Below are 72,089 nucleotides of genomic sequence, written 5' to 3'. Positions count from 1 at the left end.
CCCCTCCCAAAAATAAAAAATAAAAAATAAAAATTAAAAAAAAAAGAAAAGAAGAAGCTTCGCGGCTAAGGTTCCTTTTCCTTTTCAGTTGCGTGGCTTCTCTGAGAAGCTTTATTATATGACTTGGACCCTTCAAAAATATCATTTATTATATGTATCTATCCACCGCACATGAGGAAAGCGCTCCTCTGCGCCTGCGTCTATCTCAATCACTCTACGGCCCCCACCTGTCCCACTTTGGATGACCCACGTCGTCGCATTTGACCACCACGGGTCAAAAAGACCCGACCCCATCACCCAACCCAAACAAGGGGTTGAGCGGTGGAGTTTGAATTTATTGCTTAAATCATTATATATATATAAAAAATTTAAGTGATGTGAGTGTATGATTACACACTAATCAGATGCATCATTAAGTAAAATGGGAAGTTATTTTTTTTAACTAATATTTCTTGTTCTTTCCACTGAAATAATAATAATAACATGCATGTATGGGCCTTTTAAATATTATGGCTAACCAATCACCAAATCTCTCATTATATAATTAATTAATATATTTTTCTTTTGAGAATGCCATGAACAAAATTATCTCTCATTTAATATTCTTCGTATGAGATTAAGATATATACGAAGATCCCTTTCACTTAATAGTTAATAGATAAGATATGGTCAAAATTAAATAAGATTATCACATACGTTACTCTCATCATCTACTTTTTTTTTCGTCGATAAATTATGAAATTCTTTGAGTATATGTATAGAAATGTAAAAAATATGGAGGAGAGTGGGAGAGGGAGGATATAAAAAACTCCTTGATTGGCAATGGAAGGATGTGAGATGAAATAGGTTTTACTAGAAATACACATATGGTTGGTGGTGTAACAAATTAAACAAAACGTCCATTTGTTACCATCACTTCAGTTTGTTGGTATGTATATGTATACGTATGTTTATAGTTTTAAGTATGGCTTTAAGTACACTCTAGGTTGACACTGGAGCTAAACCCTAGTCTCTCTCTCTCTCTCTCTCTCTCTCTCTCACACACACACACCATAGAGAGGTGAAATGTCCCAAATTAAAAGAATCTGCAGGTTGCCCCATCTCCACTCTACCCTTCACTGTTTCTGTGTTTAGTTTTGATTAACTTTCTTCTGAGAATAATTAGATAGCTAGCTAGGTTTAATATTAGAAGAAATATATACAGAATCACAGAGAGAGAGAGAGAGAGAGAGAGAGAGAGAGAGAGCCATGAAAAGTACCGCAAAACTGCATTTGTTCTTTTGTAGATATGTACATGTGAATGGCCGCACCCAAACAAAACCCGACCAAACTTGATCCCCAAGCAACCCATTATTTAATTTAATACATACATAAATACCCACAGATAAAAGAAAGAAAGATATAAATTCTTCCTACTGTTGTTTGAAAAGATATAAGAAAATTCCAATATCTTGCTTCTCTCTTTCTCTCTCTCATCTCTGGGAGACTTGGATAAGAATTATTCAGTTCCTCGCCAAGAAGCATCAAGAACGCGAAGTTGAAGAAGATTTCGAGATTACCCTCAAAACGTGATTTTAAAGAGAGAATTTATTAATTGCTGTTGGCTCTTTAATTTTCTTTTGATCCCTTAGAATTCTTTGTTTTTGTATTCTTCGTGTTGTTGGTCTGCAGTGGAGGAATCAGGAGAGAGAAACCCGTTCTGGGATGGGCGTAGGAGCAAAAGCAGAGAGATGAGATGGTGCAGCAGCAGCACTACTGACTCCGAAGATCAAAGAGCCGTCGCTTTAATCTCAATCTCCTCATCTTCCAAAGACCATAGAGATGGGAAATCCCAACAAACTCGTCTCATAACCTGCCCTTCATGCGGCCATACCATCCACCTTCCTGTTCCTGATCAGGTACTCCTCTTCAATCTCTTTTCTTTATTCTTTTTTTTTCATCAACGTTTCCTTCTTCTCCCCTCTTAATTAAAACTCTCCCACACATATAGTCTTCAAATTTAATTTGCTGTTATCTATATATATAAATATATATATTATATGCAGGCGGGAATTCAAGATTTGCCAGGGCTGCCTGCTGGAGTAAAATTTGATCCTTCGGACCAAGAAATCATAGAGCATTTAGAGGCCAAAGTTTCGTCGAATGCCCATAATAATAAGCTGCATCCTCTAATTGACGAATTCATTCCTACGCTCGAGGGCGAAAATGGGATTTGCTGCACCCACCCAGAGAAGCTACCAGGTCATCCTCCTCCTCTTCAATCACTGATTAATTTAATCTTATATCTTGTGTGCATTCATTACTACTTGTTAATTAGATGTATCATATAGCAAGAACACAACTTTTTACGTAAGAGAATAACATTAAAATATAAGTTCAGTCGGAATACTATTCCGACCAAATTATCGTTCTTCTTATGTTATGAGCAGGCAATTGAGGGTTCAAGTTAATCATTTGAATGAATCGGATAAGAAGTCTCTCTATTAGAGTTAGCTATTTGAGTTTTTAACTCACCGATTAACTCTACTAATAATTATAATTTTTTTATATAACTATAATTAAATAAAATGTTTTTGCAACTGTTACGTGGTCCTATTTCTAATTTTAATGTGCTTTTCTTTGGATTTTTTAGATTAAAATGTTTGGATTAGAGGGGTGACATTTGGGTGCGATAGTTGAATTTTAATTAATTGCTTTCTTTTTAGTCCCTTTCCAATAAGCATTCTACCTAAACAAATGCTTAGACTATCACAAGAAGTTTAGTTTGCTTTGCCATAAATAATAAGCTGGTAATTAGGAGGCTCTGTAATAGATTTTTATTTTCTGATAATGAGGAAAAGAGAGTCCCATCATCATCAAGAAATATTATATAAGATTTTTGTTTGAAAATATAATTATTAAATTTTTTATCCTTGAATCTTTATGGGTATTAGAGTTTAAACTAAGTATAGAACAGATCAGATGTGATAGTTGATTGATAGGTATATAAGTATCTACTGAAAACAACCTATAAGCTTATTTTTATGCCTAAGAGTTGTATAAATAAAATTTCGTTCATCCCTATATAGATTTCAGTTGATTAATCAGCAAGATGAAGCTCTTGGTGCTTCAAGCTTTTTGCGACTTGAGGGTTTGGCGGTCTTGGTGCCTGTTTACGTGTTCACCAAAATTCTTGCGTCATCTTACTAATTCCATTACTCCCTATCTAGATATAGTCATACAATATATATATATATATATAGTTTTGCTACTTTGCAAGAAAGGGTTATTGAAAATGAAGAAAATGACCTCACCCAATTGCAAAATTGCTTTTCCTTTCCTTGGCCGCCTCCAGCAACAGCCTTGTGTTGCTTGGGTCTTGCTTGTGTTGGCCATGGAAGTATTATTTTCTTTTCTTTTTTTTCCTAAGAAATATTGTTACAAACGGTAATCATGATATATTTATGTGCATGATTTATTTTTCCTCAGAAATTACAACCCTTAGACAATTACTTGAAAACTAATAAAAAAGAGACGCAAGTTATGTAAGATTTTTCTTGGAAAGCACAAAAATAAAAATAAGAAAATATTATTAGTATATCATTATGTACATTTTGAGCTACACAATAATATATTAATGTTTAAAATATTCTCGTCTAAGGTGATGAGGCACAATGAGATAAAAGGTATTTTTATTATTTATGTATCTTGTATAATGTAAAATGTACATAAATGATGTAGAAAATATCCCAAGAGTCCTTGGATAAGTCGTAAGAGACCGCAGTAATAGGTATTTCCCAGAATGGCTGGCATGGCATAATTAATATATTGTTTTTTATTGTTTTCAGTCAAACTTAAGCTACACGAAACTCCTTTCCCACAAGTAATGAACTAAATTTTATCCATCACGTGATCTTTTCCACAATAATATCTCTCAATTTCGTGGCATTAATTTCATATTGCATGATTTATGCGAAATATAAAAAATACATTGGATAAAAAAGAAAGAATATATAAAAGATACATGAAATATTCATTGGGGCACTTCCATGGTGCAGGTGTAAGCAAAGATGGCATGATCCGCCACTTCTTTCACCGGCCTTCGAAGGCGTACACAACCGGAACTAGGAAACGGAGAAAGGTTCTCACGGAAGCCGATGGCGGCGAAACAAGGTGGCACAAAACAGGCAAGACGAGGCCGGTTGTTGCTGGCCGGGCGGTGAGAGGGTTCAAGAAGATTCTGGTTCTCTACACCAACTATGGCCGGCAAAGGAAGCCTGAGAAAACCAACTGGGTGATGCACCAGTACCATCTCGGCGACAATGAGGAAGAAAAAGATGGAGAATTAGTGGTTTCCAAGGTGTTCTACCAAACGCAGCCTAGGCAGTGCAGCTCATCAGGCCTTAAAGGCACTCCAATTGATGATAAGAAAAGATCAAGGAATGATAATAATAATAATAATAGTAATAATAATAATAATACTAATAATTTTGATCAAACTGCAGCAGGGAACACAGCCTACGTCGAGTACTATACTAATCCTTCATTGAACATCTCCTATCATGACATTGGAAGCCAAAGTAGAGTGAACTCAGCTCAACTCTTCCCCAATCTGCAGGTTCTTCAAGGTGATGGCTCTTCATTCATTCATCTACTCTCCAATGGGAGCAAAGGAAAGGTACTCGAAAGGAAATAGAAACCACTGGAACGATAGCCTCCTAGTGGTATTATAGGTAGGTTGACAGCCTAATAAGTCCCACGAGCCCCAGCTGGCACTCTCCCGCTAGGTTCCATATATATGATGTAATCTTAATTAATCAATTGAAAAATACAGAAATAAAAGGAAATAAAAAATGATAAGGCATGCAGGGCCTGGTTTAATTTGTGGTGGAAGGTAACAGTTAATAAAAAAATAAGATAATATTGTAGAGGAGGGGGGGAAATAAGGTTGGTGCTTTGTTTAAGTTGTAACTGCATAGCTAGCCATGCATTTTGTTTGGTGACGATCGAGTTGAATATTATTGTGGGCTTCAAGTCATGAGACGCTGTTCTATAGTTTTTATACTATATATTATGCGTAGTAGTTTTTTTTTTTTTTTTTTTTCTGTAAGTGTATATTATGAGTAGTTGGTAGGTAGCTTATAGGGAATTAAAGGAGGATTATATATATATATAGAAGCGAGGTGGTGAAGACTTGCACCCATTGATGTACTCTAAAGACCTACAACATTCTCTGATATGGTGGAAATATGTGTAAGATCAATATTCTTGCAGAATTTCTCTAGTAGCTACCAACTCCATTATATTCATCTTTAGTATCAATATATTAATTTGTTCCCTTCCAACTTTTAATTCAATAAATTCAATCTCTTTCAATATTATTTGTAGAATGATATGAGTTATTATGAATATATATATATATATATTTATACAAAAATGATTATCTTCAGACTCCACAAGCATCGAACCCATACTTTTTTTTTTTATTTATCATTTTTGTTTATTAATCTCTTATTTTTGTGAAATAGGTAACTTTTCTATATCCACATGGAATAGATTCACTGCCAACCAGTTAATTGTTAGTTTTATGAAATCACTTGGGATGATCGCCCTTGTGCATCTCCAATTGTTCGTGCTCTCGATTTTGATAGAGAAAAAAAATTGCAAGTGTGAAATTTTGTCTTACTGCGCAGAATGAGAATCGAACTCACGATCTACTGGTACGAATTCGAAATATCGTTTGTCCGACTACTCGACCTATGTTCTGAGGACTATGAAATCACTTAAGGCATGTTTGATAGCCAACTTTTTCCATGGAAAAGACAAATTTTTCATCCAATTTCCAACTTGTGCATTGTTTGATAGCCATTTTTTTCCAGGGAAATCATTTTCCTTGCAATGGTCACGTGAGGGCATTTTCCTTCAAATCATGGAAATCAAATTCTTTGGGGAGGGGGAGGAGATGGAATTTTCTAGGCAATTGAAAGCAGGGGGTGGGTGGAAGAGGGAGAAGAGCATGTCGGTGGAGGAGGATTTGGAAATTATTTATATTTTTTATTTTTAATAATTAATAAATATAAATATATAAAAAGAAAAAAGAAAAAATATTCTATATAAATTATTTCTTTGGAAAACAAAAAAAAAAAAATTTGTAGTTTTATTTCTTTGAGAAAATAATTTAATTAATTTAAAATACATTATTATTTTAATTTTTCTATACAAAATTTAATATTTTTCAATACATTTTCACCATTGAATTCGATGAAAAATGATCAAATTTTATAGAAAATATTATCAATCAAACACCAAAAGATGAAAAATAACATCATTTTTTAGATAAAAAATTATACCAATCAAATAGGTTAAATTTCTAATTTTTAGAAATTCATTTTTCCTGCAATTCAATTCCTTGGAATTCATTTTTTTTTCACTCAAATTCCACCTTTATAATAAAAGGCACCCTTAGTTAATATCAAGGAAGTAATGAAGGGATCATAAGAATTTTATGTACACATCCAAATTCCAAAGTCAAGCGTGAAAGAGAGTGTAGAATTGCAAAAGCTAAATTCTTGTAAGAATAATCTTTCTATAAGCGGAAAGATGACAGCGATGCCAATTAGGCATATCTTAAAGACCATAAGATGCTCTCTCAAAAAACATTTGAAATTCAATGTTACAACTTTCTAATAATTAAGAACAGTGAATGAGAATGAGCTTGTATAATACATGTAACATATATATTCTTCGTTCTTGACGTACGTACTCTTAAGAGCCTAAACTCGGGGAGAAGCCGCCCGCCCCATCTTGGCAAGATGCTCAAATGTAATTTATAACTTGCTTGAGGTCCATCGGGTGGGTGTCCATTACACATTGACATTTTTTTGAGATTTGATAAAATTTGGGCACCAACATTTTTTTATATTTAAAAAATGATCGTATTACTTTAATTGACTAATCTACCCCTTTCTTAAAACTCTCTCTCATCTTTTCTCTCTCCTTTCTCCACAACTTTGCTGCAACACTCCTAACTTCTCTCTCCCCCTCTCTCTCTCTCAAGTAATCCAACAGCCAGCAAATCCAACCTTTTATATCTACACGAAGAGTGCGTTTGATGGAGATGGAATTTATTTTTTATTTAAATTTTAAAATTTTTTATTAAATATTTTTTTTATAAAATTTAAATTTTATTTTAATTCAAAAAGTGAATTTTTTTAAAATTAAGAAATTAAAATTAAAATTTTATCCTATTTTTTTGATCTCTCAATCAAACGTATCCAAAAAGAATATTGATATAAGGAAAGAAAAAGAATACAAAAAGAAAGTCAAAGATGGGACACTACGTACTGTCGTTGTCGGAGAAAATAGGGCAATGCCATCACGTCATCAAAGAAGATGTATGGGTACGCGCTATACGAGCTATCTCTCTATGTGCCTCACTCTATCTCTCAACCCAGAGGCTCTCTCTCTCACTAATAGCCAACGAATCAAACCCAGAGGCTTCCTCTTCTTGCAAAGAATCCCAAATCAAACCCAATTTACAGAACCCCATTAATGGGGTTTAAACCCAATTTACAGAACCCCATTGTTTGATTTGGAATTCTTTGCAAGAAGAGAGATATAAATCTAGAGAGATGGAAAGAAAGGTGGCACTGTTGTCATGTTTCCAAAGAAGATACTCTCTCTCTCTCTCTCCTTGATATGCAATGAAGAATCCTATCATTTACAACCCCCTCATTTGAAAGCTCGAAAAATTTAAGGTTAATCAAGAAAAAAATTATAAAAGTTCAAGAGTATAAATATGCTTTAGACTTATTTTAAATTTAGAAATATTTAGGCTACTTTCCAGTTGTATATTAATTGTCCACAAGCTTTTATTATTATTATGTTTTACTAAGAAGAGAATAAACAACCAGGGCACAAGGCGTAGTCCACAAGGGATCATGTTCAAGCCAATACTCTCCGAAGAGTACATACAATAATATTAATCCATGTATCTAGTCCTACGAACCAAATCTAACAACGCAGGAAACCAACAAAAACTGCATAATAATACAAAACAAAAGCCAGACCCCAAACTGGTAAAGCCAAAAAGAAGAAACAAAGTAACAAGTGAGACATTGAACTATTGGCAGCTTCCCTTTGATGATGAAGCAAAAGATTGATCTTGCTCGCAAAGTGAGGATGGGCCAAATGCCATAACTTCCTTTGAGCGGCTCTTTACATCTCAAACCGAGCAGAGGCTGAGAAATACAAAAGACATTCCTCAAGGAAAGACATTATTAAGAGATGAAAATGCTTAATGGACTGTCCCAAGAATGACCTAATTAATGGTTTCTTAGTTGCCAATAAGAAGTAAAAGCAGAGAAGATTCACCCTTAACAACAGTACTAGAGATTATTCAATTAAAAATAGAGAACAAAGAATAAACAATCCCTAATGAAATAAATATTCTTCATTTCAATTGAATTTGAAACAAATATCTGTGAAAGAAAAATAAAAATAAAGGGTGGCCTGAGATTGTGAGTTCCCTTACTATTTCAACAGTTAATGAATTTGTGCACACTACAAGAGTTTTGTTTTTTTTCGACGGTAAAAAAATCGCCGAAAAAAATAAAAAAATTGCCAGTAAAAGTTTTACTGGTGGTATTAATAACTGTTGGAAAAATTTCCGTCGAAAAAATTTACTGGCGGTTGAAAACCGCAAAAAAAAAATATTTACCGGCAGTTTTAAACCGCCGATAATAACAGTTTTTTCTGACAGTTTTAAAGAATCGCAGGCAAAGTTTTTACTTGAAAAAAGTATTTGCTGACGGTTAAAAAACCGCCGGCAAAAGTCAAAACTTTGCCAGTGAATTTCAAAAACTGCAGGCAAAGATCAACCATGGGCAAAACTCCAAAAAAACCGTCGGGAATTTGAAAAATAAAATTTTTAAAAATTATATAACAACAATCAATAACCTAACAACAATCAAACTACCAAGTGCAACACACTATTATCAGAAAATGGACTGCAAAGTTGCCTAAAGTAACAGTACACACAGGACATAATCACGGGTTCCATAAGATGCCTTCTTCACGGGCGAACAAAGATAAAATTCACCATGTGAAAAAAAGGTTTACAACGGAAAAAAAATTTCAACCCCAAAGCCCCAATATATATACCCAACCTCACACAACACCCTGATGATCCCATTATGCACCCAGTGCAAACCAGAGAGTATAATATGTATACATATATATATATATATTACATGTATAAGCAGAGATTATACAGAAATTCCAAATCACCTAATAATTGGATTGGGTTAATAATTGGGGTCGGTATACAAATTCAAAACAAACTCAACACATCCTGTATTAGATATCAGTCACATAAAAACATCACAGAGACTCTTTAACTTTCTGCATCTAGTCATAACATGAACCTAGTTAAGCAAATGAAAATCAAGCTGATTACTTGGTTCCATGAGCACCATTGCCAATACGTGCAGTAGATTGAGGCCTTCAGTAAGCATTCACCTGCCAAAGTACCTGCTTCACACAATCAAACGAGTGGTTTTTAGCTTTATCACCCGGGCTATTTTTCATATCAGAATTCGGATGCTACACTTCCTCACCATGGAAAAAATTAAAATAAAATAGTACTAATCTTTTGTCTATCAACTAAAATATTGCAGCTTTACCTGTGGGCTACACAATTTTAAAAACAAGATAAATTCACCGATAGTAGATCAGTGACATATATGATTGCTACAAAGATACAATATTTTTGCCGTGAGCTGCCTAACTGTGTTGTCTCTTCAGTCAATGCCATCATTTGATTTGTCAAATTTTACTGCAGAATTAGGTGGAAATGTAGGAAAGATAAATTAAACTAAAAGTCTAGAAATTATCTAGGCACAAAATACAGCAAGATTTGTATTGAAACTCACCCAATAAACAATCAACAGAGACATCAAAAAGGGATAATTCAACTCGACATCAATTTCATGTAAAATCAACTAATTCAGGGCAAAAATACTGCATAAATCGCGACAGAAAATTCCCAATTGAACCTCTTTGGACCTCAAATCAAAAACCCAAAGAAGTTCAAATAGAACGCAGACTACAGATGGGCACATACTTGGACCTCAAATCGAAAACCTTTTTTTTCTTTTCCTTTTCGCTTACTTATTTTTTCCTAGTCGTCCACTTCCTTCTTTATCTCTTTATATGTATGAGCTGTGAGCTGTCAAGTTAGATAATGCATTCAGTATAACACACAGTGATCTCATTTCCGAGGGTTCAGTATCAAGGTTCAAGTGCTGATATTATGTTTTTCTTTTTTCCAAGATCGAGAGTAATTTCCATGCCTATATCATTGTCATGTCATTAATTTCCATGAGCTTATTCCTCGTGTCATTTCTAACTCATTATTTATTAATTCACATACTTGGGCATCGAAATAAGAGTCTCCCACACGGAAATCCTAATTTGCAGCCAAACAAATGAACAATAATCTCGATTTGTAAACGAACATATGAATAATACACACACATATTTCAATTAAAGGAATAACGCAGTTCAAGAATCTTCCAAAAGACTAAAAGCATGTAATCAAATAGATGCACGAAAAAAATCCACCAGTCAATAAAACTAAGAGATAGAATCGCCAGATCTAACAAGCAGTTACAAAAAAGAAAAAAAAGAACTACAGCACAGATCGGAGCCAAAGAAATCGAACACAAATAAACAAATAATACCTTGGAAGGGATGCAATCAATGTTGAGGCAAGTTCTGCCCAATGTGCCTCGCTTCTCGATACAAGTGGTCTTGAGGCCGAGCTGAGCTGCCTTGATGGCGGCGATGTAGCCACCAAGGCCACCACCGACGACAATGACCACGTCGTTGTCATCGAATCCCCTGGAGAAAGAGGTGAGAGAGAGGGAGTACTTGAAAACGTCGGAAGAGAAGGAATTGCAGAAGAGATGCGAAGCCTTCCGTCTGGCCAAGCTCACCATCGCCATACTCGCTTTGATTTCGAATTCGATTCGTCCAGAACCCAAAAAAATAATCAAAAATCAAAAAACCACAAAAAGCGAAGCGTAATTGACCTTGTTGAGGAGGATCTCGTTGGTGTGAGGGCCGAAGCTCTCAGAGGTGTCGAGGAACGTGATGCCGGTATCGACGTCACGCTTAAACTTACAGTCGCTATTATGGAGCAGCAGGTAGAAGCGATCGAGCGAGATGAGAGCGAGGGCGAGGCGAGCAAACGAGGGTGAGCGAGGGCGAGGGAGGCAGCGACTCAGCAGCGAGAGCGAGGGACAGAGACACGACGAGGCGCGAGCGAGAGAGGGTTAGGGTTTGGGCACAAGAGGGATTTTGGAAGAGAATGAGGTGAGGGGAAGATTTGGGCGGGGACAGGGGGAATTTTGGGGATGTTATATAAATCATATCCCCGGCGGTTTCAAAACCGCCGGGGATGGGTCAACATAACCGGTGGTTTTTTAAAATCGCCGGATATGTATATGCCATAGCCAGCGGTTTTGGAAACCGCTTGGGATTGTGTTAAATCACCGGCGGTTTACAAAATCGCTGGGGATTATAGTGTTTTCCCGACGGTTATTTAAATCGTCGAGAAAATTTCGCCGACAATACCCATTTTTCTTGTAGTGGCAGGAATAAGAGTGACGATACTACCAATATAGAATACTAGAGAATGCGTATAGTAGAGATCAGTCCTGTTGATTAGTACATAACCATTCATTGCAGTAGTAGTAACAACAAATGTAGTACCACGTTCACATGCCAATTAACTCATTTCAACATTTGATATGCCATAAAGATTCAAAATGATAGTTACCTTTCCAGCCTAAATTGCCTTGACACTGATAGTAGCCAGTGACGTAGCTCGCTAGATTTCATTATAACTTATGTTCTCACAAAGAAAAAAGAGAAGAACAATTCTCAAATAAAAGTGTTAAGATTACAAATGTATTTTGACTTAAAATTGGATATCTTACAAATACAACCAAATGAGTTATTTATAACTTACAAAATGTATTGATACCACACATTTAAAAAAAGAAAGAAATTAGGTACAATCACCCACTCAATACTTAAATTAAGGACAACCACACAATTAGCACTAAACCTATTCAATACTTAAATAACGGAAGCGCTAAACCCACTCAATACTTAAATAACGGAACACACGCCTAACTTAAGAAGCTTCCACAAGTTGGGCTTCATTTGGTCTTCTTTAATTAATGCTAATTTGGACTTGGGCCTTTTTTTATTATATATTTTTAAAATATTTGGACTACATCAGTTCTCCGCCTTTTGAAAACAACTCATCCTCGAGTTGGTCAAGGTATTGGTTCTGGACCATGGTACTAGTACAAGTCTTGAATACTGAAAGTCTTAGAAATTATATAACTTTTTGGTACGTAGATCAATGATATAAGCATTATCATTAATCTTTTGGAGGATGCAAAAATGACTAATCTTCTTCTTCTTAAACTTATTGTATTCTCCGGTAGGAAATCGTTCTCTATGAAAATGAAGCATGACATAATTGCCTACACCAAAAGATTTGAACCTTTTGTGCTTGTCAGCGATGGTCTTGTACTTTGTAGTGGACTCTTCTAACTTCTTCTTGACTTCTCCATAGACGTTGGTCATCTTATTAATCAAATGATCAACAATGATACTCATTATAGGTAACTTTGGTAAGAGAACCAAATCTAGAGCATGCAATGGAGGACGAATATAAACAAATTCAAATAGAGACTTGCCACTAGAACGATTTGGTACGTTTTTATAGGCAAATTCAACTTGTGGTAGGACATTGTCCCACTATCTTGGGTTTTCTTTGATCAAACATCACAAAATATTACCTAGCGTGCGATTGGTAACCTCAGTTTGCTCACCTGTTTGTGGATGATAGGTGTTGTTGAACTGTAAAGTCGTATCAAGTCTTTTCCACAAAATACTCCAAAAATGATTGAAAATTTTGCTGTCGCGATCAAAAACTATTGTTTTTGGCAATCCATGTAAACGAACAATCTCCCAAAAGAATAGTTGAGCAATGTGGGTAGCATCTGAACTTTTCTTGCAGGGAATAAAATTAGCCATCTTAGAAAAATGATCTACCACAACAAAGATAGAGTCTGAACCTCTTTGTGTTCGTGATAATCCAGAATGAAATCCATGGACAAATCTTCCCAAGGGGCATGAGGAATACCCAGTGGCATGTACAACCTAGTATTTTGGGTTTGTCCTTTTGCAGTCTGGCATGTGTACTAGCACTTGACAAACTTCTCGACTTCACACTTGAGATGTGGCTAAAAGAATCGAGCTTCAACCAATGAAATGGTCTTGTCTCGCCCCATGTGCCCTCCTAGTCCCCCAATGTGTAACTCTTGAATAATGTGTTCTCTAAGAGATCCTCGATGAATACATAAACGATTTTCAAATAATAGAAAATCATCATGTGTTTGATGTTTACCTGCAACCCTGTTAATGCACTACTGCCATTTTTCTTTGAAATCTTCATCATCTGTATATAGATCCTTCAAATAATCAAAATCAATTATTTCATTTTGAATTGATGTCAATAACAAAACTCAACGGCTCAATGCATCTACGACTTTGTTTAATTGGCCTGACTAGTGTCGGAGTGAGAAAGTAAATCTCTGGAAATAAGCAATCCATCAAGCATGCATTTGATTGACCTGGGAAGACTTGTTGAGATACTTGAGAGCCTAATGATCTGTGTTGAGGATAAATTCCTTTTGTACTAGGTATGATTCCCATTGTTACGAAGAGCGTACAACCGCATACAATTCTTGCTCATATGTTGACCACTTCTTCCTTGCATCGCTAAGTTTTTCACCAAAGAAAAAGTTATCGGCTTCATTTCTTGAGAGAAAACTATTCCAACTCCTATCCCAGAAGCGTTACAATCGACTTCAAAAAGTTTGACAAAGTCAGGAAGTGCCAGGACATGTGCATTTGTAAGTTTCTCCTTTAAAACTGTAAAACTTTGTTCTGCTGCCTCCGTCCAAACAAATTGTTTCTGCTTAAAATAGTCAGTAAAGTGGTGCAGCTATGGTACTGAAGTCCTTCACAAATCACCTGTAGAAAGTTGCAAGGCCATGAAAACTCCGAATGTCGATAATTGTCTTCGGTGTGGGCCATTCTCGAATAGCTTTCACTTTCTCTTGATAAACTTTGATTCCCTCAAAACTTACAACAAAGCCTAAGAAAATTAGGTTGTCTATCATAAAGCTGCATTTCTTCAGGTTGACATATAACTTATTTACCCATAACACTTCAAAGACTTCCTTTAAATGTAGAAGGTGTTTTTCCTCGCTATGGCTATAGATCAAAATATCATCAAAGTATACAATAACAAAATTCCCAATGAAAGGTTGGAATACCTGATTCATTAACCTCATAAAAGTACTTGGAGCTTTCGATAGACCAAAAGGCATGACTAGCCACTCATATAACCCTTCATAAGTTTTGAACGATGTTTTCCATTCATCATCGGGACGGATACGAATTTGATGGTACCCACTCCGTAAATCAATTTTGGAAAATAATTTTGATCATCCCAATTTGTCAAGCATGTCATCCAATCGAGGAATAGAAAATCTATATTGCATCACAATCTTGTTGATGGCCCGACTATCTACGCACATTCTCCAACTTCCATCTTTCTTTGGAATTAGAAGTGCGGGTATAGCTACTAGACCCATGCTTTCTCGAACCATGCCTTTGTTAAGAAGATCTTTGACTTGTTCATGCAAAATCGCATATTCTTTGAGACTCATGCAGTAATGTGGCAAGTTGAGTAAGCTTGCTCCAAGGACAAGATCGATATGGTGCTAAATATCCCTAAATGGAGGGATTTTGGTGGGTAACTCATCGGGAATAATATCACTAAATTCCGTTAGTAGAGGTTGAACCAGATTTGGTACATTTTGACAGATAGAAGCTTTTTTCGGCACTAAAAAGAGGTTGGTTCTGACCTTTGAACAAGTTGGACTGTTTGGCTATCTCATCGGGGTAAGAATAATCTTCACATTGTCTTTGTAGAATGTGTATGTATTATTTTTTCCATTGTGTGCGGTATTTAAATTGAACCGCTATGAACGACCTAGTAACATGTGACAAGCATCCATAACAACAACATTGTACAATACGTCTTTGTACTGGTCAATTGAGAAAAGAATATGACATTGCTCCATTACTTTTGTTTCGACCACATCCTTGATCCATCCAATATGATACAGAGATGGTGTGGCTGAGTTGGTAACTGTAATTTATCCACCATGGTCTTGGACACTATGTTCTCGTTATATCTACTATCAATGATAAGATCACAAACCCATTGACTAATCGTACATCATGTTTTAAAGATGTTGTGGTGCTGGAAGTCTTCTTCTTTCTTTGGGGTATATATTATTGCTTGATTACTAATGACACACCTTTATCTTTGTACGTGAGCTCTTCAAATTCCATTTTTTCCTCAAACTCATCATCGTCTGGATAGACTTCTTTAATGCCATCATCACGAGTAGCCAAATTGATTGGTTTTCTCTAACAACATTGGTTAGAATAATGACTTGTCTACCCACAACGGTAACATTTGTTTCCTCTTCGAACAACATAAGGGTTGTTGGAATTGGACTTGTTCATTGTTTCCCTTTGTGGTCATGCAACCGGCTGGCTCTGAGAGGGGTTTGTCCTTAGTGTTTCATCATGTGGCATTGTCACAAACCAAATCTAGTTTTTGTGGTGGTGCAGAAGATTGCGATAGCATTGGGTTACGGGTTCCCTTTTTGATGAGTTGTGCTTCAATTTTCAAAGCAAGTTGAATGGCACTAGATAGAGTACTATGCGACTGCTTAAACACCGCATCTCGAATATTGACACAAAGTCCATCAATGAATCTCGAAATCTTTTGATATTTAGATTCACAAATGTCAACACATGCAACAAGTTTGTAAAATTCAATAACATACTCATGTACCGTTCTGTAGTCTTGTTGACAATGTTGATAGTGGCTGAAAAGTGCTTGCTCGTAATTCGGGGGAAGAAAGTGCTTGATTATCAATTGTCTCATTCGACGCCAAGTTCGAACTTTATTTTTGCCTTGCCAAATCCTTGCTGATTGTATCCCACCAAGCTAACGCGCCTTCTTTGAGTCTATGGGCCACCAATTTGACTTTCACGTGCTCTTTTGTTCCCTAATAATCAAATAACTTTTCTATTTCAACTAGCCAATCGAGAAATTCTTCGATCACAAATAGACCATGAAATTACGGAATTTCAATCTTCATCCGATAGTCATTTTCTTGAGGCCTTTGGTTATTTACTGGTGGAATTAGATCTTCTTCGTCTTCGCTCTCATCTAGAAAAAGTTGATTTCTGTGTAGCCTGAGATTTTGATGAGGATTAGCTTCGTCATATTTCTGTTGTCGAAAGTTATTATTTGGTCCACCAAGGAAGCGTTGGAATTGTTGAGTCAAGGTCACGCATTGCTTCCATATTCTATAATCTTCCTTCAAGTGCATCTACTAATTCCTTTGTCGCAAATCCCTGGTTGGTATGTTTGTCTGACATTATTTTTTTGTTTTCTTTTTTTTTTTCTAAGAAACAAACTCTCCAAATAATAAGTAAAAAGATGACCTTTTTTTTTTCCTCTAAGAAAAAGGGCCAAGAAGACTCCAAAGTATATATAGAATTTTGTTTATGCTTGAGATATGATATGGTAAGGTAGTTGTTGGGCTTTGATTCTGAAAAATATTGAACTTGGATGGTAGACGCTAGGATTGAAGGATTGAAATGTTTGTAAAAGGCAGAGGCGGTGGAGGATTTGGTTTTAAGATGGGAATAGTAGAAGAAAATGGAATTTTTTTTTTTTTTTTGCAGTGATAATTTGTAAAGATACTGAAAATGAAAATGAAAGTAAGGTGATGAAAATACCTTGGTGGTGTTGTAGTAACCAAGAAAGCTCCACATAGTATAGAAAGAAGGCTATGATACCAATTGACTTAGAGTCTTGTTAAATTTCGCTCTAAATTGCCTTCTCACAAAGAGAAAAGAAAAGAACATTTCTCAAAGAAAAATATTAAGATGCAAATGTATTTTAATTTAAGATTAGATACCTTACAAATGCAATCAAATAAGTTATTTATAACTTACAAAATGTATTAAAAATCACACATTTAAAAAAAAAAACTAAAAAACTAAGTACAACCAGCCACTCAATATTTAAATTAAGAATAACCACACAATTGTACCCACTCAATACTTAAATAATAGAACACACACTAACTTAAGAAGTTTCCACAAGTTGAGCTTCCTTTGGTCTTTTTGGTTGATGCTAGTTTGAATTTGGGCTTTTTTTTATGTTTTTAAAATATTTGGGCTGCATCAAACAGAAACAGCACTAGATAGATATAGTACAAACACAACTCCGGCCTAGACTCGGTGGTCATGACCTGATCGCAGCTCCAGTCCGCAATCAGCCAGTTTCCCAAAACGCCCTTACCCATCCAGACATTGGTAATCACACAAACTAACTAAACATTTAGCCAGAAGAAACAATAAAGGTGACCTCACACAAACAAGAAAACCCTTTTAGTTACAGCAAACAACCTTGAACCTCTACATGCTAATAATGACCATTCTTCACGAAGAACCAAAACCTGCAATTTTTGTTGCGCCAGGAATGTGGAATGTTATGATTTCTGGAGAACACATTTCTCGTAAAGAGAGAGAATATCTTTCTTGTTCGGATTCCTCAACTGGAGCAACTCAGCGCCAAAGTTATGCTTTGTGAGCTCCTGCTTGAGTCTCTGAACAGTGAACTTTGTATAGTCTTCTGAACTAGTTTGCTGGCTGTGATTCTCTTCGTCGCCCTTGAACACTGATCCCCCATCTTCCAGTTGTGCAGTCTTCAAAGGGCTAGTTGTACTTCTGGACCGCTTATTTCCTCTTACCACCCTGTCATTCAGATCCATATCCTGAACAGATTCAACACCTGTTTCATAGAAATCTACTCGTGTCCGTTTCCCATGAGAAGCAGTTTTCAGCTTACTATCCAGGGCTGTTTCGTTCAGACGAACTTCAGTCAACTTTTGCTGGAGTAAATCGAGTTTCCCTTGTGCGGCTTGCAACTGAACAGAGAGTGCTTCAGCCCTGTTGTTAGCTTCTGCACGTGTCGCACGCTCTGTCTCTAAGAGAGACTCCAGGACTTGAACTGTACTAGCCCTCTGTTCATTGTTGGATTTTAATAGTGACTCTATTTCCTTCTCCCTCTCTTCAACCCTAGCCTCCAGCATTGAGACTTTGGATAAGGCATCCATCTCAGCAACACGGCATCTCTCAGATTCCTTCAACAGGTCTGATTTCTGCCTCTCTAGACTTTCAACATGCCTCTCAGCCCTCTCAATTTGTGCCAATCTCTCCATTGCTATTCGATGAATCTCACTCTTTTCCTTCTGAGCAGTGGCAGCCTCTGCTCGAGCTTTATCAGCCAACTCTGTAGCTCTTTTAGCTTCTCTCTCGGCAGTTCTACACCTCTCTTGAACTTCCTCAAACCTGCTGAACTCAGATCGGTATTTTTGCTCCAAATGGACTTTTTCCTGTTCCAGTATCTTAGCTTCTCTTTCATATGACTGTGCCGTAGCATTTGCAGTTTCTAACTTCTCAGCCAGCTCCTTCATTTCAAGCCTCAAGGATGAGATTTCTGAATCATAGTTCTTTATCTTTGACTCTGCAGCCTGTAATAAACAAAGAGCACATGGTTAGGCACTACTATAATCCATTGGCATGCATATAAACTCAAATCAGCTGGAGTCAATCTTTTAAATAATAGATTACTCAAAACTACCCTACTCCCTCCCTCCCATCACCGACGTGGTTTGGAACCCACTGTGTATTTTTCTTGTGCTTATTTTTAATTTAAATTTTAGGAGCGGGGTGGGGGGTGGGGAGAGGCAGTTTGGGAAGGGGGTGTGTTGCATAGTTATTAACCTCGAAGGAGGTTAGTGCAATTTCTAAAAACAAAGGGATGATTGGCATCTTTTAAACAAACCTCGAGTACCGTGTGAAATTTACCCATGTTCCATAGCCAGTCTAACTTGAACTTTCAAAGTTCACCATAACATACAAGCAGAAACACCATAACCACCACACTGCAACACTTCCACTAATGTCTATTAATCAAACACATAACAGTACCACACCCTTGGAACTAAATCATAACAAAATCCAAAAAGCATACCGTTGGAAAGTTAGAAGATAAATCCAGATAATATCTATCATGGCCGAATAATCAAGTGATAAGGTTGTTGGGAGGTTACAAGAAGTGATAAGAGATATACAAGCTGAAGGGATAAGAGATAAAGAGATAAAGCTGTTCCAGATAGAGATAAGAGATAAGGCTGTTCCAGAAAAACAGGAAGGATCAGTACAGCAAATTTAAAATTGCCCTGATTATCTTTATCATCTAAGTCCAGTTTAAAGTTGTTTGCTGTCTTTATCCATGTATTTTAAGAGATCTTTTAGGAAATCTTGTGTATATATAACCCATCTTGAGTTCAACACAAGATGAGAAAACATAAATTAATCGTTAAGTTTTCCTTTCTACTCAACCAAATTCTCCAAGAATCCTTCTATTTACTTGAGTAAACCTTCCATCCTTCAGCTTGTTTCAATTCTGTTCATGGTATTAGAGCCACTGGTTCATGTGGCTGAAAATTCTTTTTCCTTACCAGTCAAACTGTAGAGTTCTAAGTTGCAAGTAATGGTTGGAAATCAATCAGCAGTGACAACTAGCGAAACATCTACCACAAGTTCCATTCCAGTTAGTGCTACACAAATGCCTACTGTTCCAATATCACTTGACAGCTATTCTCTTCTGATTACTCAGCACAAACTAAATGGGACCAATTTTAAAGCATGGTCTCAATCAGTTTTGCTAGTCATCAAGGGCAAAGGGAAAGTTGGGTATCTTACAGGAGCAACACCCATGCCTGATATTGAAGCAGCAACCTACAGTATTTGGGATGCAAAGAATTCTGTTGTCGTGGCTTGGTTAATCAACTCAATGGAGCCAAAGTTCAGGAGGACATATCTCCTCTACAAAACAACTAAAGAAATTTGGGAAGCAATGCAGGAAATTTACTCCGACATAGAGAATACTGATCAATGCTTTGAGATTTGATTTGCAATCCGAACAACAAGATAAGGTAATCTCTCAATCACTGAGTATTATAATATTTTGACTAAGTTATGACAGTAAATGGATCTTTTTTATGAGATTAGTTGGGAATGCCCTAAGGATGGAGTAAAATAGAACAAGACGTTGGAAAAAGAATGAGTATTTGACTTCCTCCATGGTCTCAACACTAAATTGGATGAAGTTTGAGGTAACCTACTTGGAGCTAAACCTTTCCCAACGATCCGAGAAGTCTTTGCAAAAGTAAGGCAAGAGGAAAGTCGAAAGAAGGTAATGCTAAATCCATCCTTGTTTTCTAACAATGACGTCAGCCCTCAAAATTCAGCTCTTACTACCTCAAAAATGAAGGCAGTGAATCTTACCACGTGGTGAATTCCAAAAAGACAAACAGTGGTATGACCATTGTAACAAGTCATATCATACAAGAGAGACCTACTGGAAAATCCATGGTAAACCAGTAAATTATGTTGAAGCATGCGTATGATGGGTGGCTATGTGGGCTGTGTTCGTGTGCTCCTGATTGTGTTCCTGTGTGCTCACGTGACTGTGCACGCAATGTGCTCGTGCGCTGAAGGTCAAAGATGCAGCAGTCTTTCCTAATCTGGAATAAGGTCAAAGATGAAGTAGCCTTCCTAATCTAGAATAAGAAACCTTCTTATTCTAGATTAGGAACTTTCCTAATAGTCTCTTTGGTCCTAGAATAGTAAGTTTCCTAATAGTTGCCTCAAGTCTAACTTAGGAAACTTTCCTAACAAGTGTAAATATGTATATGGTATTTCTTGTAGAAGATGGATATATTAGTTTCCATATGTATGGATCTTCTCCTCTGTAAGAGGAACCAGCCGTGTACATTATTTCTTAAGTGAGAAAATCAGTTTCAATTCTCTTCTTTTCTTGCATGGTATTTCTGACATGCCTGTTGGTCAGATTGATTGAATGGTGGGGAAGCAATGAAGGCTTTCTCAAATGCAGAGGGAAGATAGTGTAATGAAGGCACTCGTTAGGGCTGAAGGCAGATCAGGCCAGAATCAAGGGCTCCACACAAAAATCAAACTTGGGAATTAATGCATCAGCCCAAGGGAGTTAGGCATGTGGGTTGTAGGTGAATATTCAAATTAAAGTATAAGGTTGATGGTACCCTCGAAAGATACAAGGCAAGACTAGTGGCCAAAGGCTATCTCCGATCCTATGGTATTGATTACCTTGAGACCTTTGCACCAGTAGCAAAGATGACAACAGTCCAAGTACTTGTATCCTTAGTAGCTAATCTTGGGTGGAAGCTACAACAACTTGATGTTAAAAATGTAATTTTGCATGGTGATTTGAAAGATGAGGTCTTCATGAAATTACCTCCTAGTTTACCCACGAAGGAGCAGGGTAAGTATGCTTAGGAAGGCTTTGTATGGACTCAAGTAGTCCCCACATGTCTGGTTTGACCGGTTCTCTACAGCTATAAACAGTGTTCTAAAAAGCGCTAGGCGCTAGTCGGGCGCTTAGGCGGTATATAAAAAATGATTTAAATAAAATTTATATTATTCAAAATACACATACATACACATATATTCATATATATATATATAAATAAATTATATATAGAGAGATTATATATATAAATCTATCCCTATTTATATATATGTATAAAGTTATAAACACACATATATATATGATATACTTATATATTAATAAAATTATTATATTATATATATATAATATTGTGCATAGGGGACTAGGACACAAGAGGCGATGGCAACGTCGCAAGAGAGAGAGAGAGAGAGAGCAAAGTTGAGACTCAAGAGAAAGAGAGAGAAAGCAAATCTTTTGCAAGCAACGATGGCGACTACAACTGCAACTAAAGGGAGCAAGTGGCAACAACGGCGACGTGCGACGAGAGAGGCTGAGGCACAAAGAGAAAGTGACGAGAGACGGTCGGCAATGACGAGACGAGAGAGAGAATAGGTAAGGGGGAAAAAACCCTAAATCTTCTTAGGCGCCGCAACAGAGAAAGCAAGTGGCCGAGGCAGTTCATGGGGCTAGGTGGCCGCCGTGGCCGATTAGGCCAAAATCGCGGCGGCTAGGCCGATTTTTAGAACACTGGCTATGAATGCTATGGGATACCATCAGAGTAGAGGGGATCATACCCTCTTCATCAAACATATGGGAGAAAAGGTAATAGCATTGTTGGTTTATGTTGATGATATTGTTGTGACAGAAAACAATGAAATTGAACAGGAACTTCTCAAGCAGAACCTAGCCAAGGAATTTGAAATTAAGGACCTTGGGGGTGTTGAAATATTTTTTGGGGATTGAAGTTGCATACTCACAAACAAAAATTTTCTTGTCTCCTTAACTTACTGAAACAAGTCTACTGGGAGGAAAGGGAGCATGGATTCCTGTGGATCCTAACATAAAATTACAAGAAAACCCTATCAGAGAGGCTATAGACAAGGGGTGGTTCTAACGATTGGTAGGTAAATTGATATATCTCTCTCATACTAGGCTTGACATAGCATTTGTTGTCAAGCTAATGAGTTAATTCATGCACAACCCTACTAGGGAATACATGCGTGCAGTGAGAAGAATAATAAATTACCTAAAAGCTACTCCGGGCAAAGACATTTTCTTTGCACCAAGAGCTAATTTAAAGGTTCAAAGCTGTACAGATGCTAATTATGGAGGCTCTCTAGTTGATAAGAGATCCACAACCGGATATTGTGTTCTTAGGGGATAACTTAGTGTCTTGGAGGAGCAAAGAGTAAGGAGTTATGGCAATATCAAGTGTTGAGGCAGAATTCAAGGCTATGACGCTTGGTGTATGTGAACTCTTATGGCTGCAGATAATTCTAGAGGACTTGAAGGTCCAAGTGCAACGACTCATTGAATTCTTGAGTGAAAATTAATTAGCAATTAGTATTGCCCATAATCCTATGCAGTATGGCAAGATTAAGCATATTGAGATTGATACGCATTTTCTTAAGTAAAAATTGGAGTCCGGTCTCCTCAAAATTTTCTCTGTGTCGTCTAACCAATAGGTGGCAGATGTTCTTACCAAATGGTTGCCTATCAAACGGTTTGAGAATCTAGTAGATAAGCTAGGAATAATAGGCATTCATTCACTAGCTTGAGGGGGAGTGTTGAAGCATGCATATGATGGGTGGCTGTGTAGGTTGTGTTTGTGTGCTCCTGAGATTGTGTGTTCTTGTGTGCTCGTGCGCTAAAGGTCAAAGATGCAGCAGCCTTTCCTAATCTAGAATAAGGTCAAAGATGCAACAGCCTTCCTAATCTAGAATAAGAAACCTTCTTATTCTAGATTAGGAACTTTCCTAATAGTCTTTGTGGTCCTAGAATGGGAAGTTTCCTAATAGTTGCCTCAAGTCTAACTTAGGAAACTTTCCTAACAAGTGTAAATATGTATATGGTATTTCTTGTAGAAGATGGATATATTAGTTTCCATAGGTATGGATCTTCTCCTCTATAAGAGGAACTAGTCATGTACATTATTTCTTAAGTGAGAAAATCAATTTCAATTCTCTTCTTTTCTTACAAATTAGAAACCTAAAAATAAAAGAAAGCCAACTCAATCCACCTACATGGCAGATTTAGAAACCGGGAAGTCCACCAATATAGTTTTATCTGCAGATCTGTTGTGTCATTTGTATTAGATTAGATGAAATGTAAACAAGTATTATTGTATTGCGGCATGGTTCATTTCTGTTGTAGTGTTAGAATTAATCTCTCTTCTAGAAGGTTTGTTTCTAGAAGGGGCAGCTGACCAATTAAGTTAGTTCGGTCAGTTGGGCAGTTAGTTATACCTTGTAACTCATGCCCCTATATCTTATAAATAGGGGTCGTGGGATAGGAGTAAGTGTAGAGCTTAGTGCGCCTATATCTGGAAAGGATAGTTTTCGGATTCTGTCTTGCATTTTGGGATTGAGTGCGAGAGGTAGAGAGTGGCTGGTTGCTCGCTTGTATTCTCTAGGATCCTAATAGCTTTCAGTGTATATGGGCGAGGGGGATTCTAGTTCTCGTTGTAATCATCCTATGGATGTTTCAAGATAATGGATTGAAGAGGTGCCTAGCAGTCTCGATGTAGGTCTTGTTTCCAAGACAGAACCAAGATAAATCCTTGTGTTTTCTTGTTGTGTGTGTTATCCGTTTATGTGTTTCAAGTATCGGTGTGTTCTTGAGTTTGGTAGTGAACTGGTTGAGTTGAGATCATCAGTGGAGTGTTGTGAGTTACTCTAACAACTTGATATTAGAGCCAAGAAGTCTTCTTCGGCAATCAAGATTTTCAAGAAACTCAAGGAAACTCGCTCATCTCAAGAAATTGATATGGCGCCATCTACCTCCCGATTTGACATCGATAAATTCGATGGGTCAAATGACTTCAGTCTATGGAGGATAAAGATGGAAGCGCTTCTCTATAGTCAAGAACTCGAAGGAGCTCTGGAACAAGAAGCTAAGACAACAAACACAACTACTAGGAAAGAAGTACCGGTGTTGACTGAGGAACAAGAAACGGCCAAGAAGGAAATTAACAAAAAGGTTTATAGTATTCTAATCTTAAGCCTAAGAGATAAAGTACTTCGAGAAGTCTCAAAGTGGAAGACTGCGGCAAAAATTTGGAAGAAACTTGAAGATCTCTACCTCCAAAGAATGTTGTCTAGCCGTCTCTTCTTAAAGGCCAGGTTTTTTAATTTCAAAATGAAAGAATCCCAAAAATTGCATGACCATATAGATGATTTTAATAAGCTGTGCCTAGACTTAGAGAACATAGGAGTGAAGTATGAAGAGGAGGGTAAGGCTTTAATTCTGTTATACTCTCTGCCTAAGTCCTATGAGAATTTTGTAGACATTCTTCAACATGGCAGAGATAAGCTCTCATTAGAAGATGTCATAGGTGCTTTAAATTCAAAAGAACTAAGGTTCAAAATGAATGATAAAACCTCTCTTGGGGATGCCTTATCAGTTAGGTCAAGAAGCACTAAGAAAGAACATAAAAACAGAGGTAAATCAAGGTCTAAGTCTAGAAATGGGAAAAGCCCGATAAAATGTTACTATTGCCAGCAAGAAGGCCACATTAAACGGCTATGCCCAAAGAGAAAGAAAGACTTAGCGGATAAAGAAAAGTTGGGAGGTGGAGGAGCCAACTATTGTGACGCCGGTTATGATAGTTCGGAAGCCCTAATTGTAAGTGAATGTTCAAACAGCCTAGAGTGGGTTCTAGACTCTGGCTTCTCTTTTCACATGACCCCAAGAAAGCAGTGGTTGCAAAACTTCAGGGAAATCAATGGTGGAAAGGTCTTGCTTGGCAATGACCATGAATGTAAGGTTCAAAGAGTAGGACATATTAGGTTAAAGTTCATGATGGCTCCTTAAGAACTCTCACATCAGTGAGGTATGTCCTTGATTTTAAGAGAAACCTAGTTTCTCTTGGAGAGCTAGATAGAAATGGTTTTAAGTTTAAAGGTGATGGTGGATCATTTTAGATTTCAAAGGGATCCTTAATCTGTATGAAGGTTGTTTTAAAGAATGGAATTTACCTATTGCAGGCCATCACTTTATGTGGTGAAGCTTCAGCTGCTAGCATTAACTCTAGATCCAAAGCAAGTCTGTGGCATTTAAGAATGTCACACATAAGTAAGGGCTCAAGGAATTTGCTAACCAGGGTATTCTAGATGTGGGGCAGTCTCTAGAATTAACTAAATATGAATCTTGCATTTTAGGTAAGGCAGCCAAAGTAAAATTCAGCAAATCAACAATCCATTCTTCTAAAGCACCCCTAGATTACATACATTCTGATTTATGGGGTCTAGCCCAAATAGAAACCCATGGAGGTTCTTGATACTTCCTATCAAACATAGATGATTTCTCAAGAATGTTGTGGGTATATGTTCTAAAATCAAAAGATAACACATTTAAATCATGGAATAGTATGGTAGAGAACCAAAAGGGCAGGTCGGTTAAGGTAATTAGAACTGATAATGGGTTGGAATTTTGTAATAAAGAGTTTGACCAAATGTGTAAAGATGGTGGCATAATTAGACATCTTACAGCTACCAAAAATCCCAAACAAAATGGGGTTGCCGAGAGGATGAATAGAACTCTCTTGGAAAGGGTTAGGTGCATGCTGTTTCATGCTCAATTACCCAAGACTTTTAGGGGGGAAGTAGTTGCTACTGCAACCCATGTCCTCAACAGAACCCCCTCAAAAGCTATCAACCTCCAAACCCCCCCTTATGAAAAGTGGACCAGCCATAAACCAAGCTTAGCCCATCTTAGAGTATTCGATTTCCTAGCCTATGCTCATGTAAAGCAAGGTAAACTAGAACCTAGGGCTAAGAAATGCCTCTTTATCGGTTACCCATCAGGTGTTAAAGGTTACGAGCTATGGAACATAGAATCAGATGGACCTAGGACCATAGTTACTAGAGATGTAACATTTGATGAAGATTCTACCATAAGATTAGGAAGCAAAGAACCTCAGTCAGATCAAGAAGAATCTAGAGAATCAGTTCAGGTGGAGATCCCTAATGTAACCCCAAATCTGACTCAAGATATCTCAAATTTCGAGCATCCTGATCTTGAACCTTTTAAGTAACATGACCAAGGATCTTCCCAAGTGGAAGAGGAAGAAGGTGACAGTGACGCAAACTCAAGCCTTAGAGAACTCCCTAATCCTGATAGATATAACGTGGCAAGAGATAGGCAGCCTAGATCTTGTAGGCCTCCACAAAGATATGGCTTTTCAAATCTGGTAGCTTATCTGCAAAATCCATAGGAGAGGAGCCCCTTACATATGAAGAGGCAATGGCCTCAAAAGATGCAAATAAGTGGCTGGAAGCCATGAAATCTGAAATTGCATCTCTTAAGAAGAACCACACCTAGGAATTGGTTGAAAAACCAAGAGGACAGCGTGTGGTAGGCTGCAAATGGCTATATAAAATTAAAGAGGGAGCAGGAGAAAATGCTAAGCCTAGGTTTAAGGCTAGGCTGGTGGCTAGGGGCTTCACTCAAGTTTAGGGAGTTGATTTTAATGAATTGTTCTCTCCAGTTGTGAGGCACACTTCCATAAGAATTCTCTTAGCCATCACTGCTCAATTGGACTTATATCTTGAGCAAATGGATGTTACAACTGCCTTCCTCCATGAGGACTTAGAGGAGAGGATTTTGATGGAACAACCAAAAGGTTTTGAAGCTAAGGGAGAGGTGGAGAAAGTATGCTTACTTAGAAAGTCCTTGTATGGACTTAAGCATTCCCCAAGGCAATGGTACTGAAAATTTGATTTGGTTATGTTAGGCCAAGGGTATTTCAGGAGTTCCTATGATTGTTGCATCTATTTTAAGCATATCTCTTCAAGTATTTCCATATATTTACTGCTCCATGTAGATGACATGCTTATAGCAAGTAAGTCCTCTCAAGAAATCCAACTTCTCAAGGATAAATTGAGGGATAAATTTGAAATGAAAGAGCTAGGGGAAGCTAGAAAAATTCTAGGGATGGAAATTTCAAGAGATAAGTATCATAGGAAAATATATCTTTCTCAGAAATCCTACTTAGCAAAGCTAAGGCAGTTAGTCTGCCATTTGCTACCCATTTCAAGTTATCTTCAGTCCAGTCCCCTAAAGATGAAGAAGAAGGAAATGGATCATATCCCTTATTCGAGTGCAGTAGGCAGCATCATGTATAGCATGGTTTGTACTAGACCCGACTTGACTCATGGTATGAGTGTCATCAATCGGTTTATGGCAAATCCAGGGAAACCTCACTGGATGGCAGTGAAATGGATGCTCAGATACATTAAAGGGTCTATAAACAATGCTTTAACCTATGGTGGAGCTAAGTTAGTAGAGGAAGCTAGCATCCTGGGATACTAGGATGCCGACTATGCTGCTGACAGATAAAATGAGATCCACAACTAGCTATGTCTTTAGGCTGTGGAACTCAACAATTAGTTGGAAGTCAGGCTTGCAACATGTGGTAGCATTGTCCACTACCGAGGCAGAATATATAGCTGTTTTTGAAGCAATTAAAGAAGATATGTGGCTTAAGGGTCTAGTTAGTGAGCTCCTAGGGGTAGAAGTCAAGGCAACTTTGATGTGTGATAGTCAAAGTGCCATTCATTTATCCAAAAACCAAGCCCATCGTGAAAGGACTAAGCATATAGATGTAAGACATCATTTTATAAGGCAAATTGTTGAAGATAAAACTATTTTTCTAACCAAGATTGTAGGTGAAGACAATGTGGCGGATATGTTTACAAAACCAGTACCTACAGCAAAGCTGAAGCACTGCATGAGGATTCTACAGATTGATCCAAGAGGAAAGTGATGATGCTGGGTAGTGGAGGTTATTTTAGGGTTGAAGATGAAGCCTAATCAAAGTACAAATGGGTGGAGAATTTGTTGTGTCATTTGTATTAGATTAGATTAAATGTAAACAAGTATTATTGTATTGCTGCATGGTTCATTTTTGTTGTAGAGTTAGAATTAATCTCTCTTCTAGAAGGTTTGTTTCTAGAAGGGGTAGCTGACTAATTAAGTTAGTTCGGTCAGTTGGGCAGTCAGTTATACCTTGTAACTCACGCCCCTATATCTTATAAATAGGGGTCATGGGATAGGAGTAAGTGTAGAGCTTAGTGCGCCTATATCTGGAAATGGTAGTTTCCGGATTCTGTCTTGTATTTTGAGATTGAGTGCGAGAGGTAGAGAGTGGCTGGTTGCTAGCTTGTATTCTCTAGGATCCTAATAACTTTCAGTGTATATGGGCGAGGGGGATTCCAGTTCTCGTTGTAATCATCCTATGGATGTTTAAAGATAGTGGATTGAAGAGGTGCCTAGCAGTCTCGATGTAGGTCTTGTTTCCAAGACCGAACCAGGATAAATCTTTGTGTTTTCTTGTTGTGTGTGTTATCCGTTTATGTGTTTCAAGTATCGGTGTGTTCTTGAGTTTGGTAGTGAGCTGGTTGAGTTGAGATAATCAGTGGAGTGCTGTGAGTTACTCTAACAAGATCAATTGGACCTTTTGTAACAGTTACCAAATCAGACAAAATTATCAAAACATGTGATCTTACAAAAACTCCTAGACCAACAGCATCCCTTGCCAAACAAGGTACTCTAAAATAGTCTTTACTTTCTCAAACACTTACTACAAATTCCTAGATTGTAGATACAGGTGCCTCAGATCATATGACAAGTTTAATTGATGCCTTATCAACCTATGAGGCATGTGATCAGGATATAACAATTTCAATGCCTGATGGTACAGTACCTTTGGCTAAAGGGCAAGGATCAATTTATTTGGCAGACTTAGCCTTAAAATCCGTTTTACATGTGCCAAACTTAAAATGCAATTTATTATTTGTGAATAAGCTAACCAAAGACATGAATTGTATCGTGACATTTTTCCATCTCACTGCAAATTTCAAGACCTATCTACAGGGAAGACGATTGGCAGTGCTAAGGAGAAATATGGTCTTTACTACATTTTAGGATCTTGCAATTCCTCTGGATCTAGGTTACAAAAATAAATCTTCTTTTTCTGTTGTTTTAGAAAATTATATTATGGCATAAACATTTAAGGCATCCAAGTTTCAGCTATCTTAAAGCATTGCATCCTCATCTTTTTATCAATAAAGAACGACTTTCTTTTCATTGTGAGCAATGTATTCTTGCTAAACAGTCTAGACAACCCTATCTTGTTCATTCTTATAAACCTTCCAAACCATCCTATTTCATTCATAGCGACATATGGGCACCTGCAAAAATACATAACCTAACCAATACTCGTTGGTTTATCACTTTCATAGATGATCATACAAGGGATTGTTGGGTATTCCAAATGAAAGAAAATTTTGAAGCCAATGCAGTCTTCGAAAAATTTCATAAAATAGTGTTTAACGTGTTTCAATCCTCAATCCATGTTTTTCATTCAAATAATGGTTGAGAATATTTCTCAAATGAATTCCACCATTATCTAACTAAACAAGGAATAATTCACTAAAGTTCATGCCCTTACAATCCTTAACAAAATCGAGCGATAGAAAGGAAAAATCACCATCTTCTTGAAACTACTCATTCTATAATGTTTACTAGTTCTATTCCAAATTCATATTAGGGAGAAGCAATACTTAAAGCCTCCTATCTCATTAATCAGCTTCCCTCCAAGGCCCTTGCATTTCGAACTCCGTTGAGTACCTTACTTGATTTCTACCATAATACTAGAATCCTCAATTCTCTTCCCCCAAAAGTCTTTGGGTGTACTACTTTTGTTGATAATCATCATCCTTCTCATTCCAAACTTGAACCTGAAGCTCTTAAATGTATGCTTGTTAGCTATTCTCCTACCCAACAAGGATATAAGTATTATTGTCCTTGCACCCGAAAATTTCTTGTTTCATGTGATGTCTCATTTCTTGAACATCAACCCTTTTTATCCCAATCTCTCTCTGTAAGGGGATATATCAAGTACATAGAAATATTGGGATCCTATTATTTCTCTTCCAACATCAATTCCTACTTCTCGTCTGCAAGCTGAAATTGGAACTGAAATAGCTGAAACAGTCACTATTCCTACCCAAACCTATGTGACCAATCAAGGGGGAGAACTGGTCCGTAAAAAACCAACATTGGTTTATTCAAGAAGGCCTTGAAATCCTCAGCAAGGTCCATCGTCAAATCCAAAGTCAAGTCTAGTGAATGACAATGTGGAAGAGATGAATGATAATGTGGAAAAGGTGAATGACAATGTGGAAGAGGTATCCACAGAAATTGATGAGTTGGACATACCAAAAGCTCTTCGAAAAGAGGTAAGACGATGTGCTAAATACCCTATTTCTAATCACTTGATATATTCAAAATTATCTCCACAATTCAGGGCATTCAGTGCTAATATTGATGAGATCAAAGTTCCTAGAGATATATGTTGTGCTCTACAGGACTCAAGGTGGAAGAACACTGTTATGGATGAAATGCATGTAGCACGTGAGATATTATGGAATTACCTAAAAGTAAGAAGGCAGTTGGTAACAAGTGGGTGTTTACAATTAAATATAAGTCAAATTAAAACATTGACAAATACAAGGCTAGACTAGTAGCTCAAAGTTTCACAGAGACTTATGGAATAGACTACAATGAGACTTTTGCTCCAGTTGCCAAGTTAAATTCAATACAAGTCTTACTTTCACTTGCTACTAATCTAAACTGGGAATTTTTTATGCATTTTCATGAATAAAAAATCCATGCTTCTAAGGACTCTTACCTACGTGCACATGCTAGAGGTAGTAGGGGCAGAAATGCTTGGAAATAGGAGTTAGTGGTATCTTTGAGTTAGTGGAGTCTTTGTTTATTGAGTTAAATAATGTAAATATGATCCTTGCTATTTAGGATCACGTTCACAGATAGTGGGGGACAGATAGGGGAGGATTTTGTGTGAACAGAAAGTTATTAATTCAAGCTCTATAAATCTTATTACCCATTCAGCCCACCAAGCACATAACAGAATTGCACCAACTAGATATTAAGAATGCATTTTTAAACAGTGAACTGCAAGCTGCAAGAGGAAATACACATGAAGATACCTCCTAGTTTTGAGACGGAGAACAAGAAAGGGAAGATATGTAAACTAAAGAAATCCTTATATGGCCTTAAACAGTCCCCAAGAGCATCGTTCAAGATGTTTAGTATCACTACAAACAATGGCAAGCTAGTCATACATTATCTACAAAACATGCAACAGATGGAAAGAAGATAATTCTGATTGTATATGTAGATGACATTATCATCACAAGAGATAATAGTCAAGAAATAGAGAATCTCAAGAAGTAGCTGAGGATTGATTTTGAGATTAAAGACCTAGGAAAATTGAGATATTTCCTAGGAATGGAGGTGGCTAGAAGTAAAGAAGGTATCTTTATTTCTCAAAGAAAGTATACACTAGATCTTCTAAAGAAGACAAACAAACTTGGTTGTAGGCTCCATTAGAACAAAACTATAAGTGTAAAGAAGAAGACAGAAATGAACATTGAACATCAAGTGGACAAAGGGAGATATCAACGGTTTAGTAGGGAAACTGGTCTACCTATCCCTCACTTGTCAGATATTACATATACTGTGAGTGTGGTAAGTCAATTTATGCATTCTCCTACTAAAAAACATCTTGATGCTGCTTGTCACATCCTCAAGTATCTAAAGGGAACACCACAAAAAGGGTTGTTATTTAAAAAGAGTGAGGACAAAAGAATGGTGGGATTTGCAGATGTAGACTGGTTCTATTGAAGACAGCAAGTTCACCTCTGGCTATTGCACAAAATTATAAGGTAACCTAGTGTCATATTCCTAGGGTTTAAGCTAAGACATTTTAGATAGAAATCCAGAATATAGAGAATTTGGAGGGAGAATTATACAGAAAGAGGGAGTTAACAACAAGGATATAGGGAGAATTGCAAACTAACAAAGAGAAAGAGATAAGGGAGAAATTAGAGGAAAACGTGAGAGAATTTGGGAGAAAATATGAGAGAGAAGTCTAGAAATCAATTATCATTCAAAATTGTGTCTTCCCTAACTAACCTAGCCTATTTATAGGCTGTTAACCAAAAGGTACAAACATGAACAGGAACCTACAATACAATATAGTAATGCATTTAAACTACTATTATATTTATAATTATAGCCTAGAGGATCCTTGGGGTTGTGACAATTCCCCTTTTCTTGAGAAAGTTCTTGTCCCCAAGAATTTACAACGATTAGTCACCATTCTCTTCATCCAATCCCTATTTTCTCTGTCGGATTCACTCTTTTTCATTTCTTTCCTTCTCTTTCTAAGCCTTTTCCTATCTTCATTTATGTTCCGTTACTTTTGCTTTTCCTGCAAAAATAAAATGTAGACTTCAAGAATCGCCATGTCAAGGCTCCCATCTCCAACATCAAAACTCCCGAACCAAATGGCAGTAACCTTCTCTTCCTTCATCTTCTGAATCTAGTCTACACCATGTGATATAACAGTAATACTGGCATATTGTCCAAGATAAAAGACACTCAAAACAGTAGTAAGATTTTCTTCTGCTGGAATTATCTTAACATGTGACTCCTCATCAACTTTTTTCGAAACCAAAGGCAAAGAAATAATACTCTTAAAATCTTCTTTCTCAAAACCATTCCTGCCCTCAGCCTCCAGCATTTTTCTTTGATCCAAGTCCACATCGATTGCTGTCCATGCTCATCAGCTTTACTATCAGCTTCTGTAGTCCTTAAGACCGCCACACACTCACAGCAGGCGACCCCTCAAGAACTCACTGATTATACCCCTAACAATATACACACAATCACTCGATAGGAAGAACAAGAATAGGAATTGAAAAACAGCAACAAGATACACCAGATTTTATCCTGATTCAGTCTCATAAATGAGACCTACATCCAGACTGCCTTAGGCCCATGAAATCTCCACTATCTTGACAACTTTACAGCAATTATATGAACTAGGAAAACCCTCTCTTTTCTTTAGTCTAAAACCCTAGCTGACCGAGAAACTAACTAACTAACTTCTGGACAGCTATAAAACAAAAAGGAAAAAACCATTACATCAAGTAAACTATGCTAACAGATCTATACAAGCATAAAATCTAAGTACATAAATTAATCTAAAACAAATGTCTTCACAATTCTCCACCCATTTGAATTAGATTCTCTGCACTTTAGGTTCCTGCACTCCTGCTCCACCTTCAATCTTATCTAAGATAAGATTCAGCTGCTTGATATGATGCTAAAGCTTTGAAATTGGAACAGCTTTAGTAAATATATCTGCAGTATTATTTTCACCTGCAACTTTGATTAGATCAACAAGTTTATTTTCAATGATATCCCTAATGAAATGATACCTAATGTTTATGTGTTTTGTCCTCTCATGGTGAGCCTGGTTCTTTGATAAATGTATAGCACTTTGACTATCACACATCAAAGTGACTTTAACCTCTAAACCTAGAAGCTCTCCCACTAGCCCCTTAAGCCATATAGCCTCTTTAATTGCATCAGCAACAGCTATATATTCTACCTCGGTAGTGGATAAAGCTACCACATGTTGGAGGCTAGACTTCCAACTAATAGAGGAATTCCACAACTTAAAAACATAACCAATTGTGGACCTACGTTTATCAAGATCAGCAGCATAATCTGCATCCGAGAAGCTTAGGATACTAGGTTTTTCTCCTATCTTAGCTCCACCATAGGACAATACATTCTTGCTAGTGCCCCTTAGGTATCTAAGCATCCATTTTACAGTCATCCAATGAGATCTACCTAGGTTTGCCATGAAGCGGCTAACTACACTCATTGCATGAGTTAGATCGGGGCGGGTACACACCATTCCATACATCAAGCTGCCAATAGCATTTGAGTATGGAATTTCTTCCATTTCTCTTCTCTCCACCTTATCTTTAGGGGACTGATTTGAAGATAATTTGAAATGAGGTGCAAACGGCACACTCATTGGTTTTGAAACAGCCATACCAAACCTAGATAGCAGCTTTTCTATATAGGATTTTTGAGATAAGAAAATTTTTCTATGTTGTTTATCCCTAGAGATTTCCATCCCTAGAATCTTTCTAGCCTCACCTAGCTCCTTCATTTCAAATTCAGCCTTTAATTTCTGCTTAAGTTGCTGAATTTCTCTATGGGATTGACTTGCAATAAGCATGACATCCACATATAACAGTAAGTATATTAAAATGCTAGGAGATATGTGCTTAAGATACACACAACAGTCATAGGAACATCTTGAATATCCTTGGCCTATCATAACAGTATCAAATCGACGATACCATTGCCTAAGAGATTGTTTGAGCCCATAGAGAGACTTTTTGAGCAAACAAACTTTCTCCACTTTATCCTTAACTTCAAAGCCTCTAGGTTGGTTCATATATATCTTCTCTTCCAACTCTCCATGAAGGAAAGCTGTAGTAACATCCATTTGCTCCAATTTCAAGTCTAATTGGGCAGTGATGGCCAGCAAAACCCTTATTGATGTATGCCTTACAACTGGGGAGAAAACTTCATTGTAATCAACCCCTTGGACTTGAGTAAACCCTCTAGCAACTAGCCTAGCTTTGAATCTAGGCTTAGAATTTTCATCAGCTCCTTCTTTTATTTTGTAGAGCCATTTGCAGCTTACAATCCTTTTCCCTTTTGGTTTTTCTACTAGTTCCCAGGTTTGGTTTTTCTTAAGGGAAGATATTTCTGATTTCATGGCTTCTATCCATTTTTGGGAATCCTTAGATGCTATAGCTTGGTCATAGGATTGTGGCTCTTCATTAGAAATTTTGGAGGCACTATATAAAGCATAGGCTACTAAATCTGAGTAGCCAAACCTAAGAGGTGGCCTGCAGACTCTAGGCTGCCTATCTCTAGCCACACTATACCTATTAGGGTTTGGCTGATTACCAATGCTAGAATCAGCATCACTATCAGCCTCTTCTTCCTCATATTGAGAGGTTTTAGCATCCTGTTCTTCTTCTTGGACCTGATCATTTTGGTCCAGATCTGGTTCAGGCTCTATTTCAGTTATTTCAGACTCTATACCTTGAATATCTATCTTCATAGAGTCCTTCTTTCCATCTAGATCCTTCTGGGTTTCATTTGTGCTTAGACTCATGGTAGTTGACTCATCAAATGTCACATCCCTTGAGATTATTGTCCTAGGTCCTTCTTGTTCAAGGTTCCATAGTTTATATCCCTTCACACCGGTTGGGTAACCTATAAAGAGACATTTCTTAACCCTGGGTTCAAGCTTGCCTTGCTTCACATGAGCATAGGCTAAGCACCCAAATACCCTAAGGTGGGCAAGACTAAGCTTATGGCCTGTCCATTTCTCATAAAGGGTTTGCAAATTTATGGCTTTAGATGGGGTTCGGTTTAGAATATGGGCTATAGTAGACATTGCTTCCCCCCCCGAAAATTTTTGGCAAATGTGCATGGAATAACATGCATCTTACCCTTTCTAAAATTGTCCGATTCATCCTCTCAGCCACCTCGTTTTGCTGGGGATTTCCAGGCACTGTTAAGTGCCTAATTATACCATTTTCTTTGCACATTTCATTGAATTCCTTATTGCAGAATTCCAATCCATTATCTGTCCTAATGATTTTAATTTTCTTGCCCATTTGAGCTTCTACCATTGTCTTCCAATTTCTAAGGGTCCCATAAGTTTGATCTTTAGATTTTAGCACATAAACCCACAACATTCTAGAATAATCATCTATGATAGGAAGGAAATATCTAGAACCTCCATGGGTTGGGGTTTGGGCTGGCCCCCACAGGTCCGAGTGTATATAATCTAAGATAGACTTAGATGAGTGAATGGCAGTCTTATTAAACCTAAGTTTTGCTACCTTTCCATAGATGCACGACTCACATTTGGACAAGACTGAGACTTGGTTATTTTCTAAAATCCCTTGTTTAGCTAATTCCTTGAGCCCTTGCTCACTTATATGTGACATCCTTAGATGCCACAGTTTTGCCAAATCTTGGGATTTGCTACTTACTGCTGCAGCCTCACCACTTAAGGTGGAGGCTTGTAAGATATAAATTCCATTCTGCAGTTTAGCTTTCATGCAGACAAGTGACCCCTTGGCCACTGACATGGCCCCTGTCCCTCCTTTGAATTTTAGGCCATTTCTGTCTAATTCTCCAAGGGAAACCAAGTTCCTCTTGAGATCAGGCACATGCCTGACTGCTGAGAGAGTCATAACCGTGCCATCATTCATCCTTAACCTCACATCACCCACTCCTATAACCCTGCACCCATGGTCATTGCCCAGCAAGACCTTACCCCCATTGATTTCTTTATAGTTTTGCAGCCAATGCCTCCTAGGGGTCATGTGGAATGAACAACCTGAATCCATCACCCAACTATTATTTCCAGCTATTTCTGTGACAGTCAAGGCCTCTGAACTGTCATATCCAAGGTCAACTAAGTTTGCTCCACCATCGAATGTTTTCTTTTCAGCCATGTCTTTCTTTCTTTTAGGGAAGTATCTCTTGATATGTCCTTCCTCCTGGCAGTAGTAGCATTTAATAGGGCCCTTTCCATTTCTAGACTTTGATCTAGACTTCCCCCTTTTCCCTTTTGAGTCCTTTTTGGTACTCCTAGACCTTACGGTTAGGGCATCACTAGGGGTGGATTTTACTTCCATTTTTATTCTCAATTCCTTTGAGTTTAGGGCTCCTATTACATCTTCTAATGATAGCTTGTCCCTACTGTGTTGAAGAATGTCTACAAAGTTTTCATAAGACTTAGGCAATGAATAAAGGAGAACTAGGGCTCTGTCTCCATCCTCATAGTTTACTCCTATATTCTTTAAGTCAAGACATAGCTTATTGAATTCATCTAGATGCTCTTGAAGTTTCTGATTTTCTTGCATCTTATATGTGAAGAATTTGGCCTTCAAATACAGCCTATTGGATAAAGTCCTCTTTAAATAAAGAGACTCCAATTTCATCCAGATTTCAGTGGCTGTTTTTAATTTTGAAACTTCTCGGAGAACTTTGTCTCCAAGACTCAAGATAAGCATACTATATGCTTTCTTGTTAGTTTCCTTATCCTCTAAAGATGGTTTTAGGATCCTTACCTTCAAAGCTTCCCTCGGTAGTTACCTCTTGTTCGATTGCTTTTTCCAATCCGAGACTGCACAGCAGGGCTTCCATTTTGATCCGCCAAAGACCAAAATCATTGCTGCCATCGAACTTCTCCACATCATATCGGTTGGCCGATGAGGGTGCCATAATCGCCTACCAGAGCTGATTCCGGTTTCTTGAGAATCTTGAAAATCTTGGTAGAGTTGCTGGAGATGATCCCTGGTGCTCTGATACCAAATTGTAGTCCTTAAGACTGCCACACACTCACAGCAGGCTACCCCTCAAGAACTCACTGATTATACCCCTAACAATATACACACAATCACTCGATAGGAAGAACAAGAATAGGAATTGAAAAACAGCAACAAGATACACCAGATTTTATCCTGGTTCAGTCTCATAAATGAGACCTACATCCAGACTGCCTTAGGCCCATGAAATCTCCACTATCTTGACAACTTTACAACAATTATATGAACTAGGAAAACCCTCTCTTTTCTTTAGTCTAAAACCCTAGACTACCAAGAGAAGAAACCTCAAGAGAAATACAAAATCTCTCAACCTAGCTCACCCGCTCAACCCTTACAAGATATTCCTGAGATCTCACACCCACAACCGAATTCTCCCAGCCCCTATTTATAAAGCATAGAGGCGGGCAAGGCAGTTACAACCAACTGCCCTAACTGACCAAGAAACTAACTAACTAACTAACTTCTGGACAGCTATAAAACAAAAAGGAAAAACCCATTACATCAAGTAAACTATGCTAACAAATCTATACAAGCATAAAATCTAAGTACATAAACTAATCTAAAACAAATGTCTTCACAGCTTCCTTAGAGCCAATATAAGATTGTTCTAGTTCAAATGGTTCAATCAAAACCTTTAACTACATGTGGACCATCACAAACTTGCTCACTGCTCTTAAGATAACTTTTAGGCTGCAATCCATGCTTCCTGAAAATGGCTTACATCGCCAATTCTTGCAGCCGAGCCTGCTCCACAGCTTATCTTACAGTGATCGAATGCATCATTTTCACCATAGGTCATAGTTCATCAAGTCCACTAATAAAACTCTTTACAAAATACGACTTGATCAAGGTTGGGTGGGAATTGAGCATAAGTGACTTCAATTCCTTAAACTTGACCAGCTAATCCATAACTGAGTCTTCTTGTTTCAGCTTGTTGAGCTCCTCATTGCACCTCTCATCTCCGACCTAATCCTTTGCAAGTAGTTTATCCACTTCTTACGATTTGGAGGTCCTAAGAAGGATTCCAGCTCCAGTTGGAATCTATTATGCAGTGGATCTTGAAAGACCTTTGACATCAAATCTAGTAAGTCGTCCATCCTTTCGTCAAATATAGCAAATTCCATCTCGAACTTGTACTCCATCTCCACAGTTCAATTCCTTTGAAAATTCTCCTCCAAACTTCAGCAACCTAAATTCACCAAAACTTGAATTGGGTACACCTAGTCCACCTCTCTATAGCTCTGAATCGCTAGAATTTCAGTCGAGACTCGACTTGTAAGTATCACCCCTAGATAATCGCTTGAATTACAGCACCTCTGATCTGAGTCGCCTTCCTGAATCGCACTTCTTGTTGTTTAGCGATTGCTCAAGATTAGCGCCCTCCTTCTCGCCTCCAATTGCACCTTCCTTCTCGCCTCCAACTACACCTTCCTTCTTGCCTCAACCTTAATTCCACAGTCGAGGTCCACTGGCTCTAATGTAACTTCCTTCCTGATGGCTCACTTGGATAGTCAGAGATCAGCAATAGAAATTAACATTCGATAGTCAACCTCCTATTCGCCTTCAAGCTTCGAGCTGAGTGCGCCAGAAATCGAGAAATCGACAATCCTAAATTGCTACTAAAAGGCACCTTTCGATTCTAAACTGGAGAAAGTAGGCTAATGAATGTAAAATAAACGAGAATAAGCCTCTAACTTTCATAGTTATGCATGGTATTACACTCCCTATTAATAGGGATGAGAATTACACTTTAGAAAAACAACAAAAAATGAAAAGATACACTATACACTGTACAAAGAAACAAAACATACAACACAACATTAGGAAATCTTTAAAACTAAACAGCTTTCTAAATATGGAGGATAGGATCAGGGCTGATTTTAAGAAGGCTGACTTATCTCATTCCATATTTCCGTGGATTATCCAACAATCCCCCTCAAGCTTGTGAATGAATATCCATCATTCCCAACTTGCTTGTAAGTTCTTCAAATCTTTTGATAGGCAATCCTTTTGTTAATAAATTTCTATCTTTTCCTTGATAAAGTGACGATCAATCTCAACATGTTTAGTGCAATCATGTTGCACCAGATTATGTGCAATGCTAATTGTTGATTGCTAATTGATTGTCACAAAGTAATTGCATAGGACTATTGACAAAAACCTTTAGATCATCCAGCATAATCTTCAACCGAAGTAACTCACATAAGCCAAGTGCCATTGCCCGATACTCTGACTCAGCACTAGACCTGGCTACTACCCCCTATTGTTTACTCCTCCAAAACACCAAATTCCACCCCCCGCCCAAAAAAAAACACACACAAAAAAAAAAAAAAACCTATAGTAGACCTTCTATCCATAAGGGAGCCTCTATAATCAGCATCGATGTAGCCCAGGACCTCTAGTTCCTTCCCTAATTTGAATAATAGACCATTTCCCAGAGTTACTTTAAGATAACACAAAATTATTCTAACAGCTAGCATGTGTTCTTCAGTAAGGCGATGCATGAATTGACTCACAAGGCTGATAGCAAATGCTATGTCAGGCTAGGTGTGAGATAGGTAGATTAACCTACCTACTAACCTTTGATATCTCCCCCGATTAACCACTGGACTGTCATTGTGACCTAACTTCAGGTTAGGTTCCAAAGGTGTGCTAGCTACTTTCCCACCAAGCATCTCGATCTCTTCTAAAAGATCCATAGTGTATTTCTTTGGGAAAGAAATATACCTTCCTTAGAGTAGGCAACCTCTATCCCCAAGAAGTACCTAAGTCTGCCAAAGTCCTTGATGTTAAACACACGGGCCAAATGCTCCTTTAGTAACTTCTGTTCACCACGGTCATTTTCAATGACAATTATGTCATCTACATACACAAGTAAGGTTGTTAGAGTATCATTCTTGGAATGCTTGATGAATAGAGTGTGATCTCCTCTGCTTTTCCAATATCCCATTTCTTTTATAGCTCTTGAGAATCGATCAAACCAGGCCCTTAGAGACTGCTTTAACCCATAAAGGGCTTTCTTTAATCTGCAAACATAACCTGCATCAACTCCATTAATAAATCTTGATGGGGGGGGGGGGGGGTCCATAAAAACCTCTTCCTCTAGGTCACCATGCAGAAAGGCATTCCTGACATCTAGTTGCATCAATTCCCAACCATAACAGTTAGTCAAAGAGAGGAGAATCCTCACTGTAATCATCTTGTACCTTTCCAATGTTCCATCAACATTATATTTCACATTGAACACCCATTTGCACCCTACCGGTTGAACCCCCTTTGGTTTAGGCACTATTTCCCAAGTTTTATTCTTTTCCAAGGCCCTCATCTCCTCATGCATAGCTTGTACCCAATTCTGATATTGTAATGTCTCTTCTATAGTTTTAGGAATAGCTATGGAATCAAGAGAGGTCTGAAAACTATTGTGATTTGGGGAAAGCCTATGATAGGAAATGAATTGAGCAATAGGGTGTTGTGTGCAGCTCCTAACCCTTTTCTAATAGCAATAGGAAAATCCAAATTAGAAGGCATAGGATTAGAACAATTAATGGATTGAGAACCATCATAGGGCTGAGTGAATTCCAAACCTAACTAAGAGATAGATGATGAACCCTGCTTAGCACATGGATTGGGTTGTTCCTTCTTCTTGTATATGAACAGTGAGCCCTTGAACCTGACAAGAGACATTTTGGTATGAGTAAAGGGTGGAGAATCAAGAGAGGTTTGCTAGTCTCCTATTTCTGCTGTCTTTGAATTAGAAGGATTAGGTAAATTTGAGAGATTAGGAGAATGTGGCTGATTTGGGAGAAGCTTCCATGAGGTAAATCATGATCACCAATGGCTGTAATCTCCCCCCTGGGACTAGAAGTAGAAGACCAGAAAAAATATTGATTCTCCACAAAGGTGACATTTTTCGAGTAGGAGAGTGGTAGCACTTGTATCCTTTTTGGGTAGGAGAATACCCCCAAAAAGACACATCTAAGGGCTCAAGGATCAAATTTATCCCTATGATGTTTAGAGACATGAACAAAAGCCACACGCCCGAATACCTTAAGAGGAAGGAAGGCAAGAAGATCAATTTCTAAGAAGTAGGAAGAACGACACTGAAATGGGGTAACCAAGTTTAGGACTCTTAAGGGAACCCTATTGATTAAGTAGGTTGCAGTTAGCATTGCCTCACCCCAGAAAGATTTAGGGACTAAATGTTGATGAAAAATACCCTAGCAACATTTAGGAGATGCCTCATCTTCCTATCAGCAACTCCATTTTGCTTAGGGGTTTCAACACAAGAAAATTCACGAATAATTTCCTCTTGTTGGGAAAAGTGATTGAGGTGATGATTAAAATAGTCTCTTACATTATCAGTTCTGAATTTTTTGATAAGAGTCACCAAATTGAGTGAAAATCATCCTATGAAACAAAGGTAGGATGGTGTTGATAGCTGCTTTGTCTTTGAGTAAACATACCCATGTTATTCTAGTGCAGTCATCAATAAATAATACAAACCACTTAGCCCTAGAACAATTGAGAACTTTAGAAGGCCCCCATACATTAGAATGTACCAAAGAGAAAGGAAACAAAAGAAAGTTTATTGCTAATAGCATAAGGTACTCAATGATGTTTAGATAGCTCACACATATCACAGTGAAAAGAATTGACATCAACACATTTAAATAGATTTGGGAACATGGTCTTTAATAAAGTAAAAGGTGGGTTCCCTAATCTAAAATGTTGAAGCCATTCATTGGAATGAGTAGAGGTAAGCATAGAGAAGTAAGGCTGGAATGGTCTCCTGTACGTAGCTCTCTACTTCTTTGTAGGTAGTACAACCCGTTCAATGCCTTACCAGTACCAATCATCTTCCCTATTGTTAGATCCTGAAACACACAGCCATAAGGTGAGACATTCACACTGCAATTAAGGCTTTGGGGAAGCTTGTCAACAGAAAGTAGATTAGTGGAAAGGCTTGGTACATATAAGACATGTTGGGCAGGTAGAGATGGATTCAAATGGACATTTCCTTGCCCAACTATAGGAATAGATTGGCCGTTAGCAACAGTGATTTTTCTTAAACCGTTTATTGGTTCATAGGTTTTAAAAAAATTCAGATTAGGTGACGTGGTCAATTGCTCCAGAATCTAAAATTCATAGTTCATCCCTAGCTATATATGAGGCAAGTGAAAGCTCAGAATTAAGGCACATACCTTCTTGAGTTAAGGAACATTCACCTTGGAGAGTTTTAAGGAAAGATTTCAGCTTCTCAATCTCTTTTGCATTCAGTTCTCCTAGGTCTGAGGAGACTGTAAAGTCACCCTTTTCAGTAGTCTCCTCTGTTTCTTTAGTGGAGAGATAGACTATTCCTTGATTCTTTGGCTACAAGTTCTTAAAACCTCCAAGTTTGCTTAGTATTGCCTCCTTACCATGCAATTTGAAGCATGTATCCATTGTATGTCTAGGCTTTTTGCAGTACGAGCACCAAAGCCCCTCCTTTGCCTGCTTTGATGAGGATTGCTCTTTGCCTTGCATAGGCTTCATCCATGTCCCCTGCACCTTCTTAGTTACCATAGTTGATCCCTCCATGCCATGATCAGAAAACATGGTTGCCCTTATATGTTCTTCACTTCTCACTATACAAAAGACCTCATTTAGTGATGGCATTTTTCCCCTGCTAAGTATTTGAGCCCTTACTTCATCGAACTCAAGGCTAAGACCTGCCAAAAACTCCATTATCCTATCTCTTTCTAACATAGAAATTAAGATAATGGCATCCTCACTACACACCATTTTTATATCCTAATAGTGACCCAATTCCAGCCAAAAACCATTCATCCAGTTGTAATATTCAGTTACAATTAGAGCCCCTTGCCTTGTCTATTGATTTTGGTCTCATACACAACCAATGTATCTTTCACTTTAGAATAGGTCCTCTTCACAGTTTCCTAGATTTCTCTAGAGGTAGATAAAAACATGTAGCTTTTACTTACCTTTGAAAGCATGGCAAAACACAAACATCAACATTGAATCCTCCACATCCCAGGCAACAAAGCTTGGATTTGTCACCTTAGCCCTTCAAAAAGGAAGATGGGCTATCTTCCTTCAGCCCTTCAAAAAATTCCTCACCAATTAGGACCACTGAAAATAGTTTCCACCATCCAATCTATAGGAGCAGTGCATTCTCGATAGTTCACTAGTCAGAGCTCCACCGACAATTTGTTCAATAGGCATTGCTTCCCTTGTTGACCTAGGAGAAGCAGTTTCACAAGGGAAGCAGTTTCAGATATCTCCAACATTACAAGGGAGATATGGCACCAGAAAAAAACAAGACAAAAACAAAGGAGGGATCATGGCAATGAAGGCTCTCGAGAGTAGAAAAAATTGGTGCAATGAAGGCACACTAATAATCAAAAGTTTTAGGCTCTGATACCATGTAGAAAGTAGGCTGATGAATGTAGAATAAATGAGAATAAGCCTCTAACTTTCATAGCCATGCACAGTATTACACTCCCTATTAATAGGGATGAGAATTACACTTTAGGAAAGCAACAAAGAATGGAAAGATACACTATACACTGTACAAGAAAACAAAACATACAACACAACATTAGGAAATCTCTAAAATTGAACAGTTTTCTAAATATGAAGGATAGGATCAGGGCTGATTTTAGAAAGTTGACTTATCTCATTCCATACTTTCGTGGATTATTCAACATAAACCTTGATCGAAGAGCTGAAATTTCCAAAATCACAGTTGAGAATCGTCGGCTCTGATACCATTTGTCATGTTCATAGGGTTTAAACTAGGGTATTAGGTAGAAATCGAGAATATAGAGAATTTGGAGGGAGAATTAGACAGCAAGAGGGAGTTAACAGCAAGGATATAGGGAGAATCGCAGACAAACAGAGAAAGAAAGAGATATTAGGAAATCAGAGGGAAATGAGAAGGAATTTGGGAGAGAATCTGAGAGATAAGTCTAGAAATCAATTATCATTCAAAACTATGTATTCTCTAACTTACCTAGTAATGCAAGAAACAAACTATGGTAGCCTGTAGTAGTGCAGAAGCAGAATATCGAGCTATTGCTCAAGGTATATGTGAGGTAATTTGGCTTGAGAAACTAAAGAAGGACCTAAATATATCTATATCTACTCCAATAAGGCTATATAGTAACAGCAAGTCACCAATCAGTATTGTGAATAATCCGGTGCAATATGATCGAATTAAACATGTAAGGATTGATTGGCATTTTATCAAACAAGAAATCAAAAATGGAGGTATAAGTCTTTCCTATATTCCTACTAAGTCTTAGGAAGTAGAAATCCTTACAAAAGCTATGTCAAGACAAGAATTTGAATCAACTAGAAGCAAGCCAAGAATGACAGATATCTATTCACCAGCTAGAGAGGGAGTGTTGGAAAGTTAAAAGATAAATCCAGATTATCTCTATTATGGCAGAATAATCAAGTGATAAGGTTGTTGGGAGGTTACAAGAAGAAGTGATAAGAGATATACAAACTGAAAGGATAAGAGATAAAGCTGTTCCAAATAAGAGATAAGAGATAAGGCCGATCCAGAAAAACAAGATGGATTAGTTCAGCAAATTTAAAATTTCCCTGGTTATTTTTATCATCTAAGTCTAGTTTAAATTTGTTCTGTATTTATACCTCTATTTTAGGAGATATTTTAGGAAATCTCGTGTATGTATAACCCATCTTGAGTTCAATACAAGATGAGAAAACATAAATTAATCGAGTAAGTTTTCCTTTCTACTCAACTAAATTCTCCAAGTACTCGATATAATCCTTCTATTTACTTGAGTAAACCTTCCATCCTTCACCGTGTTTCAATTCTGTTCATATACAAAATCAACAAACCAATATATAAGAAACAGTACTCAAAGTAGTAGTTCCAGGACATAACACTTCCACTAAATGTAGCTCTATAAAAAAATCGTCTGAACACAACAGATTGTTTCTGGACAGAGTTAAAGCTTACCTTCAATTCCAAACTCAAAGTCGTTAACCGTTGCTCTGCATATTCAATCTTTGCTACCTTTTCCTTTATTTCTTCTTCCTGAAGATCAGCAAAAAGACAAACTAAAACTTTAAGGATCCTGAATTGCTACAGAGATAATTTACTACATTAAATAATTACTCTGCATGCACATGCATTCGTATATAACAGAGAGACGGAGATATTTACCTTCTCATTTAAGCTATCAGAAAATTCTGCTCGGATAGCATCTTCCCTCAGCTGTGTCTGCTTATTTGTGCGTTCTTGAACAGCTGCTGCCTTCTCTAGAGCACCTTTTGTTTCCCTAACCGCAATGTCATACTTCCGCTTCCACTCATCCGCTTCCTCTTGGGCAGATTGAGCATGTTCCTTAGCAGCAGCCAACCTTGCTTCTGCAGCACTACTCCTAGACTTGAGAATTGCAATTTCTGCACTTGTCTGGCCTTCTTCAGCCTTCTGTTTTGATAGTACCTGTTCATATTTTCTTTTTGACTCTATGGATTCTTGCCTGGCAGAATCTAATGTTTTTGATAGGCTAGAACATTTCTCTTCTAGTGAGCTATTTTTACTCTGCAAGCTTGTTATCCGATTCATATAATCATCTGCAAGCTTTTTCTTATCATTTATGGCATCCTCATAACGCTTCATATATTCAGATTTGTACTTATCACTAGCTTCTAATTGTTTGTTAATCAACCCCATCTTATCCTCAATTGAGTGGCATTTCAGCAAAAGGGAACTCTTCTCCGTTCCAATTTGATCTATTTGCTTCTTGAAGAGATCCAGCACTGGACCTTCCAAACTGAGAAAAGAGATTTGGATGGTAAGTTAATATTCAGCAGCAAATTACTGAATGAGAGATGCTTATGCAAACCTGTTCAACAAGAAACTGCACAACTTCTGCCATTTTTCCGGACCATGACATGATGCTTCATACTTAGATACAAGATTAGCAAGCACCTACAAAGAAAACTTTAAACCATAAATTAACAACCAAAAACATGTGAAATTTAGATTTACCCAGCCTAAACCCTTTCAACTGAACGAGATTGACTCTCTAGCTAGTAGTTAATATCAAGTAAAAAGGTAAATGATTTTAAGATGCAATTAACCAAGGGTAACTAACATAATCGGTCCATCAACTTTATGCTCTTAAACAAAGTAGTCCTTGTACTTCAATTTGTCTAATAACAACCATTAAACTTTTAATCTTGTTACAATTTAGTCCCTCTTGAAAATTTGTCAGACTTTGTCAAAAAAATTATCATATTGCAGATATATAAAAATAAGTAAAACAAATAAACAGCTGTTGCCGACAACTGTCACTTAACATTTTGAAAATGCGGTAAAATTTTGGTAGGCAAATAGAAGAATCTCTTTGATTTTGACAAGAATTTTTCAAGAAATTGAAGGAAAAGTAACTTAGAAGAAAACCCCGAGATTTCCGAAGAATAAGAAAAATTATGATGTGCCGCATACTTATTATGAGGACCCTATTTATCAAAAAATTATGATGTGGCACATACTTAAAATAAAGAAAAATAAAAATTAAAAAACACAGACAATTAAAAGTTTAATGATTGCTATAAGACAAATTAAAGTATAAGGGCTAGTTTGTTAGAAAGAATAAAGTTTAGGGACCAATAATGTTATTTAATTAACTAATATCATGAAGATATTGGAGAAAGACTTCATATGCTTATAACAGAATCCCTTGAACATAGGCAGACCAAGGAATCCCGTGCAGCATTGGTACCAGCTGAGCTCTTTTACCACAATTTGCTACTGGAACAGAAAAAAAGAAAAGAAAAGAAAAAGAAAACATTACAACCACCTCACGATCATGAACAAACTATTCTGACTGCACATGGGTACCTTAAGAACATTATCCACTTTTGCATCAGACGCATGGCAAGCTGTTCTTAGTTCCTTTTCCATGTTTTGTATAGCATTTGAACATTTTAAGTATGCTTCCCTAAAAGCATCCCTTTTGTAGTCCTGCATTAACAACGAATAAAAATTAATTAGCAAGCAATATTTGTCAAAATAAAGCTGCACTATATGCTGCTCCATCAGATGAACCTAATATAGGTATTTACTGAAAATATCATACCCTGCGTACTCTTAAGCAAGACAAGAAATTTCCTGATCACAATCAAAAAATAATTTGCGGGCCCCATTATGCGTGCATGTTTTGCTGAAGCACACATTTGAAATTCAGATGCAGAATCAGATCTGAGAAAACCACACATCTTGTTCTACAATGAGCAAATGACAAGTGCCTAATTCCAGTAGTATACGCTGCTCCATCAGATGACCTAATCTAGGTATTTACCGAAGATATCATACCCTACATATTCCTAAACCTATAAAGAAGACATAGAATTTCAAACTTCCCCTGATTTACAATCAAAAAATTAATTTGCAGGCCCCATTATGTGCATGTTTTTGCTGAAGCACACATTTGGAACTCAGATGCAGAATCAGACCTGAGAAAACCACAGATCTTGTCCTACAATGAGCAAATGACAAGTGCCTAATTCCAGTAATATACACTGCTCCATCAGATGAACCTAATAGATATTTACTAAAGATATCACACCCTACATACTCTTAAGCCTATAAAGAAGACAAAAAATTTCAAACTTCCCCTGATTCACAATCAAAAAAATAATTTGCAGGCCCCATTACGTGCATGTTTTGCTGAAGCACACCAAACGGCCCAAATTTGTTGAATACAACTCATTTAATAAAGTCAAACTAGTTAAAAATAAATATTGAACTTTTACTGCATGAATTACCTAAACCTCATCCACTTTCATACCTACTTTGACAGCAATACACTTTCCAATACAACTCATTAAATAAAATGAAAGGCATAAGCTTCGCTTTGCACATATAAATAAAATAGATTATAAACTTTTATAAGTTTAAAAATATAAACTATTAAAAAAGCAATCATTAAAAAAAAAAAAAAAAACTAAATAAGAACAAGGGCTGCAAATTTAACAAAAGATACCATTTTTCATTTATATTTTTTATACCAGCTCACAAGTTCATCCAATCACAGCAAAAACACATAGGGGGGCATATAATAGGATACAATCTGGTCAGCTGCTAGTCCTGATGGAACATGAAAGACAAACAGCTCTTAACTCTCGGTTGAATGGACTTGAATATGCTGAGGCTTCTTTTTAAATTTTTTAATCTTTTTAAATTTGTTGAGTCTTCTTTTGTTTTTCATAAAAGTTTGGCAACAAAACCCATTAAATAGAATAAGGAAAAAATCATCCCTAATTTACAACAATCCTCAATTAAGCAACCCCTTATTTACAACAATCCCCAATCAATCAATCCCTAATTTGCAATCAATCAACAATTCCTAATTTACAACAATTAGGAATCAATCATCAATGCCTAATTTACAGCAGTTAGGAATAAATTAGCAACCCCTAATTTACACCTAATTACATGTTTCCTTCAATATTTTTTGTTTGGTAAATACAGCCGAATCTTCTTTTTTTTTTTTAACAAATGTATATATGATTTTATTTAGATCTTTCTAAGATCTGATAATAGCTTTTTTGGGGTAAGAATTCCATACCAGCAGCCACACTATTGCAAAAATTTAAACAAATCCAACCATTCATATTATTTGATTAAAAGAAACCCAAGGGTATTTCTAAAGCACACTTTATTGCACTTCAGGGCAGGTAAAAGCACAACTTATGCATGTGCTTTAATCACCCTCAGCTAAAGTAACTGAGCTTCACACAAAAAAAGCCCCATGGATGCTGCGCTTCACGCTTAAAGCACGCTTTTCTAAGCACTGCCTTCCCCTCTCTCCCTTTATGCTTTTACTCTCTCTTCCTCCCACAACAAAATACGAATAAAGAATTAATTTGGCAGGGTAAAGGAGAATAGAATCTGGAAAACCCAGTGTGTAGAACATGCATTCAATTTTTGTCAATCTACTGAAAATGGATATGGAAGGCAGGCAGGCTGACTTATTGCTCATCAAAAATAAGTGCATGCATATGTCATAATTTACACATTCTTTTTATTCGAATCAAAAAATCATTCTTTAAGGGCTTTCCACCAGGATAGTTTGAGTAATCCAATTTGAAATTTAACATTGAACTCTTAACGCCACATTTACCATGAATAGGACAACCTTCCAGAATATGGAAAATAATATCTTTTCAGATTTAGCTACAAATAGAAGGGAACATTTCATCAACTGTCCAACACCTGTTAAAATGAAAAAATATATCTTGGCATTGAGAAACTAACACTGCACAGTTTTTACCCCTTTTCATGGTTATGAGGGGCTAAGCCTTGATAGAAATGATAAGGTTGCTCTTTCATGACCAGAAAGTCACAAGTTTTGAATTGTGGGAACAGTCTATTTACAGAAAAGCAAGGAAAGACTGTACATATAAGACTCTCCCTAACCTCAACAAAGCAGAGAGCCTTGTGCACTGGGGGGGACACCTCCATCTCATTAGTTACAATGGTTAGACAAGTAAGTTTGGGACTCAAATAATGGAGGTTCTTTCATGGTTATGCATCATAGGCAACATTCATGACCTAGAGAAAGGTAGAGTTACCTTGAAATAAGTTGGTAGAGATCAAGAGCTCCTCATAACGTGACCTTTTTCATTTAGACTGCATGCTAGAATATATCCTCATCAGATTGATGAGGACAAGGCCAATTTTAGTGGATTTGTTCTGTATAGGGAAGAAGAGTGGTGAAGCAATGGATGCTTTTCTTCACCACTAGTGAAGATAATGTCCGGGTATTGTGTTCCCTATCTTCAACAAAGCAAAAACCATGTGTCTAGAAAAAGTATAGATGCATGTCATAGGCCATCAAATTATCATGGGTGTCATTAGGATAACTTGGATGCCTACATGACATGGAATACTCTAGATTAAGTGTTGATAGTTCTTTGGATTATTTTAATGAAGTTAATGTAACAATATGATCAAATTAATCTAAACCATCCATTGACAATATAACACCTTAGTGAGGCCCAAGAGACATTGTAAAATGTGGATTTATGGCTAAATAATCACTAGAAGGCTTAAGAGGGGAAAAATTTTGAGATTCGAGAACCTATGTGACTGGTATATAGGCTGCCTAAAGCAGAATGTTCAACCAGGTATGTCAAGTAGTTGACACTTGATATGTGTTCTGATAGAAGAGGAAATTGTTGACAATAGCAAGAAAATAATACAAAGTGGCAAACAATATGCTTACACAAGCTAATGTCAAACCACATTTGAGGAGCAAAATCCTCCAAGGGTTTCTGCTTGCAGGGATTTAGATGTCTTTGTGGCAATTCCTGAAGGTTCCAACAACAATTGGCAACATCCCAAGTAGCTCAATAAGCAAATACACAAATTGGACAGTAAATTTGTTAAATATATACATTTTCACTCGCACAATATCTTTTCAATAGGCACCTTCGCAACTGTATAGCTTCCACTGTTGACCAACCAGGCATGAAACCAAATTGGTTTTTAGATGCCTAGGCTTCTCTTATACTCTGCTCAATCACTTTCACTCAGTTTCAAGGTATGGTTCATTAGCTTAAATCTTTTATAATTTCCCCAAAACATTAGACATCTCATTTATTCTTATAAATAGGCACTAGAGTGCTCTTCCTCCACTAGTTTGGCATCCTTTTGAATAAAGGATCACATCAAAAAGATAAGGAAAAGAACGCAAGCATTACCTCAAATGCCTTCCTTAAAAAGTTTTGGAGACGCTTTTCATATTTCTGCCTCGTTGTACCAGCCCCAATAGCAATACCATTGAAAGCAGCCATAGATTTTTGAACTGCTTCTTCATGTGCCTGCCTTAGTGGAGCCTACCAACAGCTCAAAATAAGAAAACAAGGATATTCAACAAGAAGTCAGAAGAAAGCAACACTTACTTCCTCAGGAGGCTTTGAATGGTCAAAAGCAGACATATATGCTTCAGCTGCTACCTCATATGCTCTTTGACACTCAGCTTCTTCAACACTCTGAAAAAGGTAAAAGTTGAAACCTCCAGGAAAGTATAAAAATAAAATAAAGTCTCTATGCAAATACTACTAACTCTGGCAAGCATCTGTTCATGTCTTGCTTCTATTGATAACATTTCAAATCTATGACATTCTTAAGAATATTATTACAATATTAATCATAGTAATAACATTAAGTATTATTAAACTATTACTATCAATACAATATTATGATATTACTATTAATTGTAATAATTTATTAGTAATATTTCTATACTAAAATTTTGAATAAATTAAATTGATGGTATTAGAAGATTAATATTATCAATACAATATTCATGATATTGTCATTATTATAATATCAATTACAATAATTGAAATATTTATTATAAATTTAAATTCTTTTTTACAATTTACCAATATTATTATTAATCTATTTTACTATTCATTGCTAGTCAATTTTAAAGATTTCATTAATACTTTTACTACTTATAATCCCATTGTTGATATTGCTAATATTATAGTCTTATCTATTATTAGTTAAATTTACTATTTATTAATATCTTCACTCTTTACAATCTACTTTATATTATAATATTATTTATCATTTAAAATTCATATTTTTATTATTTATATTGATATTAATATAAATACAATTACTGTTTTGGTCAGACGAAAACCGTTTTCTATTTGAAGAGCATTAGGCAAACCCCCCCCCCCCCCCTTTTTTTTTGTAAAGCAAACAGTGAAAAAATCCAGAAAATGTTTACATCCAGTCAAAACAAATGTGAAAAACTAAAAAATAGAATTATAAGTTTTCTATTCAATTTTCTATTTGAACATGATCTTCAACTTTTTTGTTTTCTCCTAAAACAAAAATCCAAAAAACAGGACCTAATTTCAACAATAGAACAGCACCAACATTGTCTAGCATTCATTGTTACAAAATACACAAATCAAATAACAATTTTCCGATGTTGAATATCCAGATAACACATCACAAAAATGGTTATAGGCAAATCTACTATTGAAAAGATAATAACTGAGTAAATGAAAGAAAAAATAGTTGAGTTCCTGTGACCCAACTTTAAAAGTTGTCCACATCACTAAAGGAATATCTTACTACCCTAAAAACCTGTCTATGGGTGAATCATGTTAAAGACCAGAATGGAAAACAACAAAACAAAAAGAGTTTCTCAAATTAGTAGATAATCTAGATGGCTCATGTAACAGCAGCCTATCAAGTCCTCAACAAAATCATCTCAGTAGGCATTTCAAAGAGTGTTGGCACATACAAATAGCATTGAAATGACAGTTATTATACTCTAGATCAAAATCAATGAAGACTTGGAAAAACCATTGTGATTTTGTTCTAATATCTTTCTTGACACCTCCAGGAGTGCATTCAAATTCACAAGACACCAAAAAGTTACAGAAAAACTTTATATACAAAACAGAAAACTGGGAAACATGTCAAATGAAAAAGTTTCACAAATAGAAAATAGAAAACTGAGTTTTCCCATTTTAAATTTATACTGACTGTTAAAAACATCTTCAAAATGTTTTAAACAGTTGTTTCACAAAAATAAGGGAGTTTTCACCTCATTTCCCCTCAAGTGATTTTTCTTTTTTTGCCTCGCAACTTTGCCAAAGCTTGTCTCTACCTTTGGGATCTGTTTTGACTATTTATGGGAAATTTTTCTCTATGAAGATCTAGATCGTAGGTGGGCCTCTCTTATGTTAAAAATGGTCCAAGTAGGCTATTGTAAGGTACATAAAAGTGAATACTATGAAAGACTTTAAGTAGGTTATTGTAATTATCACAAAAGAACCACAGCATGTAAAAATGATGATCCATTTTCATTCAACAATTAGTAAAACATGATTTTTCTCCTTCCATCTTATAAAAAAGTTCTTGATCCTTCCATTTCTTTCAATACCAGAAAAGTTCAACCATATATTACCTGATTAATTAACCTAAGCACTTAAATTTAAGAAAATCATCCAACTGCAGCTAACATATTGTTCTTACACCATTTGCTACAGTTATTAGAGTTAAAACAAAGACTTTTTCCAACCAGGTGGGGTTGCTATAAGGATTCTACTTCACTACTGCATGTTGTAACAGTACAGCAGAAAACTACTCCGTAAATCAAAGAGATATAGAGCTCACTAATCATCCTTACACCACTGTGATCCACTAATTTGATGTCATGATCCTAGGGCTTAACCTAGGATCAGTTTGGGAATCAGAAGAATCTGGTTCAGCTAAAGCCAAGAACAGAGGAGATTAAGAAGGAAATTGGAAGAATGAGGGAGAGATTAGAAGAAGTGTTGGGGGGATTAGAAGAACAGAAAAGAGGGAGATGAAGATCAAGAAAGGGGAGAGAATTTGGAAGAGGAGGAAAACAGATTTTCAATTCATTAATTTCTTGGATAACAAAACAAACCATTACAGCAATCTTTTATAGGCATATTTGCCTTCTAACAGCCTAGCACATGCTCCCATGTGCTTCTAACCACTTGCAAAAATATCCATAATAAACTATTTTATCCTATTACAATAATACCCTTTTATTGTTCATAGGGTCATGACATTTGACTCAATTCTTGTCATGGATTGGACTCAATTTCCCAAAAAAGAACAAGAAAGAAACTGCATTTCTACTCAGAAATTCTATCTTTGAGACCCTAATCAAGATCACTATCAGCATTTCTACTTAATTTAAAGGTGTTCATGACTTTTCCTGTGATGATGAACAACCAGATACATACACTCTACATTGTTGGAATCAAACAGGTAGTCCCAAAGATTTTCTCAATAGAAAGAATAATCCCGTCATACAGTAGCATGTAAGTTTACAAGCTCACATGGCAATGCAAAAATCAAACTGAAACTAAAATTGGCCCCAAAGCCATTCTACATAGATAGATATATCAATACTAAAATAGTATCAAAAAAAGAACCTCACTAAGAAATTAAACTTCCCTATCCTTGCAGATGAGAAAGTGAATAAAAGAACTGATATTTTTTTTTTTTTTTTTGGCTAAACAAATTAGCTGAAATTTTCAGGTTAGCATTATGATAATATTGTGAGATCTTGTGAGGCTCAAACATTTAAATAGTGTAAGAGAAAAATGGAAATAGCACCCAAGCACACTAAAAATCAACATTATAAGGAATCATAAATGCATGGAAAGAAGTCTAGGGGAGTATAGAGCTGCAGAAATAACAGCAACCTGCCATGAGGAGGTAATTGTAGGCACTGCACCATTATTAATCGCATCCAAGAAAGACTGAGTTATACGAGCAAGAATTGGTCCTGTCATTACAGTTGCTCCAACTTGCTTGGGCCTGGTCCTCTCGAAAACAAATTTTGTGAAAGCATCTAGACCAGATCTAAATTCTGGTCTTAGTTTGTCCAACTGCACCAACAACAATAAAAACCAATGAGAAAATAAAACCAGGAATAGAGACAAAGAACCAACATTTATAAAAAGGATAACCACAATAGTAGACAATGAAAAATGAAGCTAGAGGAAAGTTACTGACAGGAATTTGGTCAAGTCGCTGAAGTTCATTTTCGTTGCTCAGAGGCCGAACAAGAGGGAAACATTCTCTATCAGGAAAAAGAGCTCGAATGGACTCACGAATCTAGAAAGTATTATCATAGCATCATTAGTACATCCACTAGAACACATTCAATAAGATAGCATTAAATAGCAATTGCCTCATGGTTAAGAAACTAGAAATGTAAATCTCATACAAAATCTAAGAAGTTACGGAAAACGCAATTTTCACATGTTAGTCATTGTTTCTAATAAATATTCCACAAATCTACTACCAGAAGTACAGCTAGAGAATAACCTCATTTTTGGCAGCTATATCTCGTCCACTGCCTTGGACTGGCCTCAAAGCTAGCTCTAGATAATCACGAGGTGTTATTTTCCTATTATCTTCCACCAAATCTAGATAGAAGTCCTGCAAGAAAGAAGTTAAATAAGTTATCATGAATAAATAATAAGATACCAATACAAGCAAACATGTAAGCAAGTTAAGGCATCAAAATACTCATATTGGGACCATAAATATTACCACAAACATAAGCCACTATAATCAGGATTTAAAAATGGGATATATGAAATAATGTTTAGACAATATTACTCTTAAAAGCCAAACAAAGATTGGGGAGAATTGTCCAAGCTCAGAGGCAGTACTCCGTCCTCCAGATGCTCTAACACGAATATGTCTAGTCATTTCAGTCACAAGAGAGAGACGATCAAGTGCTGCTTCATCAATACCGCCCATCTGAATGAATAGAAACATAAATAGATGATCTAAATAGAGAAATGAAAGAATAAATTCTGAAATCAGAAACAGGTTACACAAGGCAAAAGCTATATATGAGTGCAATGGAAGAATCAAATCATAAGTTGAAATTCAACTATGAAAATATTCTGATCAAGGCCTCAGAACAGTTCAAAAACCTGGTTGTACACGAACATGCTTGATAACAGGACAGCCAAGGAGAATATCTGTGTGCTGTATGTTCCCTGTTAAGAACAATAGCAAACAAGATTACAACATAAGTGCAATAAAGAAAGACCCCAATAAAATAGTTGAATACTAGAACAAGGACTAAAAAAATGGTGAGGTTGATGACCTAAAAAATATTGCATAATAGGCGATAAAAATGAATAATAATTAAAACAATAGATCCAGGACAGTATTCTGTTTTATGTACTCTGTTACCAAAAATAATGAATAATCAAAAATAAAAAAACTCATCAGAACCTCACTCTTGCAGAAGAACAAAAACTAACCGTTTGATCATAAGCATCAATTCCTTCACTATCTAACAGTAACAGATTGTATTCAGTTCCATCAAGGGCAGTCCTCCTTATGGGGGCACTCCACAACCAAAGCCCTTTAGTGCATGGTCGATGTGTTGATGCCACTTGAAATCCACTGCTCCTTCCAAGAAGCTAGATTATAATTGAAAATATCAGTTTTTGCAAGTCTAATAGATATAAATACTTCTGGATGTTCATAATTGACATGTTATGAAGCGCTAAGATAAGAAAGCATGTAATATTGACTAGTGAGAAAAGCAGAAAGAAGAAAACATGCATTTCTACAAAGGAGCAACACGAAATTAACAAGTGATATCATCAATTTATGCTATAAATTTACATCACTTTTTAGTTAGAGCTCTACCCATCTTGCCCTCTAATGGAAGTGCCTGTGATTTAAAGAGTTTGTATAGAAGCAGGTAAGGAGAATAGATATATACTGACAGGGTGATAAATATGCATCACCCCACCAAACCCCATTTGGATTAATATGCAAAATACCCAAAACAAGCATATCATTCTATTGACTCTTTCACCATGTCCAAAAAAGGGTATGCAGCATCTTTTCTCCTTCACCAGCCAAAGTCTTCTGATGGTAAATACCTGTCTTTGCCACTAAAACTCGACCAGTATTTTCCCTGAGAATATTTTGTGTTTGGAGAGAGAGAGAGAGAGAGAGAGAAGGGGGGGGGGGGGGGGGGGGTGCACTCCACCTCACAGGAAGAACCCAGGCTTTGCAAGGGTTGAAGGAAGGTTGTTTTTATACACAACGTTGATATTAGGACTATCAAAACAGGACCAAACCAAAGAGAATTCCCACTCGAATTCTTGCACACTCACAGAACTTAGAAACCAATTAAGAAAACAGACAAAACAGAATGAAAACTGAAATTGCAGAAAGATAAAACAAACCAACAAGGAGACGGTAGTTATCCTAGTTCAGAATGCCTTTGGCAAACCTACATCCAGCAGTCAACACCCACACACAGAGCAGCCTTTATTCAAATGAAAACGATTAGTACATCAAGCTTCTAAACCCTCATCTATATTCCCGAGTACATACACTCATTCTCTCAAGAATACACAAGACTAAATACTAATCACTCAGCCTCTCTTTCTCAAGAATGGAACCAGCACTTGATCATAGATGAAATAGAAACTCTCTCTCTCTTGGATTGCCTTCCCCGACTGACTCCTGAGCCCTCTTATTTATAGAAAGGGCGGATATCCCAATATAACTAACTACTATTGGGATATTACAATTAGGCCCCCCAAAATACTAAGTAACTACACTTGGTATTTTAACCCTAATTGATCTAATCTTCCAGCCGATGCATCTCCAATATTTTACTGATCTTCTACCGCACAAAACTCTAGGCAAACACAACACACAATCCTACCTGCTTTGTAAAGGAAGTGTTTCCATAACTCAAACCTGTGAGTTCCAGTCAACAAAGGAGTAGCCTTATGATTACTACCAAGGCCCACAAGTATATTGAATGCTAAAGGATAATATTATTTCTTTCTTAATTCTAATTGTGCTCATCTTTTTCTAGCTTTCCATGTAATGGCATTTGCACTCCTGCCACAAGTTAAAATATGGGTTTATGAGGGTTAAAACCCTATTCTGGACAATCTCCCTTGTTGCCATTCCTCATATTACAGCCCTGGAATTTTAAGATATTTTACTAGTGCTCAAGAAATTAAATAAATAAGTTCGGGGGGGGGGGGGGGGGGGGGGAATATTGCATCATCAGAAATGCCTTGTAAAATAAAAGACACTGCCTTGACAACCATTGTAATTATCAAAACTCAACTCAGTTTCCCAAAATCTCGGTTGTCAATGTCTAGTTTCTAGTTGATACTTACAAAGTAGATGGCACAGGTTGGCAAATATTTCAAAGAATTTGGCAATATTAAATTTCCACAATGAAGGTCAAAGAGCCTCAACTTCATGAAAGTTTAAAGGCCAAGTAGATCATAACAATTCAAGAACATCTTCAAGAGTTTATTCTCATTATTCACAGCCATGTATTCCACAAACAAATGGACCATTATGCCATACAAATATTGTTGAAGTCAATCCCATTAAGCACAAATAACTGAACTCTTGTTGGAGTTATACTATATTTCCTCATGGTTCTGTTTGTAAAACTCCACATGGAGTCTCCAAATATCATGGGATTAGGTCAAGTGTATATTGCAAACTTAAGTTCAATGCATCTGTTGTACATGGCATCTATATTTTTCTACAGTTTTCAGTACAACATATCAAGCCTTATCCTACTACGTGGGGTCGGCTAAATGGATTCTAGCTTAGCGGGATAAAGGAAAAACAAATTCCAGCTCACCAGCCATTTCTGTCTATAGCCTTATCTTCAATAGTTTTCAGTACAATCAAACATAATTCACAATGAATGAAAATTTATTTTCTTGCACAGTTGGAAATAATTATACACGGTCAGTACCTTAAAATCTGGGACTTCAACTGATGAATCTACCTGTTTCTATAAACACTGGAACTCAAGTAGAAAAACTAAACTAACAGCTTTATAAATTTCTTGCGCCTATCCTCTCCCAGACCAAAGGGGAAGGGGAGGACACAATTCCTTCATAGCTCATGAACCATATCCCACATAGAGCCAATTAGAGAAAATAATAACCATTTATGCAACCACAGCTATATGATCAAGTGGTACAAGAACAAAGATGCAAGGTAACACAAAAGCTTTTATTACTGAAACAAGGTGTTGGCTTCTTGCCCCAGTACCTCTTTGAGTAGGCATTCAGGCTTCAATCTATATAATCAACCATGGAAAGAGGTATTGATAGGTAACACAAAGACTTTTATTACTGAAACTACTTCATTGAGAGGTATTGGCCTCTTGCCCCATTACATCTGTGTACAAATTCAGGCTTCTATTTCCAAAAATCTTACAAATAAGTACGCTTTCAAATGCCTCATCTTCCATGATCAACATAATACAAGGTAAATATACCTACCAGTACATTTGAACATATTACAATTTGCACATCTATCATGTGACGCCCTTTGATTGTGTCATGTTCCTAATAACTAAGGGGGGATACATTCTCGGACAGAAGGAATGGGCAGATGAAAGGTCATTCCTCTAGAAGGAAGTTAGATAGTTGCAGTATTCTGAAAGCTGTAACTTTGAAAAGTGGCGGCCCTTTTGGGGCCAAAAGCTAGCTACAATCAGCATATAATTACTAATTGCATTCAATGTAAAAGGAAAAAGAGAAATTAATAAAAAATTTATGATTTCCCTCTCAATCTCTCTTCTCTCTCTCTCTCGAATTTCCCTCCCATCTTCTTGTCTTCCCTCTCCCTTCGAAATTCTTCTCCTTTCCTTCTAATTTCTTAACCAAATTCTCACCAATTCAGTGAGAACTGTCACGGCGGTGCTGTGACAATCAGCAGCTCTCCTGATTCAACGTGAATCTAGGTAGCGAGCTAGAATAGGGGAGAAGAATGGAGAGGGAAGAATAGAAGAGAAATGAAGGGAGAAAGAGAAATAAAAGAGAGAATAACATAATCTTTGATTGAATTTCTTGAATGCCTTTAACAAAAGAAGGAACAAGCTTATATAGCTTGTCCCATGGGTGCTGCCACAGCTAATCTCACCCCTTCTAACCAACTATTTTGTCCTATTCTAGTACTTTAACACCTAACAGATTCTGCCATAACAAACTAACCAGCTGGAAAGTAATACAAGCAAGAGAATAAAAATAGTAAGGCAATACAATAAGAATAACCAGTTTTAACACAAAATTTAGCCGCAAAAATCTGCTATCTCCTTGTTCGTGACAAGAACTTCCTGTCAGATTCAAGGATTTGACATTTTGGTATCAGAGCAAGTCCTAGACCAGCAATCTCCCAAGAATCTTCCCTTCCAATGGCAGAAGGCACCAGAATGAAGCAAATGGAGTCACAACTACAGCAGGTGGGTGCAACAATGGCAGAACTGCAAAATTGGATGGGATCCATGGAGGGACGCATAGAATCAAGGCTGGAAAAGAAGCTGGACAGTGTAGTTGAAAGGTTGAAAAACGATATTGAAAGCCAGATGAGGGAACAAAATAAGCAAATGCAGGAACGAATGCAGCAGTTCATGCTAATGTTTGCAAGACAAAACCAGTTAAGTCTCTCTCCCGAATTCCCCCATAGGGAGATATCAGAACCAATATTAACCGAAAGTGGGGCGATTCATGGGCCTACTAGGACTTCTGAAACTGAAGAAGAACCAACTGGCAGGTAAACTTTTGAAGGAAGAAGATAGAGGGTGCAAACTGCCCAATTCCAGCTGTGTATGCCCCTACCTAAAATGGAAATCCCAGTATTTGATTAACAAAAACCTAGGTGGTGGGTGAGAAGGTGCGAGAGAATGTTTAGTGTGTACAACATTTCGAAACTGCAAAGGGTCACATTGGCCTCTACTTACCTTAACGACATAGGAGACGCTTGGTTTCAAGGTTGGATTCGAGACAGAGACGGCTATCAATGGACAGAATTTCTAGAAAACTTACGTGAAAGATTTGGAGACAAAGGTTCGATGGATGTTGTCGAAGAATTTAACAAGCTGAAATAGGAAGAATCGGTGTGGGTGTATCATTCAAGGTTTGAGGAATTAAAATCACTTATGTTGACCCTCGTCTAACTAAAGCATACTTCGTCTCAAGCTTCATCAACGGCTTGAGCGAAGAACTGAGGGCTAGCTGGCCAGGTCAAAATGTTGAGGCCAAGAACTGTAAAGGAAGCAGCAGGAAATACTAGGTTACAAGAAATAACAGTCGAGGCTTTAATAAAGAAATAGCGACTGTAAGCAAAAGGGACAAGTTCAGGGGCCTTCCAACAAGGAAACAAGGGATATGGCAAGGAGGAAATCAAATTCAACCCGAAGTCGAAGGGGTTGATAGCAACATCCACTAATAATTTGGCTCAAGCACAAGAAGGAAGGACTATGGAACAAATGAGGCGGAACAAATGAGGCAGACAGACTAGTGTTTCCATTGTGGAGACGAATACACTCCTGGGCATCAATGCAGAAAGTGACTATTTTGGCTAGAAGGAGAAGAAAAAGTAGTAGAAGAGGAAGAGGAGTCAATGGTTAACCCCACACTCAGATAGCAACGCATGGGAATACTTGTCGAACCTGCCCCAACAATTTCCTCAAGCAACCCAACTTCTCTACATTTCTTGAGGACAATAAAATTTTTGAAGGAGGGAGGGAATTGTCATGTTCCTAATAACTAAGGGATGATACATTCTCAGGTAGAAGGAATAGGCAGATGAAAGGTCATTCTTCTAGAAGGAAGTTAGATAGTTGCAATATTTTGAAAGCTATAACTTTGAAAAGTGGCGGCCTTTTTGGCACCAAAAACTAGCTACAATCAGTATATAATTACTAATTGCATTCAGTGTAAAAGGAAGAAAATAAATTAATCAAAAACTTCTGATTTCTTTCTCAATCTCTCTTCTCTCTCTCTCTCAGATTTCCCTCCTATCTTTTTGTCTTTCCTCTCCCTCTAAAATTCTTCTCATTTCCTTCTAAGTTCTTAACTGGATTCTAAACTGTTGAAGATTGTCTCGAGTTAGTGATAGAATTTTGTGCAGTCGTTTATATGCGGTTAATGGTTAGTTGATAGGCGTTGGGCCTCAAGTGTAATTAGTTCAAAGTTTGGGGGTCAAACTGTAAATATCAATTATGTGCCTAGGAAATTTCACTGTTGTCCATAAATAGGGCAAGGGATTAGAGGGCCGCATGTTCTCTCTCTGTTTTCATGAGAGCTTTGAGAGTGGAAGGCTATATGTGTGTGTAAGTAGTCTTTGTACATTCTTGGGAGAGGCTTGTATCGTGAGAGAGAGAAATAGGGGAGTTGTTGTACTGATCATCTATCAAATAAAGAGGTTGTGCTCAGATTTGAAGGCTGGATGTAGGGCTGATTCAAGTGGGCCTGAACCAGGATAATCTTTGTCCCCTTGTGTGGTTTGATGTTTTCATTTCTTGTTCTGTTCCTGCGTTAAATTTCTGTTCTTTAGTATATGGTTGTGTTGTGGTATGTTGGCCGGGTGAGCTGTGAGGTGTTTGAGTGGTTTCTTGGGTGATTTAAAGGCTGCCAATGTTCCCAATTTCTAACATCACCAATTTAGTGAGAACTTCCTGTCAGATTCAAGGATCTAACAGATTGATAATACCTAATACATGGACAGCTGGTTAGTAAGGGAGCTTGAAAATTCTCCCCATTCACATTACATGAACCACACATAACATACAAGAGGGAGAAATATTTCTACCCATATCATATATCCAATAATAAGTTAGTGGGACTTGGACTTGTTGGGTTTATCCATTCTGTCTGCAGTTCACATTGGTGGATTATTAAACATTCACAAAACCTAAAGATCAAAATCTATCCATAGTCTCTCACTTTATTAGTCCAATAGCTGCCTCAAGAAATTTTTTTTTTTTTTTTTTTTTATGGATCTACAGATGCTCATAAAATCAGATTGATTTAATGGGTAAATAATCAAAGTAACAGGTGGCAAAAATAATCCAACATCATGATTACACTCGGCCATTACTTGAGGCATGGTGCTCCAGTGACAGAAACTTAGGCACAAAAGACAAGATGCTCAGAAAAATAAACATAAAGAACTTTAAATAGACAACAGTAAGGATGGTGAGAGGAAAAGTGATTATCTTCTTCTTGTATGACAAAAAGAGTGCATTTTTCAATCTCTCCAGTCAAAACAAAATAAAAGGTTAACAATGTTACAATCTTGATACCACTCGCTAACCAGGGGAGGAAACAAAATAATGAAAAAAAAAAAATTCTCCAAACCAAAAACTCAAATATAGACCCATTTATAAAGAGTTAAGAACAGATAAGACCAGAATTCCCCAATTGCCATACACATACAAACAAGTTACTACTTTTCTTTTTATCAACCAACATCCTAAACTGCAAACAAGTAAGATGTTTACAACAGAATTCCCCTATTTGTTTAACAACGCCAACAATATTAATAATGCTATACTTTGAGCGTATCTAACACATTTCTGAGCAACCAACCCATATCGGCATCAATACGGGCACACGCCCTCCTTGAAGAATCACTCCTAGTAAGTCAGCACAATTGAAGTGTGAGAAACCATAATGGGCTATCAAAGTCAAACGTCCAATCGGGAAGGTACTTTAAGGAATCAATTGCATGACCAGAACTATTGCAAGGCCAGAAACAAGGTGTGGTATAAGGTTTTCAGAGATTTGGTTAACCTATGATTTCCAAGATCCGAAATTGAAGAATTTTTGGCATTCTAACTATATCAATCCTGGTTCCTCCTTTAATGTGACAGAAGAAAATGGGGCAGCGGAAGTAATCAGTCAAGCAGAGGAACTCCCAAAACCCTAATTTCAGAACTAGCATACCCAAAAAGATTTAAGAAACTAACACAAAATAATCCGAAATGTATGAATTCCCTGCAATTCATTGGCATGGAACATCATATTACAAAACCCTAGATAGCGAATTAGTGAAAGAACGCCAACTTTCTCTACGCGAGGAAATAAAAGAGGGAACCTGATTCAATACGAAGCTCTTGCCCTGGCGAGCGCGACCGCAGACGGACACGACGCCAACAGGATCCTTGACGAGCTGAAGCGTGGCGACGGCCTCCGGGTCCATCCGGAACTTCCCCTTCTCGTCGCAGTACACGAGGCGGATAGGGCGCGCCGGCCCGGTGGCGACGGACGAAGGCGGTGGGGTCGGCGGCTCCGGTGAAGGCTGGGACGAGTCGCCGGAGGTGCGGGAGAAGAACCGCCTCACCTTGTCGGTCATCGTCTTTCTGATCCGAGGCTCTGATTCTGAGAGTTTTTAGATAGAGAGAGAGAGAGTTGCGTTCAGAGAGTGTGTGAATGTATTTTATATATGGAATTGAATGATCATTTAAAATGGCGAGAGGGAAAGGGGGGCTTTGCGCATTTGCTTGGAAGGTAAGGCGTGGCGAGGGTTCTTTTGGTATTTTACCTTGTCATTCCCTCTGTTCCGATTGCCCAAGATTTTCCCGGCTCGCCGCTGTATGTTAAGTTTCTGAATTTCCGTTTGCGTGTATAATAATAATAAATTATTCGTACATTACAACAAAAAATTAAACTTTATCATTGTTTTAATTATATAATAATACATTTTTATTTTCATTAAACATATATTTAAATTTTTATAACTATAATAATTATATAACACCATGGAGTAACTTTCTATCCAAAACTAATCTTTTTATTTTTACAAAAATAAGAAGATAAAAAATTTTAAAAAATAATAAATTACACTTAAACTCATATATTTCTAACTCCATCGATTAAATTCTAATTAAATTAAATTAAGAATAACTTGCCCAAACCACAATTTGAATTTTTTGTAAGTCACGCTTTATTATTTATTTGTAGTCAAACAAATCCTTCTACTATACAAATTATCCAAATAATAATAATCCCTCTTATTATAAATTATATTAATTAAAAATTAATCAAACCAAACTTACCTTTAATTTCAACCTAGTTAAGAAATTAAGAGATTAAAAATTACTAAAATAATTTAAAAAAAAAAACTTAGTTCCAATGATGATTGGTTGAAACTTATTTAGTTTCACCATCGGGTTTAGTTTCAATGATGAAAATTTGCTTGCCCTATAGATCAGTGCCCAAGCCTCAAACATTGGGCAGCCCATATTCCCAGTCAATGCTTCAATCCAATCCAAATTAAGCCCAGCCCATACTATCCAAATTAAGCTATATGAATCATACAGCTAATATAACATGGATGTCAAAATTAAAATTTCAATGGGCTTTTATTTCTAGAAGGCCTTTAGAATTTGCCATGCCGGCCCGGCCCGGAACTTCATCAATCAAATAAGAGAAAGGATGGATTGGTGACGATACCCTCTAAATTTTGAATTTGATTTGAATGGGCCCCACTTCCAAAATTTATACGAATATTTGTAATATAAATCTATATCTGAAATGTTTATTATATTTGTAATATAATTTGAAATCGGATACAGCGATTGATATAGAGAGAAATAAGTTTATCATTATAAAGAAAGAAGAGAGAGGTGAATAAGACTAGAATGAGAAATTGTAAATTGTAGATTATTATAGATTAGAGAGAGAGAGAGAGAGATCAATAAATGTAAGTATAAAGAATAGTTGAGAGAAAAATATATCCAGTAACACATAAAGATTTGAATTTTGAATAAAATAGATTTATAATAAAAATTTGCTTTATTTAATGAATTTAAGATCGCGCATTGTTGTGGTACAACCTACTAAAAGAGTCATCTCAAAGTAATTGCTGCATATTTGACAAAAAATCATTATCAGGGTTAATAAATAATACACATTTATATAAAAAAAATCTCATCATTTTATTAAATTAAAAAAGAAAAAAATTGATGTTCAATCAATTACAAAATAAGATAATCTCTTGACGATAATGAATTTTTAACTAAAAGATAATATATGAGAGATTAAAAGAAACTAAACAAGCTACTACAATAAATAAAGAAATGGTAAAAATTAAGAAGAAAAAATTAGGAACAATATGATTTTTTTTATGACTGCAATTGAAAAATTTATAATCTTAAACTATATGGGATATTCAATAAAAAATGGTAAAAATTAGAAAGAGAAAATTGAGAACAATAGAAAAAGATAATGTATAAAATGAGAAGAGAAAACGAAAAAGACAGAATGTTGTAAATCGATTGTTGAAGTGGGTGTTCATGAAAATTTGGAATAAAAGTTAAATTTTAATTATTATATTTTGAGAGCAACATGTATGAGCTCGTAAATTATTTTATTTATATTTACTAGTATTTTTTTTTTCTCTCTCTCTCTCTATATGTATAATGTTATATTTAATCTTAAAAGGCACAAATTCTAATGGCATAGGAGCTAATAAATATATACTCGGAATATTTATTATATCTACTATCAAATTCAAAATCAGTTAAATAACTGAATGTGCACATATCACCATACCACCACAAATAAATGAATGAATTATATTAATTCCTCAACAGTTTTCGGACACTAAATCACTCACTGGCCATTATCAAAAAAATAGTGACGATTAATTTAAACGCACGCACACGCACACACAATGATTGAGAATTAAACAAGTATTATTCAATTAGTGGCTGCACTGCACTGCACTGCACCAGTGGTCACATATTCATTCCATGGGAAATCTGCATGTTTCGAGTAACAACAACAGTGCTAGTTGACTTGGGACTAATTAAGTTGAAGATAGAGGGAGGGAGGGAGGGAGAAGATAATAATATGCATAATATTGTCAATTGAGTTGCTTCTCGCTAATCTCATTGCTAACCCACAAATCAATGTCTTAAATCTGTCCGATGATACCCAATTAATGATTTATCATGTTCCCATAAACAGCCATAGATATGCACTACGAATGAACCCCCCACTAACACTAAGCAGCCAATTCCAATGGCCCAACTTGAGTGGACTAACGATTGGGATTGGGGTTGATTAATTCAGCGTAAGCTTGATTTCAGATCTATCCCTATCCCTTCAATCATCCTTGATTAGTTCATAATTATTATTATTATTATTATATACTTATAAATTGAACAAACTCATCAAATCGAATCGAATCGAATCAGCTCTTTTTTTATTCATGACAAAGACTGTATAATTCCTTCTAGAACATCGAGATTTTGGTAGCTTTAGAACATCTATTTTGTTGTCAAATAATAGCTTATATCAAATTTTTTAACAATAAATCTATTTAAATAGAATCTATCTAAATAGAATTGTCTTTTTTTTGTCATTTCAATTATCGATGTTAGGATAATTATATCATTTATTATTTTATTTACCAACAATATATTTTTCAATCACAACTTTTAAATTTTTTATAAAGTTAAAATTATCTTTTTATTTTGTTAAATATCATTAAAATATTATAAAATAATATAAAACAAGCATTAAATAGATAGAAATAGATTCTAATCATTTAGCAAAGTCTATTTCTTAATACTAAATTTGTGTTGTCTCCAACGTACTCAACATTAAATTGGTGTAAAAAATATCTTTAAATAATATTTTATAAATAATTATTTAATTAATATTAATTTATTTATTTAACTTAGCATAATATTATTAAAAATAATTAGTCACATTTTATAAAAAAAATAATAATTACCCTCATAATTTTTTGTTTTTTTTTACAAAATATTTTATTCTAATTAATTTTCCAACTAATTTTTTAATTAATTATTTTCACCTAACTTTTATCAAACTAATTGTTTATCCACTTAATTATTTATCCATCTCATTTTTTCAACTAATATTTTAAATCAAACAAACTATTTTTCTCATAAATGTTTTTTTCACTTAATATTTCAACTAATTTTCTCACATTCTTTTATCCACTTATTTTTTTAAATGGTAGTTTAGAATTAAGTATAGAAAGCATTTTATTTTTTAAGCCATGCTGTCATCATTTTTTTATATTTTCATCATGTATTTTTCATTTAAGTTAATGAAAATGTTATTACTTTTTATTATATTATTGAGTTTTTGCATTAAGAATATTTTTTTTCTATCAAGTAATTATTAAAATAAAGAATTTCTTATACATAAACAAAGTTAGTTCATTTTATATTAACATGATGTTTATAAAATTATTCAATATTATACTCATTTTATAGATCTTAATAAAATATTTTTATCCGTATATATGTTTTATAATAATTTAATTTATATTTTTAATTATTAATTAAAATATATAAAAATAATAAAGGATATAAAGAGAATAATTTGTTTTAAAGTTATAGAAAATGGCCAAAATTGAAAATAAAATTAAAAGACAAATTTAGTGTTGATTAAATAGTACAACAAGAAACTATTCAATCGGCACCAAATTTGGTAAATTGAGTTTGAGCCTAACACCAAATTGGTGTATTCATTGGAGAACATTTTGACACCAAATTGGCACCTAAGCACTAATTTGGTGCTCTATTGGAAGAATCGAGATCTGTTGTCCCAAAAGTCTGTTCCCTTTCTTGTCTATCCAATCAAATGTTGTCATATCACTAATTTTTAAATAGTAATTTTTTTAAAAAAAAGTTATAAAATCAAATAATAACACATATATGTCATTTATAATTTTTTTTTGTTTGATTTTATAATTTTTTTTAAAAAAAATACTATTTAAAAATAAGTAATGTAGCAGCATTTGATTGGGTGGACAGAGAAAGAGACAGGTTTTTGGGACAACAGATCTCGGCTCCTATTGGAGATGCTATTGTAGCTAATTCGGGTTAATATCTTTGGGTTGGTTAATTGTGTTTTTGGCTTTGACTTATTTCAATTTTAATTTTTGAATTTGATTAATGTTTGATTAGATTGAAGTCAACTATATATTTGGATTTATAGAAAGAATCAATCCAACACACTGATAATATGTGTTTGTTCTCCTCTATTTCCCTTGTATTTACTATTTTTTATTTTTATTTTTTATGTGATACTATGCTTTTATAGACATTGAGATGTAATATTTAAATAATCGATAACTGAATATTTTAATTATTAAGTGTCACGTAAAATGTGAAGAGTGAGAGTGAGTAAACACGGTAGCCTAAATTGTTGACAATTGGATTGGAAGAAAGGCCGCCATAACGTTAACGTGACCATGCATTAAATACTTTGTAAAACGGTCCATACCATTTTCCCAGCGAATAGGGGCTTCCCATAAATGAATCAATTCTTTACCCAAACTGAACGGCAAGGAACTCATTTTCCCGGAGAATATATCAATGCCGATGCATCACGAGATGATTCGGGTGACAACAACACAAACAAGTATTGGATCGATCGATCGATGATTTAATCAGATTCATACGATCGAAAACCCATCAATCTATACATGATTAACGCCAAGATCAGATAAAAAATTACATCATCCAACTAGCTATATTCAACCCCTGCCAATTTGCTCTGCTCCAAAATCAAACTACATCAATATATATATATATATATAAGAAAATCAGAAGAAGAAGAAGAAGTTGCTTGTGAATTCAGAGAGTCCTCACGGTAGTCCCAGATCTCAAATTTGAAATTTCGAAAGTAACTATATATCAAGAGTCTTAAATCTTAACCCAAAATAACAAGTCAGAGAGAGAAACAGAAAGGGTTAACAGTCAAAGCCAAAGAGCTCCGGCTTCTTTCAATATGGGAACAAGCTCGCCGGAAATATGGGTGGCCATGACCCTTTCCAGCCCGCCGAACAGCTTGCCGCCGACGAAGACAGCCGGAAACTGCAGCGCCTCTCCGCCTTCACCGCCGCCGGAAATTCTCGATAACTGATCGGCCGCAGCGGCAGCCTCGCCTTCGTCCAGCTCGACGACCGGCGGGTTGGCGCCGAGCCCCAGAAGCAGGCGCTTCACCACGTGGCACATGCAGCAGCCGCGCTGCCCGAACACTATCACTGCATTCTCCGCCGCCAGTTGCTGCACGCTTGCCGATGGAGAGCCGCCCGGTGCGGCGGAGGAGGAGGGCGGAGCCGGCCAGGCTCTGTATGGGATGGCTTTTTGCATGATGTGGAGATTCTTGGTGTGTCTTGGGGGAGAGGTAGAGAATTGGCCAGGGATTAATAAGGAGGCGTTGAGGCAGCTCAGGGGGGGGGGGGTGGGGGAAGGGAAAGGGAGAGAGTGTAACGTCAACGGCTGTGATGTAGTGTTGTACGTCACAGCTCATGTGTTGAGGTGGCGTGGCGTCAGCGGTGGGATCCCAAGGGGCTCCAAGCTGCGACGTCCACATGATGTTGTTGTTCACGATATTGTTGTTTTCTGCACTCCACGCGCTTTCGCGTACGCGCCGCCTAGAAGGGTGGACTCCACCGACCGCGGCTTCGCATTGAATTCTCGGCCCCTACGGCTGGGTAGGAGAAAACGGAAGATATACTGTATAATATTATAGACCTTCCTATTCACTCCAAGAATTGGGCAAATCCAATGGTTGGATTGGAATTTTATTTTGTTTTTACTGTGCGTGAATGGAGTTCTTATATTATTCGATTCAATTTAATACTAATATTACAATATTAAGATTATATTTATGTTATATAAGTTTCTAAAAGTATATAAAATTTTAATACTGTTTTGACATAACAATAGTAAGAGTAAGAATTATATAATTTGAAGAATGAAAAATAGGAATTTAATTGGGGCAGTAGAAGAAGATGAGAAGGCGACGGCGGAGGGGGTGGAGGGGGGAGGCCATGCTAAACGTAAGCGGGGAGGATATGTTAGTTACGACGTTCAGACGTCCGCACCCATCACCTTCTGGGAGCGACGTTACGACACGTGGAGAATGAGGCGTTGGTTCCGCTGGCTACGTCTCCGTAGAGTGGGTGTGGGGCCCAGCTTACCGAAAATCTCATCGTCAGCGTTGGCCGCCACGTGTTGAGGATTTTGTTCGCCTGTGGTCAGGCTTACGAGGGGAACGCCCACTACAAGACGGAATGCTTGGGCCCCACTTTCCCAGTAATTCCCGCGTGTGGATGGCCGCGCCCCGTAGGGCCGCGCCAGCACCTAATGTATTGATGGCAAACTTAGACTCCGTATTTTTTAAGTTTCATGCCACTGTAAGAATTATTTTTAATATTTAAATAAAATATAATAAGTATTTTAATACTTAACATAATCTTGCATTAGTTAATTTTAATTAAACATTAAAGAATAACAAAAAATATTATTATATATAAAAACTTATTCCACTTTTATCTCTCTTTCTTTTCTCATTGTTCTTTATTTTTCTTTTTATTTTCATGAATAAATGACACAATTAAGTATCCTCCACCTTTCTTTACTATTACTATCTTAATAAATTTCTGTCATTTTATGTGTGTTTTGATAAAATTCATATTCATTTCAATTTTATTAAACCCTGCTTGAATTTATCTAAAGTCATTTGAATCATTGATTTGGATTCAAACATATATAGATATAAGTTTGATTTGGTTTCTAATGACATTTTGTTGCAATCTCCATTAGCAGCGATTGTTTCATTGT

General features: G+C 36.5%; 3 protein-coding genes across 3 annotated transcripts; 1 reads left to right on the top strand and 2 right to left on the bottom strand.

Annotated features, from left to right (window-relative positions):
- Positions 1-1,422: 1,422 nt before the first annotated feature.
- Positions 1,423-5,242, top strand: LOC127793816 (NAC domain-containing protein 73). The gene is made up of 4 exons (XM_052324556.1): positions 1,423-1,568; positions 1,672-1,898; positions 2,046-2,241; positions 4,038-5,242. The coding sequence occupies exons 2-4, from the start codon at positions 1,731-1,733 to the stop codon at positions 4,673-4,675; spliced, it is 1,002 nt and encodes a 333-aa protein (XP_052180516.1). The 5' UTR covers positions 1,423-1,568; positions 1,672-1,730; the 3' UTR covers positions 4,676-5,242.
- Positions 5,243-17,304: 12,062 nt separating this feature from the next.
- Positions 17,305-64,900, bottom strand: LOC127794905 (uncharacterized). The gene is made up of 14 exons (XM_052326202.1): positions 64,571-64,900; positions 56,938-57,099; positions 56,602-56,667; positions 56,279-56,422; positions 55,982-56,095; positions 55,667-55,768; positions 55,354-55,539; positions 52,045-52,134; positions 51,844-51,978; positions 47,978-48,100; positions 46,977-47,062; positions 46,292-46,904; positions 46,085-46,162; positions 17,305-18,758 (listed from the first exon to the last, which is right to left on the bottom strand). The coding sequence occupies exons 1-14, from the start codon at positions 64,826-64,828 to the stop codon at positions 17,715-17,717; spliced, it is 3,201 nt and encodes a 1,066-aa protein (XP_052182162.1). The 5' UTR covers positions 64,829-64,900; the 3' UTR covers positions 17,305-17,714.
- A 4,974-nt stretch (positions 64,901-69,874) lies between these two features.
- LOC127794135 (glutaredoxin-C9-like) lies at positions 69,875-70,658 on the bottom strand. The gene has a single exon (XM_052325042.1). The coding sequence runs from the start codon at positions 70,611-70,613 to the stop codon at positions 70,218-70,220; it is 396 nt and encodes a 131-aa protein (XP_052181002.1). The 5' UTR covers positions 70,614-70,658; the 3' UTR covers positions 69,875-70,217.
- Positions 70,659-72,089: the final 1,431 nt, after the last annotated feature.

The sequence above is a fragment of the Diospyros lotus genome, chromosome 2, assembly GCF_014633365.1.
Source record: "Diospyros lotus cultivar Yz01 chromosome 2, ASM1463336v1, whole genome shotgun sequence".
Taxonomy (NCBI): Eukaryota; Viridiplantae; Streptophyta; class Magnoliopsida; order Ericales; family Ebenaceae; genus Diospyros; species Diospyros lotus.
This window is presented reverse-complemented; position numbering and strand designations above follow the sequence as displayed.

Coding starts and splice junctions, on each gene's coding strand:
- LOC127793816 (XM_052324556.1), top strand. CDS start 1,731: ATGAGATGGTGCAGCAGCAGCACTACTGACTCCGAAGATCAAAGAGCC. Junction 1,899..2,045: donor ACCTTCCTGTTCCTGATCAG/GTACTCCTCTTC, acceptor TATTATATGCAG/GCGGGAATTCAAGATTTGCC. Junction 2,242..4,037: donor CCACCCAGAGAAGCTACCAG/GTCATCCTCCTC, acceptor TCCATGGTGCAG/GTGTAAGCAAAGATGGCATG.
- LOC127794905 (XM_052326202.1), bottom strand. CDS start 64,828: ATGACCGACAAGGTGAGGCGGTTCTTCTCCCGCACCTCCGGCGACTCG. Junction 56,096..56,278: donor TCTTTGTTTGGCTTTTAAGA/GTAATATTGTCT, acceptor TCTTTCTTGCAG/GACTTCTATCTAGATTTGGT. Junction 46,905..46,976: donor TGCAGTTTCTTGTTGAACAG/GTTTGCATAAGC, acceptor CTCTTTTCTCAG/TTTGGAAGGTCCAGTGCTGG.
- LOC127794135 (XM_052325042.1), bottom strand. CDS start 70,613: ATGCAAAAAGCCATCCCATACAGAGCCTGGCCGGCTCCGCCCTCCTCC.